Below are 72,089 nucleotides of genomic sequence, written 5' to 3' on the forward strand. Positions count from 1 at the left end.
CTTGTTCAAACCGATTAAAGAATGCGGTAGCACCCTCAGACTTCCCTTGGACACAAGCAGTAAGTTTGTCCCAAACAATCCTTCTCTCAGGAATTATGGCTTTTAGTTTCATCACTGTTCTATCAGGCAAAGTCAGTATTACCTGTGGCGGTCTCTCGCCAGCTGGTCTGTCTCTATCTTGTCTAACCATATTATCCCATGTGTCCCCTAACCCTGCTGCATCGTCTACAGTCCTAATTTGTTTCCACAAATCAATGGGTAGGAGCACAGGAAATAACAAATCTATATCACTGAGAGTAATTACTGACAACGGCAAGACAGATTCTATCTCTTTATAGAACCCTGTCGGATTCTTCCTAATATCTGGGATGGATTGTCTGATGGTGTTCACTTCTTGGCTTGAGAACGGGACATGAACAAACTGTGATACATAATGTGCAGGAATGTCATAAGCAGCGGTACCTGCTGCGGCATTAGCTGGAACCTCAACTTTTGGGACAGATGTCGGAGGAACCTCTCTCATAGGCAACTGAGAGATAGGAAACTCCGAACGCTTACTGAGCATCAGAGCCTAATCGAGCGCTGAAACAGCTCAAGGAGTGTCAGACGAAAAAGCTCTCTTATTCTCTTATAAATATTCACTCATTCTGTGGGACAACAAATCTTTCTTTTTATACATTCATCCTGCAGGCATTCTACCATAACCTGCATCACTTTCCTCTGCATTTCTGGCGTATACTGATTATACGTGTCATATACTTCTATGGGAGATATCGACAAGTCTGAAATCCATCTAATCGCATCCTTTATGCAAATTCGTGTCTCCTCATTCATTGACTTACAAAAAGGAAGGAACCGTTTCTGTACAAAAATAGCGCTCAAACTATGACCATCAATTTCTTCATTCCGTAACCTTTCTAACTCCCTTTTATACTTAAAAACCCTCTTGACGTGCTCATATACTTTCTCTGCAGTATTTCTTGAATATGCTAAAACATTCAGATCCCTCAACCCTTGTTGGAGATCTACATCATCCAGTCTGTTCCACATCACAAATAAATGAATTCCCAGTCCTTCGATAAAAACATTTATCTCAGGAAAACTTTCTAGATTAGAGAGTGTGGCAAAAACGTCAGATTGTTCACCCTTCTCCATGCACTGTCTAGCCCATGCATTCAAATCGCGCTTTCTCTCTTTAGACACAGTATTGCGAGTTACAATCTTTGATTACTCTCCCTTATCAACTACAAGTGGGACAGAATCACTCGGAAGAGGAAGAATAGACAAATCTTGTACAATAGGTAACAAAGGTGCTATCTCTGGTGCAGAAGACAAATCTACCAGACCCGTAACAGTAGGCAAAGGTGGAGGTGCAGGTGTAGGAGCAACGATACGAGGAGGAACAATAAGCCGAGGAAGAGGAGCAATAAGAGGAACAGGAATTACTACGGGAGGAGGAACAACAGCAGGAAGAGGTAAAGCAACAGGAATAGGTACATACGGAGGTGGCGCAGTGGCACCAGGCCTTCGTTCATTTAGAAGTTTGTCAAGGAATTCATCAGACACACGAAAATCTTTAGACGGATATATTTTCTGAATGCCAAGTTGAAAAGCTGTATCCATATTTTTAACAGACTCTGATTGTTTATTTTGATCATACACAACGTTTCTTCGGCATTGGACATATGTCAACGCACATGTTTCTCTCTATTTTTAAGTTGCTGCATAGCTTCTTTCTTCCAATTTTGTAATTCATCAAATGCTGCAGGTCTAGCTTTTTTCTTTAACAACATAGACTCTAAATATTCTATACGAGGAATCTCAAAGCTACCATTGGTGGCCGCTGAAGTTCGGAAGCATGTCTAGTTTGTCTGTACCAAATATCATTAAATACTACACCACCAATGCCATGCTTACAGTACATAGTACATGCCGGTGACCCCTCCTGTGGCGCCGGACGGCCAAATTCCAAAGATTGTCTACCTTGCGGAATAATGCCCTGAAGCAGGCAGACAATTTCTCAGGCATATCAGATTCCTGGTGTTACCTGGTCAATAATTGTACTCGTGAGAACAATGTACCAAAACAAATTATCAGGATACTTAAGAATCGGGTCACGACTCACCTGATCAAAGAACTAAAGGAGGTCCGATCAGATAACTAAAGACAACTAAGAACCCTCGTGGTTGGTGATTTGGGCAAAACTGCCCACCTCGATATATGGACCCTCGTCAAGATGCCGTTTTGGACCGCGGGCTCACTGTCCAGGGATCGGATCGTGCAGTACTGTAGAGGTATCACGTCTCATCCAAGAAAGGGGCCCCCTTTTTCACCGTCCGATCCCGGTCCGATAGCCGCGTCAACCTTCAACGAGATGCCATCAATCTTGAGGGTCCCTATTCAGGCGCCATCTGTAAAAGCAAGGAAATGTGGAGGCTGAGTACCACAAAAGGAAATACACCAAACACGGGCTATAAAGATTCACAGATCTTTAATCTACTGTACAGTTACAAAGAAACAGAAATACAGATAGCTATCTGGCTCTCAATCATCACAATGAGTACCAGCCCGTCAGTGTGAGGAGAGAGAGTGCTGGGCATCTAGACATTCGCATATTTATACATTTCAACAATAATGTCCAGCCCCTCTACAGGTTAATAATCCGTGGTCTAGCGTTTGTGCCGAGTTCACTAATGGCTCATACAATAATATGCACATGGATTACTTCGATTTGCATTTCTAACAAGCTACAATGGCAAAGTGTATTCCTGGATTTAGCAGTAAGCCTTAGCACATATCCCTTCACAATGCAGTTCTACCAGTGTCCACGCTCAACATTTGCATTACATTGTCCTCGATGTGTGTTCGCGGATGAGGCTTGTTAGTGCAGACAATCCTTAGACCACAAGTCATGCTTGGGACAAGGTCTCATTACCTAGTCTAAACATTCGGCCCTCAGACAGTCTAACCATTAACCAGGCACAAAGGTTGGGAAGGCTCGGTTACAAGTTGGAAACACAGTCCACCATTTTAGAACACAGAATCACATATAAACAGAAATCAAAATGGCAGAAGATCCTAAAATGGCGGCGAAGTCGATCTAAAATCGGAACTTTGCAACGCGATTTTCTTCGCAGAGTGACTAGTCTTAGGCCAATATATATCAGAAGGAGGCACAATATGATTTCCCGTTTAACAACACACCTGGTCTAGTGTCAATGGCATCACATTCTAGAGAATGGGGAAAGTTTGGACAAACAACGATGAGAAGTTTTGCACCAAAAGAAGTTGAGAGAAAATTGAGAAAGCTGAACTTTTAAAGGGACAAAAGGCTTTAGAGAATAAGCAAATAGAGACAACACCGGCAAGCACACCTGATCCAACGAGACATGATATCAGGACATTGCCTGGAAGAAAGACACAGGGCCTCATTACACGGAAGGCGGTAAGGGTTAACGGTAACCGGTAAGGGTACCGTGACCGTTAACCCTTACCGCCTTACTACGAGGTCCCTTTGCGGGACCCGACCCTAACGGCTGGTGTAGACCAGCCGTTAAAGTTGGGAACCGCAAAGGGACCTTGGTGCTAATTACGGTACCGCTATTTGCGGTACCGTAATTAGCTCCTTGCCCATTCTCATTATGGGGCAAAAATGGGAATGGGGAAAGGCCATGGAGAAAGGGGGAATTACCGCCCCGCCAACCTTGGAATGGGGTGGTAATTCCCCATTCCTCCATGGTAGCACCATGGTTTACCGCCTACCGTGTAATGAGGCCCACAGACAGAAATCTTGAGAGACATTTTCATGCCCAGTTGGTATGTTAAAAAATGACGCATATTGCACTTTGTCCTACTCGAAAAATACAAGTTGAAACACCCAGATCATTGATGGAGATGCCTGACAATCCTCCAGCAAGAAGGAGCTATATACACATACTGCGTGACATGCTTGTGAAAGCTCATATTAAAAAAATAAGAGCTAGAAGAAGCACACAAGAAGACAATAACGAATCGAACAATTACCTGGACAGCACAGCACACTTGGGAAACAACATATGGTGCCAACATATGAAGGAAGTTGGAAGACGAACCTCAGGTGAAGAATGCTTTGTTTGTGCACTCGTACCGTACAGCATGGAGAAGTCAAAAATCTTTGTAACTGTTGAGATAGATGTCAAAACAGCACACTGCCTATCACATATAGCAATATGCATGACCAGAGGCCAGTTCATGGGAAGTAATGCTCGGCTTAAATAGGCGACTGAAGCAACTGATCCAGATGAAGATTATTATGTTCAAGACATAAAGACGATAAATAATGGCAAAACGAAAAACATTGTGATCAGATATGAGAAACCTGGAGTGAAAGGAGAAGAGATCAGAAGAGAAAAACAAAAAGCTGAACATCAAAGGAAAATCTACAGAAGACGCTCAAAGATGGAAGGACAGAAGTCAAATACAAATTTGGGGAACAGTACTTTCTCCAGAAGGATAGGAGAAAGGAGTGGTGATCTGCAGAGCATGGATGATCATTGGCTACTATAAAGAAAAATTTGAAAATGCACAAATGATATGCAAACCATTATGGCCGAGGCTTGCAAGACTGCTGACATGGGTCAAAGACAGAGGAGGACCCTTGCAGATAGTGCCCTTGGATAGTGCCAAACTGTGCTTCAGAAACAATGGTACAAGAAAAATGGGAGAAATTCAGAACTGTGGAGGAATCTTCGATGCTACAAGAATGATGCATGGAACTGCAGTGATCATGGATCATTATTGGGCGTGTGTATCCAAAGCATATATCAGATTGCCAAAGAATTGGGGAGGTATATGCACATTGGTGAATGTCCATGTTCCAGCATTGGTGATTCCAAGAAGTAATCTGAATATTGACAGTTTCCCGAAAGCAGATGCTCACCTGAGAAAGAAGAGATCTGTGGAACTGATAAACAGAATGAAGAGAGAAAACTAATTCTCTGCCAAATCAATAGAAGCCTTTGATGCCATCCCGTATGAACATAGGTTGTTCAGTTTAACCTCATCATTGTTCACAAAAATTCTAATACCAAGAGTTCAGGTTGGAGCAAATACTAAATGGTTGCAGATAACCAGATGGGAGTTACTGCAGACCATCAATATGACCATAAAAGGATTAATGCAATCAAAGAAGAGTTAAGAGCAATTCGACTCAGAACAGATATCTCCTAGACATGATCACAGCCATGGATGGAGGGGTTTGTGGAAAAATCGCATGATCATGTTGCACATTTATACCATCACACAGTGACGAAAATTGAACCTTAACAGAAGCTATAGGTATGCTGACACAACTACAGAATCAGATGATAGATGAAGTTGACGAAGTTGGCGATGACAGTTGGTTTGGAACACTGTTTTCATGGGTTCCACAATGGATGGCAGATGCATTCAAGTTTCTAGGAGCCTTGTTGGTGATAATATTGCTTGGATTCAGTATAATCAAGCTAATAGTCTCTCAGTGCCAGAAAACTGCAAAAAAAGGCCATAGGGATGAAAATCATGATTGATGTTGAGTCAGGATGGAAGCCCAAGGACCTGACTGACGAAGAAATAAGAGATTTTGTGAAAGCCAGCATTTATGCACCAGAAGGAACAAAGTTCCTGTATCCTAGAAAACATAGAAAATATGTGGGAAGATGGATTTATTGCAACCCAAGTGGAGTGTGTCTACTAATAACATGGAACAAAGATGACCATGTGAGAACAGCTGGTTGCTTGAAGGCAGTCATAAAGATTGGGAACCCAAAGAAGCATTTCTTCAGACCTAGATGTCTAGATCCAAAGGATGAAATTGAAGTGGACACACCGAAGGAAGTGAGAGTGATTGATGAATCACCCAGAGGGGGGATTGAAGATGAAGTGCCAAGTGTCATCCACACTCCAGCCACCCCCTTCGTAGTACCTGCTGCTTTCACGCCAAAGTATGTGACGTGTGATGAACAAATAAACCAGCAAAGAGCAGCTGTTGGGCTCTGCCCAGTGCCTATCAGAGTAACAGCACCTATTGAAGTACCGACACCCAAGAAAACATGGAGAGTTAGGTACCCATTGAGAAAACCATATCTACAGTCAAGACAAAGTGACGGTTGTCAGAATGGAATACCTGAAGAAGCCAAGAATATAATAAAGGAAGGCGAATGGTGACGTCATAAGAAATCGGACTGACGCACATATAGAAGATATAATGACCTGGCAATACTGACAAAGAGACGAAATTCCATGGATAAGGGACATCTTGAGCCTAAGGTGAAGAAGTTGATGTCAAGATGCAGAAACATATGCCATATGCACGATGAAGATATTCGGTTTGTTTAAACGTGTACAGATGCAAGAAACCACAAGAAGCAAAGAAATCGTTAAGCTTGCTTATGCTTAGTAGTAAATAGATTGCGGCAAGTGCCAACATATACATATATATACCTCAAAAGCACTTTATACATGAGTGTAAATCCACTACGCACATGAGCAGAATTGAACAAAGGTCACTAAAGGTCTCGAGAGGGGAATGTTGCAGCAAACAAATCGAGAATTAAAACGGAATGAAATCCAGCTGAATGTAACCATGCCAAGAAGCCAAGGTTGCATCTGGTTGGAAAAGGCCAACAGCAGATACAATTAAAGAAAAAAGGACAGAGTATCCTGCTCAGAAAGGTCAAGATAAGCCACAGATGGCAGAAGACTGGCAGAATTAAATGAAATACACGAAAATACATGAAGAAGAGGTTGATTTCACAGTGTCCTAGCCACGTGACAAGGCAGGCAGGAAAGATGAGACTTTCACACCTACGCATGGATCCCTGCCATACCCATACTCCTTAAAAAATCTCAGCCCAAGAAGCAGACTCGGGCCAAACTACAAAGTAGTAATTGACACATGACCACTGAGGAGATGATTGATTGTAAGATAATCGGAGGGAAGCTGGGGTGCAGACGAACTCCCTGCACCTGGCTGGTCTTTCTGCATGCTGCTAGATGTAAATGGGTTTGATGCCAACCCAATCATAGTGGACCGTGTAATCTACGGTCCTATAGTGAGTAGAGCCAATGAGACATCGTGCTTTAGTGACATTCATAGTGGCCATTTTGAAAGAAGGGCTTAGTTGTCCCACCTGACATTGATTGTCCAATCCCCTCTCCACGTTACCACATACAGATATAGTACCTATGCTAAAGTTACCTTCCTATAACCAATCATGTTTCATGTTAGGTTTTTAAGATTGCACGTCAGTGATGACAAGTTTTTGCTATAAATAATGTGTTTTTTCTGAAATTAAGTTGGAGTTGGAAGAGAGAGAGAAGATCGAGCGGTGCTGATGTTCATTGTACTCCCCGTTTTATGTACTTGTCATTAAACAAACTCCCTTTGCCAAACTATTGAGTTGTCATAGTTATTTGATGCATGAGTATGAATCTGCATCCCCATCTATCTCTAGGGTACTGCTACTCATCTTAAAGGGCTGTTTGGAGACCCCCAGTCAGAGGGCTGGCTGGAGACCATCCAGTTCAATACTATATACCAGTAAACATGAGTTTGCAATAAAGCAATTCGCTGGGACCATTGCAGGAAACTGGCTGCGGCTTCACACAAAGGCACGACAGACCTTGGCATGTAGAGGAGGAGGAGCAGCAGGACAGGCACAGAAGGGCATCATTACTCTCTGTAATGGGGAGGGTGCGGAAGGGCAAGAAGTGACACAGAAAGAGGAGAGAAGAATGGGCAGCCAAGCAGAAAGGTTTGGAGGGTAAATGGTGGCCTGGATAGATTTCAAGCAAGTTGGAGCTAAGTGGCATGGGCTCAGTCTACGGATAGATGAGAAATTCCGGACTAGACTGGCTTGTATAGCTCAAAGATTGCCTAATCAGGGTTTGCCATGAATGTCGCAAGGGTCATAATGATTGTTTAACACTCCTCTCTCACAGGTGGGAGTAGTGCACCTTTCCCAGTCGCACCCAGGGATGAGCGTCATTGGAGAGCCTACTGCCTGCAATGTTCTCCATTTGGGAGAGCTTCTGCCACTCTTCACCAATCATGTGGCTGTCTTCACCAGTGCTTACATGAATCCCTCCTAGCAGGGACACTTGTTATGATTCCCAGCCTCCTGATAAAAACTGAATCCTTTACTTTGCAAAATAATTGAAAATGATCAACAAAATAATATTTTCTGGTTGTTGTTTTTTATCGCTTAGTCCTAGTCTTACATTTTACACCTTCCTGGACACCTTGATCCCCTTTCCTTAATAAATATTGCCCTGGGTTAACTTGACAGCGCCGGTAGTTTCACTCACCTTTGTTCGCTATGGAACCTGGCTGTTCAGTGCATTGGTAGTTAGTGGAGAGAATGTCTCCTGGGCTCTGCCCCTTTTATTCCACCCCTGCTAGTATTAGACAAATGGCAATGCAGGGCATTGCTATAAGTGGCACATTGTCCCTAACTGCTTGGACTGACATCCATCTTAAATGATGTTCTTTTCTGTAGGCAGGGGAACCAAAGCATAGTGTTCACTCCACAAATGACTGGACTGAAGTCATTGTTTTTCATGGGATATAAAATCGAGGGGGGGCTCTGGAAAGGGGGCATGGCCAAATTGTGATGGGCATCGCATAAAGGAGGGGCGAATGGCATTGACAATGGCCACCTACCCACCCCAAAGAAACAATATATCATGGGGCCCTGCAAACATGTATTTTGGGTCAATCCACATTGTTTCAGGGGGTCTTGTCTCACAATGTAAATAAAGCTCCCTCTGCTTCAGTTAATAAGTTGCTGTCTGTAAGTAAATCAGTTACTCACTCAGCATATAATTGTGATGGATTGCCATTTGGCAAGGATGTAGAAGCCACTGCTTTTTACATTGTGTATTAATTTAATAAAATGATGCAGGTAATTACATCTCAGAAAGTATAATCTGCTGATCAGATCCCACTTTCATAAGGTCAGTGCCAAAAGCAGAGTGTACACATGTTCACAGCTGCATCAGTAGCCCGAATGCAACACCTGCCCCACAGTGGCACAAAGCAGGTTCGGGTCACACGTGCCCTCTTGACAGCTGAAGTGACAGCCAAAGGCACTGCAGCACAGGGTGGCCTTAGTGATATGCGTCCCTGTTACAAAATATCATGATTATGAGTAGCCCATGCTGGTGACAGGGTAAATTCTAAACGTAAGCCATACCTTAGATAGGGCATGCTGCATGCCACTACTCATAATCATTGCAGCCACATCCAATTTGATATCATACATGTGGCAGCTCCTGGGTACCAGCTCAGCTGTGGAAGGTGATGTTTATTCGGTATCAGGTAATGTTATCCCCACCAATAATATCTCCATATATATGGTCGTGGGGTAAGGCCAAAGGCGATGCCATATTATTAGTGGGGATAATTTAGGGGGTTATTGGGACTGGGGGTTGCAGGGATGTCCCCCGCAGGTTCCATGGCTTAATATTGCTGCAAAAATATGGCAATATTCTTGCATGGCAATATTTTTGCAGGGCTATTAACACATGGAACTGTTTATTCTGGCCAGACAGGCTTGTGCTGTGAAATGACAGGGCAGGAACCGGAATGCCCATGCCTCTTCTTTGATCTCTTTGTGAGGGTAGGTAATGCCCTCCTTCAGAAACAGCTGCTCAACAGAAAGCTATCCTGGGCCCAGGAATCAAAGGAGCACACCCATTCAAATGGGGTAGCCTCACACCAGGGTGATGCATATGTGGGGTGCATTCAAAGGCCCCAAACAGAAGTCCCTTTCACATGAAAAGAAGGATTTTCAACACTGACACAAAAACGGCTTTGCATCTGTGGCTGCAAGGGAAAACTAAAGATCCCTTTCACATGAGAAGCAGGATTTTCAACACTGACACAAAAACAGCTTTGCTTGTGGCTGCAAGTGAAAACTGAAGGTCCTTTCACCTGAAAAGCAGGATTTTTAAACACTGACCACAAAAACAGCCTTGCAGTTTCAATGTGACAATGTACTACCGCTAACAGAAAATGTCAAGGAAAAAGACATGGTGCATGTTGGCAAAAAGTAATGTGTGTTATGTTTCACATACAAAATAACAGTGACATTTGAAAAGCCATTTTGTTTTCCATGAAAAAATGTCTGTTGGCCCAAGGCAAACCCTTTGGGCTTGTTGTTGGGCAAACTTCACAAGGAAATCCCCCCACTGCAGGTCTGGATGGTCGCCCATCAAATTACAACTGCAATAAAGTGTGCTCTGGAAGGTGTGGAAAACCCAGTTTTCCCCAGAATTTCTGGCTTTGAAGGCAGTGATAGCAGGACAGTTCCCCTTGGCTGGAGCATGACTAAAAGGTGTAAAGACTGGGGGCTACGACTTCAAAGAGCAAACTACCAAATTCAAAGAAAATCATAAAATAAACTCGGTCACAGGCTGGCCCAGGGAGACAGATGGCTGGAGGAAGCAGATCTCCATTTGCTGGACATACAGATTTACAATTAATTTAAAAGGACTATTATAACTTAGGCCTTTTTCCCAGCAATCATAAGGCAGATTTCTTCATTTATGTACCATTTTTAATGTATTTTACAGGCGATTTTGGAGATATAAAATTCATGCACCTATGAGTGAGCAAACTTTAATTGCCAGTTAAACTAGGTTTCTGGCTGATCTGAAAATGTTACAAATGTGAGAGTTGGTGAACTGGTAGAGGATGAAATCAGGAATATGGGTAATACATTTCATATTCATAACTGTTATGCTTTTTGTGAAAAGGGGAGAAAAGTGCCACACGGCCGTGCAAAATAGTGCGGACCTGGCTGTCGTCTTATTTAATTCCCCATGATTAGCTGAATCAGAAAATATCTATAGTATGGCACTTATTAGTAAAATTATGAACTGTTGCCACATAACTCGTTTTTGCCAAAGATTTGACATGAGAACAAATGGGGTTTGTAAATTAAGCTGGCATATGTCTTCTCCAGACTCTTAAACCAATCCATAGAGAGGGGCTGCAGTGGGCAGGAGAAGGAAGGGTAACTGTCCAATCCTATTTGCGTGACCACTTGCAGGGTACTCCCCCAAGACTGTAAAATTGGTGGTGTCATTGTGGCTATATAAGGGGGAATTTACTAGGAGGAAGGGACAGAGCTTCTGAAATTTACCATCAAAAGAGTGCTAATGCAACTTGACATCTGACAGTTGCAAGGGAACACCATAGGAGATTGTTGAGAGCGCATCGGGGTGGAGCTGTCTATTTCTAAGAAGGCCTAAGAGCTGACTGGTCCCATTGTGGAGAGCGGGAGGCCATCCTTGAGAGTGGAATGAACAGATTGCTGCCATATTGTCACACCGCTTCCTACTAAGTCAAGGACACGCCCCTCCGCGTCTACCTCTATCCGCGCTCCCCGGCACACACGCTCAGATTCATGTACTTCGTTTCCCACTCATGTTTCACACAACAGGGCACGGCATGGCATGTTTGGCGGAGCTGGCGTTTATCGCCCTTCACGGCTGTGGCAAACCAAGTGGAGACTCCTTCACTCCAGGAACTCACATCCTTCGCGGAGACCGGCGCTGCCCGGCGCGTCACGGATCACGTGACTCTTAGTTGCCTAGCAACGCTACAACGCTTTCGGTTCACTTCTCACGTGATACTGTCACGTGCGTCCCTTCCAGGGATAAAAGGAGTTCGAAAACCGAAGGCGTTGCTTCACAGCTGTTTCAACTAGGATCACGTGACGCTCTCTCTTCGTTCAAGGACCTGTTCTATTCTGACCTACGCTTGCTCCACGGATCGTCTTTGCTTAACTCTTCACTGACTCTGGAACTTTGGATTGCCTATTGCCGACTTACGCTTGCTCCACGGATCGTTTTTGCTTAACCCTTCACTGACTCTGGAACTTGGATTGCCTATTGCCGACTTACGCTTGTTACACGGATTGTCCTTGCTTAACCCTTCATTGGCTCTGTTTTCTGACCTCAGACTGCCTGGAGTTCTCTACGGATCACGTGTTTCATTAGGACCTCGGTCCTACAATAGGTGGTTACCTGCTCTACCTTACAGCCTTGTCCAGCCACAGTCTGGAGGTTCACGCCTCTTTCAGCCTTGGGAAAGACACAAGTCCTCACAGGTATTCCAGTGTTTTGGTATTTGCATTTGGGAAGATTGTGTCCTGCTTTCCTACTTACATAACCATTGTACCTTGCCTTACAGCGCTCAAGGGGTTCTTCTGGCTGTCCCGCGTCCTGGCTTGGGGACTTCCACCTGTGGCCTTAATAATCACGCTGACAGTATTTCTGGTGTTGTCAGGGTGTTTCTTGGGGACAGAGGGGTTGTTCATACTCTACAAGACCAACGAACTTCGTAACACCTATCTTTCCAGAGGGTCCTGGTGGCTATTCTGAACTTAAAACAGAGGCTTTCTATGTAAGTAGAACTGAGTCCTGGGAAACCAAAAGGTGGGGAGTCTGCTTGCCTTAAATCCTTTTTCCCTTTATAATGGTGGGAGGGGTCAAAACATGTAGATCCTTAGCCTACTTAACTAAAAAGATTAATTTGATTAATTCCCCATTTTGTGGAACACTATGGGGTGATTGTTGTCAAAATTCAAAATTAACAAAGCTCACTTCCCAGAGTGTGCTGAAAAACTATGGCCTATAATTTAATTGGGTAATCCTTCGTCCCGTTGACCATGACTTCTTTAAGAAAGAGGGGTGTCTTTGTTCTTAAATCAGTCCAATCTTTTTGTCCAACGTCCCCCTAAAACAGCCCTTTCAGTGGAGGGGGTCGAAATCCAAAATTCCCCAAATCATTCAAGTTTTTCTGTCTGACTTCCCCAACTCAGACCAAAATATGGGGGGTCTGAAAAGCAAACCAGCCAAATCACCCTGTGTTTATTTTAAACCAAAAGTGTGGGTGAAATCATAATTGCCATATGCATTTGTACCAATCTTGAAATCCTACTACTAGCCTTTTAAGTCTGCAGGTAAATCAAAATTGCACAGCACTACATTTATAATTGTTCTGGTTATTGATCAGTTTAATTATTTCTTGAAGTGAAGAATTGTGATTTGGGTTCTTTTCAACTTACTTTTGGGAGTTATTCATGTTGGGAAAAGGTTATTATGGTGTGCCACAGATAAAGTGGTGTTTGACATTTTTGTGTGATTTTTATTACTTTTAATTTAAATAAATACAAATATATTTCCTGTACACCGGCCTGGTTTTTGGCTCATTGGTAGCTCAGGGGAAGTGATCCAAGGGGCATGATATGCATGTGAATTAGGGCTGAATAAAATCACCTGTTAAACAGTTTGTTGTGTGTCACCTTGAGTGGAGAGGGAAGGAACTCCCTGTGTTGAAAGTGGCTTCTCAATAAACCATTTCAAATTGGGGGTTTGTGGCTGGGATTTAGCTAGATATTTCCGAATCATGACAAAATGCATTGGGACAGACTGTTCATTTTGATGCAATTGCATTAAGTTGGAGGGAAAGTCATCTTTGCCTTGTTAAAGTGCCACGAGAACTTGACCTCTGAGTTCCAGGAAGGTATGTAGGTGAAAGATTGTGTAAGGATTGATTTGTGTGAGGAAATCAAGCAGGAACAGGGTAATGTTGACCCTGCATAAAGAATGTTTTACTAAGGTGCAAAAAGCCAATGTCAAAATTACTACTGCACAAATTGGTGAAGCCAGGGAGCATCACCTAGCTAAATTATTTTTTAAAGGAGAATGTGTTGAGGATGATGCTGGAAACTGGCAGACCAGAATTGTGCAGGAGGTTACCTCAGTAAGCAAGCAATGATATTTTGCTTGAAGGTGAAATGTTACACCAGGCGCTTGAGGCATTTCATATGACCACAACTCCTTGTGATGAATAGATACAAATGGCTCATCTAACTGCTCAGTTATATTTTCATTTGCTGTTAGTAGAAGAGGGCTGGCAAAATATTAAGGCTAGTCGGAGCAATCAGACTGGAGACTGTTCACAGGCCCAGAATCTTGTTCAATAACTCAAATGTGAGCTGAAAACACTGCAGCAAGAGAGTGTGGAGCGTGACACACAGTTTTCTGCACTGCAAATTGCACATAAAGCGTATGTGGAAAATTTGAGCACACTGCAACATAAGTGTAATGATCAGACTATTCATAAAAGAGGTTTATTAGATGACATTGTAGCCCTCCAGCAACACATCAAGAATCTAGAAAGGGAAAATAGTCAGTTTATCATTTAAGAAATGGGCCCTCATTACAAGTTAGCCGGTCCGGATATAACGGTGCCGGTAACACCGTACTGGCACCATTTTCCAGACCAGCTAACTACAAGTTCTGTGGCTGTGTGTTGTTACACCCGCCAGGTCTGACCTGGTGGGACTAAAGCCACCAGCCGCAGATGGACGCAGAAACACTGGCACCATTACCACATGGTGCCAGTGTTTCCACTTCCCCATTCCCGTGGAGTCCTATTGGACTCCACGGGAATGGGGATTTACAGAATGCTGGCTCCGGAATTACCAGATCACCCGGGCTTTAATGCCCCGGTAATTCCAGCAAGTCCAGAGCTGGTAAATCCCAAAGGGTCCAGTGGCAGCCTGCCGGTTTTACCGGCATGGCTACCGCCAGACTCATAATGAGGGCCATGGACTCCAAAAGGGAGTATGAAGAAATTCACCAAGGTATAAGTACTCTGGAACAACAGAGGACGCAGCTGATTCAGGAAAAATACCTCTTGAATCAGGATAACAGCATCCTATTACAGAGGATAAATCAGTTGGGAATGGAGGTAGAAAAGGAACAGTCAGGTTCTCAGGAACTGACTAGAATTAGAGAAGAAAGGAATGGGCGTATCAGACAAATAGAAGCTGAACTATCAGAGGCAGCGAATGGTAGGGATGAGTAAGAGAAAGGGATTAGTCTCCTGAAGGAAAAGCAGCTTGAATATGCACGCAGCATACAAGGCACACAGAGGGAGAATGTATCACTTCAGCATGAGGTGCAGCAAACAAAGGATCGGTTGGCAACTCAGAGCAAGGTGCATGAGATTAATCAGGCTTTAGTGTCAGAATTAAAAATCCAGCTCCATGTATACCAACAGGAAATAAGGACAGAGAGAAGCAGGTGTGAGAGTTTCACAAACAAAACTGAGAATTACAAACCGGCTCTGAGGCACCCTGACCAATCAGGACATGGGAAAAGGCCCACTGATCAAGGTGAGATTCTCATCTGATCAGGAGCCTCAGGCCCATCCTACACAACCTCCCAGGTACATATGGGAACTGACCCCATGTATGCCACCAAAAAAGAACAGGGGAACATGAGGCAGTTACACTTATCCAGGCCTAGCCGAACTGATCAAGAAGGCCAGTCCCTGTCTGATATTGATGAGTATTCATCTCTACCACACAGAAAGGAAAGTGGCCGGGCCAGTGTGTCTTGGGAGGTAAGGAATAATACTGTAAGGACTTCAAACCATGAACACTCTTATCATGAGGAAGTCAGGGAGCTAGATTGGCTGAAGATGTGACTACAAAGAGACCACCTTGCCTGCTTCACTGAAGGAGAAAAGCCAGACCCTCAGCCTCGGAAGGACATTTTAAAATTGTCTGTATATTCAGGGAAAGGGGGGAATTCCCCAGACTACCTGGTAGGAGGGATGAGGAAACTGGGTTCTATCTTGCGTCGGAAAGGAAATCCAGGAAGACTCACCCCGAGAGTACACTTTGGTCCAGGAGAGAGATATTCCCACTCTCATTGAGATAGCGAGTGCCAAGAAGACAGTGGCAGATCCGAGTCAGAAGGTGAATTGACTCCGATGCAAAAGATTAAAAAGACAGGGAAACAAAGTAAGGGTTTTGTCAAAGACCCAATCAGACAGATCAATGCCATAAAGAGCTTCCTGACACCATACCACAAAAATGCCAAGTATTCGGTATGGGAGCACCTGGAACTTTATGAGCAACGATGGCATCATTCCAGATCAGGAATGATGTGAATTGTATAGCCTTTGCAAAATGGACTTTCTCACCTGAGTACTCCAGTTTCTTTGCGGGACTGGAGGACCAGGATGATTATAAATGGTATTTCCACCCATCGGAACCCAGAAGAGGCCCATAAGTAAGCAAATAACTTGCAGTGTGGGGAAGATCAGTTGACTAGGGAGTTTGTGCAGGAGTTATGAGCAGGCATTAGCTCAGACTTCCCAGCGGGTGAACACCAGTAGTAGGAAGTTCATAACTACATATTTCCATGTGCTCCCCAAATGCACAATGACTCAGTTGGTCCGTGACTTTCACAAGCATAGGACCCTGGATTCGGTGATTGAAGAGGCCACCAGGATTTATGAGGTCCAGAAGCCTGGGGAGAGCAAAAATACAGCCAAAACCCCAAACCATCCAACAGCCCTGCTGCTGCAAAGGTGGCAGAGGTAGAAAGGACCCAGCAATTGGATCTGGAAATGGGGGGTCTAAAAGTAATCCTCCTTCCAACAAGCAAAATGGAAAGCAGAAGGGCCCCCCCAACCCGGCCCAATCGAATGGTAGTCAGGCAGGGGCCCAGAACAATGATCCCTCTGACCCAGCCACCTATATAAGTCCTAGGTACAAGGGTTCTTAACCAATCCTGGGGTATGTATACACTCCCCCGCCACAAGGGGGGAATGAATCAGGTAAGTACTGCCCCGGGAAACTTCCCTCCAAACTTCCTTCAGGAGAGAAATATCACTCCACTTCCCAATCTGAACGTTTTTGCCAGATATCCCCATAACCAGAATTTCCAAAACAATCCTCCTCTCTCTCCCCGGTTCCAGGACAATAGATCCCTGAACCCGGGAGAAGGGAGATTCAGATTGGAAAATTATTGGGGGTATTTCCATTACCCGAGCTACTCCTGGAGAAGGGACACTTACCCTTTTTGGGAGCAGCAGAGGCATGACTCGAGACCTCCCTACCACCCAGACAAGATCCTACAACTGGAGCGACAAGTCCAGCAACTGACCGATGATCTGGGGCTTATGCTGAGGGCTCAGTCCAACTCTCAACCTAACCCTGCTTCCCAGAATACCCCAACACCCAGGTCAATTGCCCCAGAAATGATGGAAGGAAACATTTGACTAACCACAGATGCCTGAGGAGGGGGCCCGGGTGGAGGGGAGATGCAAAGCCCTAAAGGAGGCTTCCTTTCTCACCAAAGCAGAACACCTAATAACCTCTCAGCCTATTAGCGTCTCTTTACCCCCGAAATGTTAGAACCCAAAGAACAAAGGGTATGTAGGATAGGCCAAAGAAGAACCCACTTTGTGGAGGAACTCTGGATTATCCTCTTTGAAAGAGACGAATCCCTGGAGGATTCAGGTAAACAGACCTTCTCTTTCAAAAATAGGGGGATCCCTCCCAAAGAAAGATGACTCCCAACAGACCCTGAGTGGGACAGGGTAAATGTGGAGACCGACTCAGAACCAGAGACTATTCAACCCCAAACATGTGAGCCAGATAGAATGGAAACAGAGGGAGTGTCTTTTCTCCAAACAGGTTCTGAGAACTGTCTCCAGGTAAAGGTGGACAGCCAAGGAGCTGGGGAAAAGGGCATAGTGAGTTGCAAAGTTTTCTCTACAGATTCCTGATCTCTGACACAGAAAACTGCCCAAGATCACAGAGTGTCAGAGTTCAAGATTACGAAAATGGCCATGGGCTGTCAAATAACTCACACGTTCTTAGCACCTTGCAGGAGAAAGAAGGCCGACTTTATGCACCGGTCAAGTTGCAGAGTCAGAGTGAATTATCATCTCTGATGGATACTGTATTCCAAGCCACCCTCCTGTCAAAAAGGGCCTTTGGCCAACTAAACTCAGGACGGAAGAGGACCACCAAATTCGACTCACATCACTTCCCGGACAACTCCAAAATTTCAAAGGGAATGATATTTTCGTTGAAGGGCCTGCAGATCTGGACATAAAAATTGGAAGGCGCCGGTTGAAAAATCCAGTGGTTGTTGTGACTCCAGAGGGCACACCTTGTGTACTGGGGAACGATCTCCCGAGGAGGTTATCATCTCTGATCCACTGTGTAAACAAGGTCCTCTTCTAGCAGCCCTATAAAATTTAAAATAAGTACCAATGATCTAAGGCTGAATGGTACCAGTCAAGTAATTGATCAACGCTCTGAGAATGTAGAGTTCCATTTCCAGAATAACCAAGCCACAGACATCACAGTCATCTCTGTAGGAGAACAAAGTGGTGATGGCAGCCCTTCTCTATTCTTGAAAATCAACCTTCCTCCAAGTTCTAAGTGGCAATCCGCACTGGAAAGGAACACTCCAAAATATGACACCAGTCCAAAATCAGAAGAAACATTGACTCCCGTAAAACCAGACAAGGAAGAACCTGCTCAAAGTCTGACGGACATTCAAAAAAAGGGCAAACAGTTGTTTTTCCCCCTTACGTTAAATGAGGGGGAAAAGCCGGTGCTCACCAGAGCATGCATGAATAATGGAAGGAGCATCTTCAGCGAAGAATTGTTCAGGAAACTCCCAAAAGTTCAGACCATTTCCACATTTAGATTGATTGACAAATGGGAAGTAGGTCTGGAAACCCCATATTCAAAACATCTCCTGCTTTGCAAGTGTATGCTAAAAAGGTCAATTAACAACAAAAGCATGGAACACAATTGTTGGATCGTGAGGAATGTCCCTTCCACCTTTCATCCAGAAAGTGACATTCTCAACCAGATTCGCAATCAATTTAGACCTAATTAATCATAAGCCTTGTCCCGACTGGGGGGGATCACCATGGACTTTGACAACACTGAAAATGCATTCTGGTCAGCCCAACTGCTGCCTTATGCCATTGAAGTTCAAGTGCGAGAAGAGCTTACCATCCCAGGGCAGGGGCAACAGTTTACTCTCCCACTCAAAATTAAGAGAGGACAGAACTTCAGACATCAGGACGCCTATATAAATCTAAATTCCCATCTCCAACAACAAGGTTTGTATTTAAATCTGACACCTCTAGTAGACCTAGAACATGACACCATTTGAATATTGGTGGATAAGAGCGACCCTCGAAGTATCACCTTGGAAGCAGACTCCTTTATTGGAATGGCGGTGGATGCCCAACAATATTCTATAGATGTAGGTATTGAAATCATAGGACCAATCTCAAATGACTGTTTCGACATCAGCAATGGTATTCCTCCAGAAAATATTTTTACTAGGCATGGGGTGTACTCTTCCTGCCCTACTGTGTGGGAGAGGTGACCTGTGACATTAGAAGGGAGGAGGTAGTGTTCAGAGTCAAGGACCACTACTCGAATCCCCTGTCCAGCGCAACACCATCAAAGGAGATCGTTCCACCCAACTGGAGGATACTGCTGAAATTGCCAAGCTTGAGGTCTTCCCAGGTTTCAAGCAGATGGTTGAGGAAAGGGTCAATCTTGCTGATACCTGTGAGACCGAATAGCAAAGACAAAAACTGGAACAGGTCTTCCTGGAATTCCAAGATATCTTTTCAGTGGATTCATCCGACTATGGACGCACATCCATTCATTCAACCACCATTACCACAGGCCCTGAGATGGCTCCAGTATTTGTGAAACCATACTGGTTGCCTCCCACGTCCATAGAGTCACTCACAGAGAATGGGGATACTCAAACCATACGGCTAATGTAGACTATGTGCAGACCTGAGGGAGTTGAATAAACAGGTCCACATGTCAATATGGCACCTTCCCAACTGGCCCAGATCTAAGGATCAAAGGTGTACACCACCATTGATATGAACAATGGTTACCGGACAGTGCTGGTGAGTAGGGAAGACCAATACAAGCTTTCCTTTACCTTCAGGGGGCAGCATTACAAGTTGACCCGAACCCCCTTTGGATACGTAAACTCCGGCAATGAGTTCAATATCTTCCTACATAAGGCCATGCCCGAATTGGACGAAATGGGAAACCCTCGCCTATGTGGATGATGTTTTGATAAACAGCTGAAATGTGGAGGAACATATAGCAGAAATCCGCTATATTCTAACCCAGTTGCAGAAAGCCAGGCAAAACTGTGCTTTCAACAGGTATAGTGGTGTAAGACCCGAGTGAACCTCTTAGGGCACGAGATCACCCCTGAGGGTCTTAATCCCAAGGCGAAGAAGGTGGGAGCCTTATTGACATTTTTATTTTACTTTATTGTTACAGTTGATAAATCAACTTTTCAATATATTTAGATTTATATAGAATACTAAATTCAAAATCAAACTAACAATAGAAACATATAGAATCAAAAACAAAAGAAACATGATACAAAGTTTCACAAAGCCACATGGTGATATATACATATTCAACAATGTTTAAAATATCTAAAAAACTTAACATGAAATCACTAAACAAAATTTCAAACGATTTCAAAAGATAAGATGAAGAGCATAATTTTTCCCTTATAATTGACAATAAACAATGTATATGAGAATGTCTCTTTGAGATGATCATTATTCGCAAGATGGCATTCAATAATTAATTGCTGCATGTCACTCAGATTGTACCTTATTAAGACTTCAAGTTCACCACGATTTTGTTATACTTTCAAATATCATCTCCAAGTTTGAGTGACAACAGAAAGTTTACAACAGCAATTTTCACTTTATTCATATTGGTGTTATATACATTATACCAAAAGTTTGCAACCGTCAAGAGTCTATAGGCTTCAAAATGGCGCTTAAAATGATTGATTCTGCTTTCTAAAAGTGCAGGGCAGGCTGATATTAAGTGTGGCAATGTTTCAGGAATCTCAGAGTTTTTACAATAGTGACAGGTGTTCTGACAAATGCGGATCAATTTCAATTTGGCAAGCACATCTTTTGTGTGCCATACGTTAAATCTAAACCTAATGAATAGGTCTCCATATTTGGAATCGGGAAATCTTTATATGTTGGATTCCTGAGTTCTCGGTTTATTACACTGCTGAATATTTTTGCATGTTTGCGTTCAAAGCATTGTGCGCGAGTGTTAATCCAGTCCCAGAGCATCATTTTATCTTTCCCCTTCTCTGGATTTAATATCAGTAATTCGTCAGATACATCTGCCTCAAGTAAAAACTCTTTCACCTTCCTTTGCCAGATTGTTAGGTGTTTAGGTTTGGTTAACACATGCAGAATGGTGTTAGCTTCATGTCTCATAATAAACTTCTGGTGCAAGCTACATAACTTCCACATGTAAATTGTGTAGAGAGAAGTTAGACCCAACTCATATCTCAATAGACACATCGAGACACTATTCAGTGAGAATTAAGAAGCCTTCATGGATTCACTAATTATAGTCGGAAGTGAATTGAAGACCACACAGAGGTCACTCGACCATTGGTCCATTTATTAAAGGCCGGAGTGAAGTGGGACTGGGGTCCTGAACAATCCAAAGCAATTAAACAACTGAAAATACGCCGTTCCCAGGCTCCTTGTTTTGCTTAACCCATAAATAACAAGGTGTTCTTCTTGGAGACAGGATTCTCAAATAATTGGCTAAGAGCGGTGTTGTGTCAAAAGCATGACAAGGTCAAAAAAGTCATCTCGTACGAGAGCAAGACTTTGTCCTCTGGGGAGGAAAAATTCAATGACTGCGAGAAGGCATTCTATGCAACGGAGAGGGTGCAAACAAATTACTGTCCATTCATACAGGGGGAGCACATCATTGTCAAGACACCTCAGCAACCATTGCAATATTTCCAAAGTGACAGAATCTTGGGAGGGAATGTAGTAATTCCAAAATTACTGCCTGGATTCTGTCCATGCAAGGCTTTCCTTTGGAGGTCAGATATGGCCAAAACAAGAAGAGTCCCCTAGCGCAAGGGTTGGTGGACTTACATGATTGTGCGCAAGAAATCTGTCTCGAGGATGAAAGTCTAATGACCAACAACAACATGGAGGCGTACTTAACTTCCCCACACAAGGTTTAAGAGGAATACACGTGTCAGGGGATACCCACCATTTATGTGGATGGGTGCTCCTACCATGTTGATACAATGGGGAAAAATAACTGGTTACTGGCATTGGGAATTCCTGGGTGAATGATATCCCGGAACCCTGTGCTGGTTATAGAATAAGACCCCAAAGTAGTCAGGTTGCAGAGTTGATGGCTGTTTATTAAGCCATCCTCACTGATGTTCACCATCAACCCAATGAACTCGTCATAATTACTGACTCTGATTATGTCAGGAATGGGTTTGTAGAGCACCTGAATAACTGGAAGAATCGAGGCATGCTTTGTGCCAACAACAAACCCTAAAGCATGCCAAGCTGATCCTGTCAATCGACAATCTGGGGACCTCCAATGAGATGACATCTATTGGATGAAAATAAGGGGTCATTCCAAAATAGAGGGGCCAGATAAGTCTGGGAATGACCTGGCTGACCAGCTGGCTAGAACGAGAGCTCTGCAGGGGTATTTCATAGAAACAGAATCCCTTTTGGGTGAAACCCAAGTTGCCACTGTCACCAGATCACAAACTCGTGCTAACAGTGAACTCTCGACAGCCCAGTGGAGTAAAGATATCCCATATGCAGATTGGATCACTGCACAGAAAGAAGACCCAATCATTGGGAATTTTTATTGGCACATTGAAGATCCTGTAAGATTTTCCCTAACAGAGTCAGATTATACTGGTAAAGAGGATCTCTGGCTGTTGATGAAGTTTTCCAAGATGTTCTGTATTGAAGAAGGTTTGTTGGTAAGGATATCCCTATCTGCCTGTGACCAGTGTGTGGTACCTACCTCATTCTGAAGCCTGACGTTGAATCATGCCCATAACGCAGCCACTGCTGGTCATAGGGGGTTTCACATGACATTAGAAATCTTACAAGATGTTGCAAGATGTTGCATACTGGCCACACATGGGCCAGGACCTCAACACTTACCTCGACTGCTTTGTGTGTGTGCTCAATTTCAAACCAGTTCACTCACACACAGAGCTCCACTACAAAAAAGGGGAATGACACTGCCTTGGTCAGATTTGCAAGTCTATTTCATCGGGCCAGTAATTCGCTCCTCTAGAGGAAACAAGTACATGTTGATGGCAACATGCTTGTTCACAAAGTGGGTAGAATGTCTTCCAGCCACGAATTGTAAGGTGGAGACAGCTGCTGCATTAATGATCAACCAAATCTTCTCTCGTTTTGGCCTCCCGCAAAGGATTGAGGAAGCCATTTTACCAGTTAGGTTATGGCGAAGATGCGGGAGATTCATGGGGTAAAAAGAAAACTCCACATTTCCTACAGCCAGGCCTAAAGCGGGCGGTAGAGAGATACAATAAAACAATTGTGAGTAGCTTAAAGAAGTTTGTGGCAGACGCTGGACCCAGTTGGGACATCAAATTACTGCTTGTCCTGATGGATATTAGGTCTATACCATCATCTGCAACAAATATGTCTCCATTTGGGTTAATGACTGGATGAAAAAGGGCGTTACCACAGCAGGGCTCTATAGAACTCAAGAGCAGGCTCTGATAAATGTGTCCACTACTCATGAGTACATTGAAAATGTAAGGAAGCACCTCCAGCATGCTTTTGCTTATGCTCAGTGCACTTTAGAAAGGTCGGCTGAAGGAATGAACACCTATTATGATCTAAAGACCACTAAAAAAGAATATGAGGTACGGGATAAGGTTTACTTGTACAATTTTCAAAGAAAACAAGCCAAGGAGTGAAAATTCCACCCCATTTTGCATGGTGCCTTTGTAGATAAAATATCACCTATTGCCTACAAGATCTGCATCCCAAAAGGATAACAGACAGAAGAAAAATGGGTCCACATAAATCAGTTGAAAAGCTGTCACCCCAGACATGCTTTACGACTGATTGAGGATCCAAATGAAAGTCAAACAGAGGAACCATCTGAAGAATGAAAAGGAAGGATGAAAGAAGTTGGACGGAAACTAAGACGAATATATATATAACAGGGAATAATTTACTTGGTGCCCACTGCGAAATAAAAGAAAATAAATAAAATATGTTTTGTGAAATGGTGAAAATGTTTGTTTCTACCTGTATCCTGTTGTTGTTGTCCATTTTATGTAAATCTTCTGGGGAAATGTGTGTAAAGAGTACTAAACCTCTTTTTCTTTCTATTATTTGAGAACTAGCCTCCTTAAATTCCAGCCTGCAATTGAGAGGGGAGTTGGGTGAGAACACCAGGGACCCTGGAAAAGAAGGAAGAAAGAGGGTGCTGTACCACACCCTCCAATGCACAGAGGGAAGGGGAGGCTGGAGTGCCCACTGCCTAATGATGGAAGAAAAAGGGTGCCATGCCACACCCTCCAGCCCAAAGATGGACGGGGCGGCTGGAGTGCCCACTCCCTAATGAAGGAAATTGTGCCTGATGAAACCCCACTCTGCCTTGCTCTTCCCCACCAAAAAGTCATGGAAGAACAGGGGGGTATATGATGTGCAATCAAAGGCCCCAAACAGAGGTCCCTTTACATGCAAAGGAAGATTTGCAAGACTCACACAAAAACGGCTTTCCATCTGTGGCTACAAGGGAAAACTAAAGGTCCCTTTCACACGAGAAGCAGGATTTTCAACACAGTCTCAAAAATGGCTTTGCTTGTGGCTGCAAGTGAAAACTGAAGGTCCTTTCCACCTGAAAAGCAGGATTTTTAAACACTGACACCAAAAACGGCTTTGGAGTTTAAATGTGACAATGTACCACCGCTACCAGAAAATGTCAGGGAAAAAGACACGATGCGTGTTGACAAAAAGTAATGCATATTATGTTTCACATATAAAATACCAGTGACATTTGAAAAGCCACTTTGTTTTCCATGAAAAAACATCTATCGGTCCAAGGCAAACCCTTTTGGCTTGTGAATGGACATACTTCACAAGGAAATCCCCCCCAATGCAGGTCTGAATGTTACTTCCACCATCTAATTACAACTGTAATAAAGTGTGCTCTGGAAGCTGTGGAAAACCCAGTGTTCCCCATACTTGCTGGTTCTGAAGAGTGATTGCAGGACAGTTCCCCTTGGCTGAAGCATGACTAAGATGTAAATACGGGGGGCAACAACATCAAAGAGAAAACGACCAACTTCAAAGAGACTCATAAAAAACCTCTGGCCACAGGGAGACAGATGGCTGGAAGAAGCAAATCGACATTTGCTGGACATACAGATTTACAATTAATTTATAAGGACTATCATAACTTAGGCCTTTTTCCCAGCCACCATAAGGTGGATTTTCTTCATTTATATACCATTTGTTAGGTAACTGGAGATATAAAATGCATGCACCTCTGAGTTAGGGAACTTTAATTGCCAGTTAAACTAGGTTTCTGGCTGATCTGAAAATGTTCCAAATGTGAGAATTGGTGAACTGGTGGAGGATACAATTATGAATATTATCAATAGCACACCGTATAAGGGAAGAGGGATCGACACTCTCCCCCGAACCACAGAAGCCAAATGAATTCGACCCTCCCACCGTGGTTGGCACAGGCGCCTGATAGATATTAAACAGGTCACCACGTGGTAGCCAGTGGGGGGAAGAGGAGTTAGGGAGAGTTTGTGGATAGGGTAGGGGAAATTAGGAACACCGGATAGAGGTTAAGGGAACACCTAGGTTGGATAGGGAAGGGGAAGCACAAGGGAAAAAACCCTAACCTATCTAAACATATACATAACTTTTTCCTAAAACATAATTACTAAGAAACTAGTAGTCCTGACCCAAACATACACCATATACCTGCACCCTGCCTGTACCTGATTGAGCACACCTTAATACGTGTACCAGACCATTACAACACACAGAATGAACATACTTTGCAGAAAGCGTGATGAAAGAAACACATGGGAATCTTCCCAAAATGATAGACAAAACGCGTGGCCCCTTAGGCAAGCATAAGCAACATGTACAGAACAAACAGAACAGTCAATAACCCTTACTATTTTGCAGCACTAGTTGCCGTTGAATTGTTTCACACGTGTTTTTGTGCTCCTATACTCTCTTGGGCTGCAGATTGCTTAGCTCCGCGTGTGAGCACTGAATGATTAACTTTTAGCAATATGCCCGCTTCATGTTGCCAGCAAGGTTCTTAGTAATCACAGCAGACAATAGAACAGAGCCGGGTCCTCGGACCGTTAACATAACAATCCCGGGAGCACAAATCCCCTTGAATCCCTCCTGTACTTATCTGAAGTCCGGGAAGCTCCGTGGGTCTTCCCGGATGAAGATTGCACTGCGTTAAGGCAGCCCGGCAGCGTCCTCACCCCTCCGAGTGGCAATCAATCAGTGAAGACAGCAAACCAGCATGCCGGGAAGCACTCAGACCTCTCCTTCCTGCTCCAACACCAACCGCTCCATAGTAACAATAAGCCATACCTGCCTCGCGCCGTTGCCTGCTAATAAGATCTCCTTAATCAGAGTCAGCTGGCAATGGGCGCGTGGCTAGGAACTACATGATTTCCAAGTGCTGCTGGGTAATGTAGTCTTTAGTCTTTCCCCAGCTCCTTGTCCTTAATACGCAAATTTGAGCACTCCACGCTTGCTCCAGCCCTTATTCCTGACAAACATGGGTAATAAATTACATATTAATAACTGTTATGCTTTTTGTGAAAAGGGCAGAAAAATGCCACACAGCCGTTCAAAATGGTGCAGACCTGGCCGTCGTCTTATTTAATTCCCCATGATTAGCTGAATCAGAAAATATATATATTATGGCAGTTGTTAGTAAAATTATGAAAATGTTGCCACATAACTAGTTTTTGGCAAACATTTGACATCGGAACAAATGAGGCTTGTAAATTAGGCTGCCATATGTCTGCTCCAGACTCTTAAACCAATCTGTAGAGAGGGGCTGGAGTGGGCAGGAGAGAGAATGGTAACTGTCCAATCCTATACGCGTGACCTCTTGCAGGGTACTCTCCTAATATTGTAAAATTGGTGGTGTTATCGCTGCAATATGAGGGGAATGGACTAGGAGGAAGGGATAGAGCTTCTGAAATTTGCCATCAAAAGATTGCTGCTGCAACTTACCCTCTGACAGCTGCAAGGGAACACCAGATGAGATTGCTGAGAGCGCATCTGGGTGGAGCTGTCTTTCAAGAACAGGAACTGGACCCCTAAAGCAGGCTTGCTTTAGTCCAATCACAAGTGGGCTTCTGCCTTTAAAAGTAGTGGTCTCACACCATTTCTTTGAATCATCTTTTGGACTTCAGCCTTTCAAGAACATTTAATGGGACCTTTGTTGGGAGAATTGATCTCTCCAAAGTCCTCCGTCAGTGAGGTGTAGACTGGGTGTCCAAGGCAGAGGTGAGCTCTGTCCCCTTATAATTCCCAAGGGCAATTGGGGATGACCTTATGCTGGGACAAGACTTGCCTCCCTGCCTGCCACAATGGTACTCATGAGCTCACTGTGTTGTAGGACATCTGCAGTTGTAGTCTAGCTTCCCTAGTGTTTAGTAGAATGAGAAGAAAGACACAAACTTTCCATTAGCCCCTGGATTGGGACTCACAGCAACCAGAGGTCCAAGCCAGCTAGGAATCTTGTGTTATCTAGTGGAACTACTTTGAACCGCGATTCAAAACCAATTCGATGCCTTTGAACCTATAGGTCCCTCCCAAACTGCCTTTGGCTCTCTACCATCTCAAACCACTTGCAGTGTGTTTAAACAAGTTTTCTGCCACACAGTGCCATCTGAGCATGCTGTTGCCTCTCCTTGAACCAGAAGATTTTTGTTACAGCCCTTGAAGCGCCATTAGCCCGCCAGCACCTACAATGCAATTCTTCATCAACATTCAACAAGGCACGGAAGACTCCTTCAAACAGTGATCTCCGAACACCACCTCGAACTGCTCAAACCTACGTGCACATTCAGTCACGTGCATCCCCAACATCACCTGGACAGTTGAACTGACGCTGGCGGATCTCATGATCTGCACCTCTTCAAGCACCATTTTGAACTGCAGCATAGTTTTGACTCGACCCGGCTCTACACCTGAAACCACACAGCTGCTGCAGTTGAACTCTTTGTCCTGATGTGCTTGCACCGATGGAACCACATAGATGCTGCTTCCTACCGCTGTTAAGGACTTGCGGATAGGACCTCACAGCATTCATCCAGATTTTTAGCAGAGAATTCTGGGCCCATCAAAGACTGCCCACCGCAAGAACGGAAACTAGCCATGGGGCAAAGAATACTGGGCCTCATTACGAGGTTGGAGGAAGCCATGGAGCTGGTAGCTCCATGGCTGCCTCCAAAACCCTTCCGACTCCGCCCTGGTGAATGGAGCAATTACTGGTCCATTCCGAGGTCGGAGGGACCGGTAAATGCCCATTCACCAGGGCCATTCCCCATTCCCATTTGAGCCCCCAAAGGGGGAAGTGGGGAAGTTGCTAATAACGGTACCGCAAATTGCAGCACCGTTATTAGCTCTAGAGTCCCTTTGCAGGTCCCGTCCTTAACGCCTGAAAAAAACAGGCTTTAAGGAAGGACCCGCAAAGGGAACTCGTAGTAGGGCGGTAAGGGATTACCAGCACCGGTGCCCTGACCGGTGCTGGTAATCCCTTACCGCCCACCTCTTAATGAGGCCCACTGTCTTCATTGTCCAAAACAGACAGGGATCGCACAGGAAAAATAATTCTCCAGCATTCTCTGCTTCTGAGCCTGTGTCACACGGTTTTATGCAAGTAGGATGTCACAAAATCAGGTCCACCCCAAAAACCTGCAGGGTGTCCTCATAGGTCAGTTTGACCTAACTATATATATAAAAACCATACATTTGTATACTTATTGGCTCGCCACATCAGGTGGCTCTGCCTGAGCCTAACCCTAAATGTTAGCATTGACACTGTTGCAGGGTCGCAGGAAGACCATTGGCCCATGCAACAATTTATACCACATCACAAATGGATCTTCTGGATTGGCTAGAGCGTGTCCTCCCAAGCTTGGGACTCTGTATGGTCACAGAGCTGAGTGTACCTTTTCAAGGTGATGGGAAAGCGCATGGAGAGCTGTGTGATACATATTGTTACCACTGTCTGATCACCTAAGACTGAGAAAGTGCCTTCAGGTTGCAGTTTTGTTTGGCAACCCTTGTATCATTCCACTCTGATTCGCTGGGAACAGCTTCTCTTCCCTCCACGAGTAAATGAGTATTATCCTGTTCTGCTGGATCACATTTGAGAGGACCATGAAACAAAGCCCTTCTGTCTGCAATTATGAGGATTTTATTCTGACTTCTTGCAGGAGGCGTGCTGCCTTAGGAACCAGGAATACTCCACCCGCCCCTGTCCTTGGCTGTGAACACCAGCTCTGTGCCTCGTGCTGCAGGGATCATGTCTCCCCTTGCATGTATCTGGGGCCTGTCTTTCCAACCTGATTCACTTCAGTCACCCTATAGGTTCCATATGTGTCTTCATCGCTTCTTAAGGTTAGTTGCAATAAAGCATGTGCAAGCTTGGTCCACGTATATATTCTGCATCTTGCGGTTTCACTTTGGCAACAGAAAAGAAAGGTTCTTAGCATTATGTAAATGTATCTGTCCTCTACCTAAAGGAGTTATATGCATGTTTTTCATGTCTTCAAGCAATAAACTAGTGCATGTTTGTGTAGCTTCGTGAATGGATGCATATTTGCTTCATGGCTAACACGGCTGTGTTGTGATGTCCCTAATCACCTCATCGATACCTGGCTTTATTGTCAGTCGACCTGGTCCATTGATGAGACCTCTGTGTCCTCGAAACCATCAACTGGATAGGGTTTAAATGGCTTTCTGAGAGAATATCTCTTGCCATATCTTTGAAACATTGGTTCAGTCAGTAACTGTACAAAGAGCAAGTTACACCTTTCATTCTTCATTCTGTGGGTGGACAGTCCTCTGTGAGATGTCACCTGACTGGCTCAACTCAATTGCCCTTCGCAACTCAAACCACTGGGGCATCACTCGCCGACTTCCTCACAGTGGTTAACATGTGATGTGATCATGCTCCACCTCGAACCACCACCTTATTGAACTGCATTCTGGAATATCATGATCACCACTTCAAACCTATACTGAACCTCAATGCGAACTGCTGGAGTGTTACTCGTTAATCCTAACCAGCAGATACACCGTCTCAAACCGGTTCGACTTCGAACCGACCCAGATATGCATTCTGACCTGTATCGCTCCAGTGCTGCCCTCAAACTTCTGAGCCCTGGTATTTGACTCGGCTCAATGTCCACTCTATGCTTGGATCAACTACGACACAAAGTCCTTGAACCTGGTTTGATCTGCTTGCACAACAGCTTGAAACCTGGTTTGACGCTGTCGAACTCCCAAGAACTGCAGTAAACATATCTTTTTTGAAGAACGTTGTGGTTTTTCCTAGCCTTGCACCCCTGATTAATTACTCAGAGTGCTGCATTGTGCTATCTGTGCTTATTCTCGGTTCTTTCCTCAGGGTTGGGTTTTGTGTAGTGTTTTTCAATTTAGTTATTTTGCAGATGGTGTGTTTTATTAAAGTATATCTGTTTTTATAGAACCTTGCTTGGACATTCCCTTTACCTTGGACTGTTATGCTTTGCTATTTGTATCGTTGCTGAATCAAATTCAGACCCATCTTAAGAGCATAGTCTTCCGTTGGTGCACGTTACCACAAAAAGTGAACTAGTTATGTCTCTTAACTGAGCCTGTCTTGCTCTTATGATTGTGTTGGCTCTTGGTTGTAGCTGTGTGAGAGCTGTGGTGGCATTTTAGCTTTCACTCATCATTGTACTTGTGCAGGGCAGAATCCAATTCGTTACAATAATCCATTCAACCAGTGAGTAAATCACTTTCATTCTGTAAATAAATGAACCGGGCCCTGCTTGCTTAACAGCATTCTCTAAGTGCTCATTTAGGGTTTCTGATCCCCTGCTGGCTGCCTGTCCTATGATAACCTTCAGCTATTAACCCCATTTCTTGATCTGGTTACGTGGGATTATGCCACATTCCTAGGCAGTGTCCTTGGGCTATACCCTATATGTCTTCTGCCCACATTGCATGGTGCCAGGTCGGCACTGCCTCAGAAATTAGCACTTACCTCAAGAGTTCCATTGTGTTTCCTGTTTTGGGTGGTGCTGGCGCAGAGCACTGTCAATGTGAAAAAATGGCCCACAAAAGTTTGTTTTAAGCTGGCGACATCTTTCCACACATCCCAAATGAGGCGTGCACAATTTTTAGTGGCATAAGATTTTTTACTGCCCATCTATAGATGCCCAGTAAAAAACATTGTGCAATAATAAGAAATAGCTAGCATGCAACACCAAATTGCCAGTCTAGCCACACAATAACACTTATCATGCTTGCTTTATCATAGATGCCCAGTAGAAAATGTCATGCCACAGAAAGAAATGGCTAGACTGGCTACATCAAAATGAAAGTGCAGCCATGTAATAACACATATCATGCTTGCTATATCAATGATATGGCAAGTATGATTAGTGCTATTACGAGGCTGGACTGGCATTTTGGTTCAACACGTTGAGAAATGTTTTACTGTAGCATGACATTTATTTACTGCCTCTCCAATACTGTATCATAGATGCCCAGTAAAAAATGTCATGCCACAGTAGTGAATGGCTAGACTGGCTACACCAAAATGCCAATCTAACCACCTAATAACACTTATCATGCTTGCTTTATCATAGATGTGTAGTAAAGAAATATCATGTCATTGTAAGAAATGGTATAAACAAAGGGGACAACAACAAGCTACCTTTCGATATCCACACCGGAGGTAATAAAACTAGGTCCCAAACCATGTATGTATGCAGACAAACCATCTTTATTTTAACAAATATAAAGAGATGGAAGGCTCAATTTTAGCAAAAATATCTCATATATTTATTATGTTCTACTCAGTCATAAAACAGACCATTCGATCACATTCGGTCACATTTGCAAATCTCAACAACATAAAATAAAGTAAAAATAATACTATGTGAATGAACACAAAGATCAAAACTGTTGATCAATTGTCTCTTTTTACTTTATTTTATGTTGTTGAGATTTGCAAATGTGACCAAATGGTCTGTTTATGACCGAGTAGAACATAATAAATATATGAGATATTTTTGCTGGCTACATCAAAATGCCAGACTAGCCAAGTAATAACACCTGTCATGCTTGCTGTACCAATGGTACATCAAGAATCACTAGTGTTTTTATGTGGCTGGACTGGCATTTTGGTGCATCAAGTGTAGCCAGTCATGCCACAGTTAAGAAACTACTAGACGGGCTACACCAAAAGGCCAGTCTAGCAACATAATAAGACTTATAATACTTGCTCTATCATAGATGCCCAGTAAAACAATCATTGGCAATGCCAACAGCTTTGACTTTTGTGTAGGCATAGGAAAGGCATTTACCAGGCACTGCGGTAGTGGTAATAACTGACTATTGATGGTAGCAGCTACAAAATGGTGCGAGTACCTGGGCATATAATATCAGCACTCGGAAAATGCCTAATACTTATACACAAGCCACAACTGTTGGTGTTGCCAATACTTGTTTTTAACAGGACTTCAGTGAAGGACATGCATAGTGCTTATAAATCGAGTGGCTGCAGGCAGACCTGGTTAAGGCATTTCTATTGCACCAGGAGCACATTTACAACTCTAATTAAGACATTGGTCCTCATTACAGGTGTGCCGGTCCAGAAACAATGGTACTGATAAGCCTACCGGCACCATTGTTTCCGGACCGGCACACTATGGCTTTGCCTGTCGGAGCCGCCGTGCCTGACAGGGTAGACCCTGCCGGGCACAGCGGCCATGGTGGGCAAGCCGTCACAGAAGCACCGGCACTGTTAGCAATGGTGCGGGTGCTTCCGTGGTCCCCACTCCCATGGAGTCCTATTGGACTCTATGGGAATGGGGATTAACAGAATTACCGGTGCCTGAATTTGCGGCTGCTGGGGTTGCAATACCCCAGTGTTACCGGGAAGTCAGGCGCCAGTAATTCTTTACAGGTCCGGCGGCAACCCACAAGTATCACCGGCAGGGTTCCTGCCGGACCCGTGATGAGGCCCATTAACTTTCAGAAACTTAGAGGTAGATAGCGATAGAGCTTTAAAGTGCGAGAGAGAGAGAGAGCGGGAGAGACAGAGAGAGAGAGAAAGGTAGAGAATGATGGAGAGTGAGCGATAGAGATAGATAGTGGTAGATAGAGAGAGATAGAGATACAGGGACATAGAGATAGAGATTGGGAGATAAAGAGATAGAGGGATAGAAATAGATAGAGATAAAGAGATAGATAACTCTGTAGAGAGAGAGAGATAGGGACAGATAGGTAGATGGATAAAGATAGATAGATAGATAGATAGATAGATAGATAGATAGATAGATAGATAGATAGATAGATAGATAAAAAGAGAGAGAGCAAGTGTGAGAGATAGACAGGGAGAGAGAGGTAAAGAGAGTGATAGAGTGATGTAGAAATGTAGAGAAAGAGACAGAGAGAGAGAGAGAGAGAGAGAGAGAGAGAGGGAGAGGTAGAGATAGAGATAGAGACTGATAGTGAGCTAGATAGACATAGCTAGAGATGAGAGATAGCGCGAGAGAGAGAGAGAAAGCATGTGATCAGGCCCTGCCACTCAGTTGCTCTGCCCACCTCCAGTTTTTTGCACCTTCCAAGCCTCTACTTAAAGACTCTAGTCCAGCGGTAGGGGGAAAAAAGCATTGCATGGGCTGCTAGTCAGGTGACCAGGCCCTGCCACTTAGTCGCTCTGCACACCTTCAGATTTCGCACCTTCCAAGCCTGTGCATAAGGACTCTAGCCAGCTCCAGGCAGGCAGCACTGAGTAGGCTGCTGGTCACGTGACCAGGCACTGCCACTCAGTTGCTCTGCCCACCTCCAGTGCTCACGCCTTCCAAGCCTCTACTTAAAGATGCCAGGCCAGCTCCTGGCAGACAGCATCGCGAAGGCTACTGGTCACGTGGCTGTTAAGATGGATTTCTGAACTATGACCTGGTAGGCAGAGGTTCAGAAGGGCAGCCTAGTTTCTTGGAACAGGGTAACCTTCTGGACAAGCAGACCAATCAAGGTAGCATTGGCGGCAGTCAAGACTGGGTCTCAGGAGGGGTGAGGGTAATCGAAAGTCCACAATGAGCACACACAGTAAACAACACCACAAATTACGCTCAGTCAGGTTTATATGTCAACAATATATATACATTTATTAAACACAAGGTGAAACCACAGCAATATTAACAATACTAACACAACACTATACTAGGAAACATATACACAGTAGCTATTGTTAAGGTCTGACAGTGCAAATATACTTTAGGCAATTCTTCAAGAGTCTCAACCCTAACTAATAGGCAGTCCAATCTCTACAAAGTGTGGAGCCTTGCACTCAAAAGTATGTTCAGCACAGCAGCACTCAATCGTGCGTTAAAGTACACAAGGCGTCTATCCAAGGGGCGGTAGTGTCGCAGGAATGGGGTAAAGCGATGAAGAATAGAGTTCCATTATTCAAGGAGGGTTTCCACAAGGGCGCAGAGCTATTTTCAGGAATCGGGAATAGGATGGTAGTACAGGCTACCTTATCAAAGGACAGTGGCCCTTGTGGGACACTCATGTATAAAAGTCTATGGATGCACCAGGGGCCACTGGTAAGTGTTGCAAGTACTCACTGATCCTCGACGCACTCCGGACTAAACTTCGCCAGTCAAGTCCAGTTCGCTTGCAGGTTCGAGTCCAGCAGTTGCGCGTCCCTCCAGCTTTCAGGGGCTGCATTCCGGGGCCTCAGTCTGTGTCGGGACAGTGGCGATTTCACCGCTTCTGGGGAATCGATCGGACCAGTTCTACTGCAGCTCATCTTAGGGTACAGGGGGGCAGTCCAGGAACACTTCTAAAAGGGTTCATTTGCAGATTAAGCAGGAGGTGCCGAGAGTAGTTAGTCCGACTACTCCACCGGGTTAAAGCGTCCTTGCAGGCCTTCTGTGATCGATGAGAAACAGGGGCTCTGATGAGCCAACAGCGGGTTCAGGGTGCCAAACCTTCAGCGGGTCACCAGCGGTTGCACGGATCTGCTTCTTCAGTTCAGGATACTTGGCTCCTTTACTAAGTTCGGTGTGAACTCAGAAGATCAACCTGGAATAGGTTTAGAGTGTCTTCTCTTATCCAGAATCTCCTTTGTGCCAAAATGAAGAGAAACCTATAAGAGATCTGCTCACATTCAACCATTCCAGACGTGGACCAATCACGGACCACGGTGGTCCCAGTCATCCCGGCACACCAGATATCCTGGCATCCAGGATGTGAATTGGAACTAGACAGCTCCAGCTTACATCCTGGGCGCACACATACAAGGCACGCAGAAGCCGGCAAAAGCTTTGGTTTACACTGGGGTCTGCTTGACCAAATAAGGAAATTCCCAGGTCTGCTCGACCTGGGGAGGAGAAAGCGACAAAATGGCCAAAGGACAGAACAAAGGACATCGTGCCATGGCCATTTTAGGCACTGGCCACGGTCCTGGGCCAAACACGCCAATCGCAGTTTGGACCATAGAAAAGAGTGAAAAATGCTTTTAAAGTAACTGCTGCCACCAGCTCTTTCGTGGGCGCACTTGTACATTCACCAAAAATTCTTTGAGGGTGTCTAGGGCCTTATAAATGACAAAGAGACCCCAGCGCACTCTACTGGAAGGTACATTGTGCACTGAAAAAATGTTGCCAAGAAATGGCAACAAAGTGAAAGACTAAGGGAAACAAAGTCTCCCGGTACTGACAGTCTGAAGGGCATGTCAGTTTACCCTTAACAAGATGAGCAAAAGCCCAGCGGAGTACAACAGAAGTCCGGACTCCACTGGTAAAAGTCATGCTAGGATGGTCAGACAAAAGCAAAACGTTGGGGGGTTCACAACTGGAGGGAAAATTACCCATAAATCAAAATCTTTCCTAACAGTGACTAGGCCCTGCCTCTTAGTTGCTCTGCCCACCTCAAGTTTTCGGGTCCTCCAAGCCTCTACTTAAGGACTCTAGGCCAGCTCTGGGCAGACAGCATTGACTAGGCTGCTGGTCATGTGACCAGGCCCTGCCACCAGTTGCTGCACCCACCTCCAGCTTTCATGCCTTCCAAGCTTCTACTTAAGGACTCTAGGCCAGCTCCAGGCAGGCAGCACTGAGTAGGCTGCCGGTCATGTGACCAGGCCCTGCCACTCAGTTGCTCTGTCCACCACCTATTTTAACAGTTTTCCTTAGGCATTATCATCGCCGGTGTCCTCATCAAAGGACATGCAAAACAAGGACCTCACCTGTTCGTGCCTGTTCTGGCCTGATAGGGACAAGGGCCTGGCCCGCTAAGCTGCATTGCACCTACAAACCAATCGCGACTACTGCTACTCACCTAAAGATATCGCAATGTGTCTCCTCCCTCCACAGCCAATCCCCACTCTAACTAGGGTTTGAATGGCCAAGTGCCCAGGGCAACCCCAGCAAGCTACCCTATCGGACCTCATCAATATTGTCCTTGCCCCCATCCAACACCCATGGACCACATGCACATGCCCTCTCATGTTGATCAATGCTCGCTCAGTAGTCGCTCATGCTGCAGAGATCGCTGACCTCATGTCCTACAAAAACCTTGATGTCCTGTTCATCCCTGAAACATGATATACCCTATCCTCCCACCATGTTTTTGATGTCCTCCTACCCCAAGGCTACTGCATCCAACATGCCGACCGGCCAGGAAGTGCAGGAGGTGGCAAACATCCACAGGAGTAATTGGCCATGCTCCACCACCCCCTCTCCCAGAACAAGCTCATTTGAATCACTCGCCTGCCGGCTCCCTTTTTCACACAGGGAATCCATCACCTTACACCTCATCAGGAGTGACTCTACCATTGCAGACATCTCCAACTTACTCTCCTTTGCCAAATTAGCACATTCTACTTATGTCGTTCTTGGTGATTTTAACATCCCCACACTCGAAGCATGCTTTTCGCACTGACCATTTCCATGGACCTAAAGCAAATTTTGCTCTCCCCATGCACAACAAAGGCAACACCCTAGACTTAGTGTTCACATCATCCCCCTACACCACCTGTTTGGATCCGAAGCCACCGGACTAGTCTGACCATGCCGCCATCCCATTTTCAGTCACCCACTCAACTACATCTCACAAGGGTCAGGCTAAACGCCACCTCACACAACGCAGCGCATTCAAAACCTTCCCAGTCAATGAGCTGAAAGTAAACCTTGCTGACTTCCCCACCACATGGAATGCCTTGGGTCTCCTGGTATTATTCAGCAACTCTGCTATGAAACTGGTGGATACTCATGCCCCTTAAAAACAAGCCGGCCAAAGACCAAACCATCCGTCCAATGGTACACCCCCGAGCTAGACTAAAACAAACGCTCAACAGAGCCCTAGAGAAATGGTGGCACAAAAACCATAACTCAGGTGACCTCACCAACCTCAAATCTCTTGGTGCAAACTGTAGAATTCTGATTACAGAGGCCAAAGCTGCCTACTACTCCACCACCTTTGTAGTCGCCTCCAACAGCAACAAAGCTGTAAAGCATTGTACCAAACCCTCACCCGACCCCTATGCGATGCAATCAACACATCTTTTTATTGAAAAAATAGACAAAATCCAAGAGACCATCAAATCAACCTCTCACAGCATTAGCATCCCCTTCACTCGGACACACACTCTGCCCCTCTCGATCAAATTCTCTCCTCTCTTTCCCCTGGATCTCCTACAAATGATTGTCTCCCTCAAACCCACTTCTTGCTAGAGTCCTTAAGTGATGATATAATTCCAGCCTCCATCATTAAACAATTGACGGGCCTGGCACTCAATGCGCTCCTCAGCATCATCCATGCCTCCCTCACAGAAGGATAATTCCCGGACACCCTCAAAACTGGTCTCAAACAACCTCTTTTTAAAATAAACAACCCTACATCCAGATGACCTAGCCAACTACCGGCCATTACGAACCTCACGTTTATTGGCAAAATCTTGGGAAAGGTAGTTGCTACACAACTACTCACCAGAATCGAACAACTCCACTTCCTAAATGACTATCAGTCAGGGTTAGAACAAGTTCCCTTGTTAGAAGTGCAACGTGGCTTATTTCTAGGAGTTGCGCTTCTAACAAGGGAACTTGTTCTAATACTATGAAATAAGGCCCATGTTGTGGGCCTTTCCTTGTGGTAATCAGCACTCCAAATTAATCAGAAGCACATAACAGTACCAAATAGTTGAAATCATTGGGAGGCGCTGCCAAGCACAGCTTAACAACCACCCAGTCTCACTGACTACCAGTTAGGGTTCAGCCCCAAGTGTAGAATCGAGACAACCACCATAAAGGTGGTGGATGATGCCGAATATCCCAACATAGGCACCCTCCAATACGCAGACGATACTCAGTTGCGCATGAGAGTAAATAGGGTGCAGGACATCATTCAACTCCACGATTACCTAGCCATCATCCAGTGCTGTATGTCGACTGCCTACCTAAAACTAACCCCATCAAAGACTGAATTCTTCCTCATCGGTACACCCACTAAAAAAGAAAGTGTGCAACAATGGCTCAATGATATACGCCTAGAAGGATCTGATCCACAACTCTCAGACTCACTAAAATCCTTAGGCCAGCCGCCTGTCCTTCCAGAAACACAGAGCCAAGAATGCCCAAATAGTTTGGCTCAGTATCTCTACCCTTTGAAAAATCAAAGATATCATCCTGCCACAGAACTTCCGGACCGTAGTTCAGGTCCTTGTGGTCTGCATATCGATTGGGGAAATGCTCTCCTGACAGGGCTCCCAGCTGCTCACTTGGCTCCCCTAAAAGCAGTCCACCACGCTGCTGCACGTCTTATTACAGGAACACAGAAATTTGACCAAATTACCCCCATCCTTTGCAAACTACATTGGCTTCCACTCCAAGCCAGAATACTGTTGAAAACTGCATGTATCATCAACAAAGCAGTTAAGTGTAGCACACCAGAGTACCTACTGGGTAAGCTCCACATATGTGGTGGCAAATGCTCCTCGTGCAGCAAATGGACCTAACAGCTTGAATCAAACCTCGGCCGCAAAGGGAGGACTTGCAAACAATCCTTCTCTTGTCATGCACCCACCCTCTGGTACTTGACCCCGGTGTTGGCTCAGAATGCCACCACAATTCTCCAATTTCGCAATTCTCAAAACGTGGCTCTTTCAACAACACCTGACCAAAGACTTATTCCAATGGACGCACACAGTGCTTAAAGTGGGCCGGGGCCTGCCTGGGCCGGGCCCCGGCAGTCTCCAAAAAGTGGGACTGAGCCGGGGCCCTGCCGGGGCCCCCGCCCTACAGCAACATTGGCGGGAATCGCGGGATGCATTATCCCGTCGCGGCCGCAGCCGCGACGGGAAATGCGCCTGCTATGAAGTCAGGCAAGCTGACGGAAGTGTCAGCCACCCACAGCGACGCTGTGACTGGCTGCCACTTCCGTCAGTCATAGTAACTGCGTCTGGTGACCCCTCGCGCGAGAGGTCACCAGAGGCAGTTACTGACTTACTGTCCCTTTGTATCCCCAGGCCGCCGAGGCGTCTTTAACCCTCGGCGAACCAGGGGATTCTTCGACATATTTCGAGGTTTATAAAAGATGGCTTTGAAAGTACACATTTCAAGCCATCTTTTATAAAGCTTTGCCGACGGACAATTTTGTCTGTAGTCAAAGCTTTATAAAATATGGCTTGAATTGTGTACTTTCAAAGCCATCTTTTATAAACCCGAAATGTTTAAAAAAGATGGCCTGAAAACTAGTCAAACCGTAGGGTATGCACACAAATATATATAAATGATATATATTTGTGTGCGTACCTAACTATGGTTTGTGTACTTTGCAAGCCATCTTTTATAAACGTAGAAATATGTTACATATTTCTATGTTTAGAAAAGATGGCTTGCATAGTACACAAACCATAGTAAGGTACGCACACAAATATATAACATTTATATATATTTGTGTGTATACACTACGATTTGCGTGTTTTTTAGGCCACGCCCCTCCCACAAGCCACGCCCCCAAATGAGGGACCCCCCCTCGATTTCTTACCCCACTTAAAGCCCTGGACGCACATACCGACACACATACCTCACAGTACTGCGCTACTGTTAAAAAATGACAGCCCAAATGCTGGCTACCCACAATCAGTACAGGGCTCCGCTGCTCTCGAGCTAGGTCCGAGATTTAAACAATGAAATAAAAGAAAGCAATAGTGAGAGATAAAAAAAGAGAGAGAGAGAGAGCGAGAAAGAGATAGCAGGGTGCTATGTTCCTTGCAAAAGGACACTGGCACTGCTGCTGCAGGAGAAATGAGTACCATGGTGGCTCTGTTCTATTAGCTTGAACTGAACCCTAATGCTCCTCATATCTCCTACAGCAGGGGTGTTGTGTGCCTTTCAAAAGAAGAAGAAACAACGACCTTGGGAACTTTGTTTTATCAGCTTGAACAGAGCTTTCACAGCTTCATTTTTCTCATATAAGTGGCACCGTGCGGAAAAGGAAAGCCTGCCTAGATTTATTTTTCTTAAGTTAGGAATGGATTCTGAAGGCAACAGGCATCAGGCGGGCAAAGGCAGGAACATGGGCGGCTATCTTCTCCCTTATCAAAATTAAAGGGGTCCCGCACACAGAGACAGACTGTGCTGTGGTTAAAACAAGGATCACTTGCCCCAGCTTTGACACAGACATGTTACATGGTACAGTACACCTGATTGGGAGGAAATTAGTTAAACAAGCCACCATTGGATTACAACGGCGTAATGGAACAAGAAAGTGTGTCAACCGATTATGCCACAGAATTTCCAGTTGTCATGCCAACAAGGTCAGCTTTCTGGCACCCCTTTACATGCTATCTCATATCTGTACCAAAGGTGTTGACGATATTGGTGTGTATGTACCACCAAAATGCACCAAAACCAAAAATGCCATTCCACAGTAAGAAATGGCTAGACAGGCTCCATCAAAATGCTAGTCTATGATAAGTGTTATTATGCAGCTAGACTGGCATTTTGATGTAGCCAGTCTCGCAATTTCTTACTGTGGCATGACATTTTTTACAGGTCATCTATAATACAGTATCATAGATGCCCAGTAAAAAATCTCTTGTCTTCCCGCCCAAATCAGCCTCCCAGGCAGGCAAAAACCTAGCACAAGCACACGCACATTTACCCGCTCATTCAAGCACACATTCATGCAGCATTCACACAGCCAGCCTTCATTTTAAAAAGAATTCACACATCATTTACTTGTGCATTTAAAACACATTGATGCTCACTCCCTCATTCACACAGCATTAATTTCAAACAGCATTCCCCCACTTTTACACACAGCATTCACTTGCTCATTCACAGGTGCACGTACCTAACCACCCATTCATCATGTACTCGCTCATTCATACAAGTGTAGATGCACACACAAACACATTACAACATACACTTACAAAATGACAATTTATGATGATGAGGCCATCAAGTTGCAAGTCATATCGGGGTATTAGTCCATACCCCTGAAAAGGAAACTACTGCAGGTGCCTCACTCGCTGGCCGAAATACTCGTGCTAGAAAGAACAACATCGGCCCGCTGCAAAGATAGTGGCGAGATTCCCTGCACTCTTCAACGGAGTCAGTAAACTGAGCAGCCATCTGCATGTCCTACTTCGACCCCAACATGCACACCAAGGTGACAGTTGACGCTAGCCCGTGGGCCTCAGTGCCAGTCTCGCACAACATATGGGCAGCGAGCATGCACAGAGGTGCATAGTATTGTATGCCAGCAAGAGCCTCACAGAAGTAGAACAGCGCTACTCGCAGGCTGAAAAGGAGGCCCTGGTGGTCGTCTAGGCGTGCAAACCCTGGACCGCTACACATGACACCCCTCCCGGAGGGAGTGTGGGAAAAGGTTGCGATTGACTTTTACGGCCCGCTAAGGTCTGGCGAATATGTGTTGGTGGTGCTGGACGAGCACTCAAGGTACCCCGAAATTGAGATAGTACCGTCCACCGCAGCCAGGGCGGGGGTCATGGCTATGGCTGCGGTGGACAGCACTATCTCAATTTCGGGGTACCTCGAGTGCTCGTCCAGCATCACCAACACGTATTCGCCAGACCTTCGCGGGACGGATATTATCTGCCTAGGGGGTCCCCAAGTTGGTCAAGTCCGATAATGGACCTCCGTTCAAAGGCAAAGACTTCCATAATTGTGCCAACTACACTGGATTCCATCAGAGAAAAATTACTCCACTCTGGCCCGAGGCAAATGGGGCAGTGTGGCGATTTATGGCCAATATCAAGAGGACCATTAGAATAGCCACCATTACTCACATGCCTATCGAGCAAGCACTGTACCAGCATCTACGTGATTACCGAAATACACCTCATGACTCCACTGGACCATGTCCAGCCGAACTAATGTTTGGTCGACCTGTGCACTCACGACTTCCCCACGAAGCCCAGCAGGAGAAAGTGAGACCACAAGAAAAGGAGGTGAGGAACAGGGATATCAGAGCAAAAGACAAGATGAAGGTTTATGCAGACCACAGAAACTGGGCTCGGCAAGCAAACTTGAACATCAGCAATCATGTCTTGGTGTGACGTCCCAGTCCACAAGGATATGCCACAAGACATGCCACCATTCGATACACTGCCTCTGACAGTCAACAATGTGAAGGGGTCCATGATCACTACTGAGAGAGCCGGCTAGACAGTGATGAGGAACCGCTCATTCTTCAGAAAAGCACAGCATGGAGCATCCCAGGTAGACCAATTCGAGAGCGGATGTGAGGAACGTGCGAGAGAGAGATGTGGATACCTGCTGGATGAAGAGGAGTCGGATGTGGAAGGTCAGGCACCTCCTGAAGGAGGATGGGCGGAGGACAATATACAGAATCATGCTGAGGACGGGCCATGACGCACCATCCGAAAACTGAGGCAGTGGATTGAAGAAATGGGGTAGGACGATGTTATGTTGGGGCGGTGTAATGTTGCGCATGGTCTCCTGTCCTCAGGGACATGCGCGGATCTGGAGATTCTGGTCACATGACAACAGTTGATGTAAGCGCGCGATGCGCGCCAATAAAGTAGTGTCATGTTAATCGTTAACCTGTGTGGTTGTATTGTCCTGCTGCCAGCAGTGCTGCGTGCGCGCATTACCGATCCTAAGCTGGGATCCTACACAGCCATTGTTCATTTGGGGGAATAAAACCTAACAGCAAGCTTGTAATTAGTACACAGCATTTATATGTAATAACGCACCATGGCATTAGTACACAGCATTTATATGTAATAATGCACCATGGAATTAGTACACAGCATTTATATGTAATAATGCACCATGGCATTAGTACACAGCATTTAAATGTAATAATGCACCATGGCATTAGTACACAGCATTTATATGTAATAATGCACCATGGCAGCATTTCAGTTTAAATTTTGAAAGCACGTTTATTTCATGCAGCATTCAGCCACGCAGGCCTACAATTGTTGGTATCAAACTAACTGACTGCTCTTGCCGCAAATGTTTTTTTAGAATAATAATGCTAGCTGCATGTTATATCACGGACAGGATTACTCAGAATGCCGCACGCAACATGGCTGCGAGCCATGTGCAACAGGGCAGGAACCTGTTTATTTTTGTTAGTAATGGGTTTGCGCGGGACTTTGGTCTGTTTTTTGCTATGAATGATCGCCACCGCCCAACCCAGCATTCCCGAGTTCCCTTTCCAGGAGGGAGGGTAGATAACTGTGGCAGGTGTTACATACTTAAGGTGAATTATATTACAACTGGGGCACCTGTTTTAATCAACTAACAACTTTGGGACAGTGCATTGCACGGTGTATGCAGCTTTTGCCACAGGGACCAGGTCCTGGCAGTTTTGGTGAGTGTAGTTGGCTTGCAATAAAAGGATGATGGGTCCCAGGGTAAAAACAGCAAATGTTATACCAGCTGAATTACTTGCAATTACATGCATGTTTGATGTGCTATCACAGGTAGAAAGATCAGAGAGGATCGTTTTCAGGTGGATCACGGTAATGCTCGACACAGGAGCACTGCCGAAATATCTGGGTATGTTTTTTTGTGTTGCAAAACTCAGGTGTGAAGGAAGTTGCTGCATTACTAGTGTAAAAGCGGTGACCTCAAGGAAACTACATGTATAAAGACCAAACAATGGCCCTCAGTAGGACTCATTCCAAGGTTGGCGGGGCGGTAATTCCCCCTTTCTCCATGGCCCTTCCCCATTCCCATTTTTGCCCCATGGGGCTCAATGGGAATGGGGAACGCAGCAATTACGGTACCGCAAATTGCGGTACTGTAATTGCCATCAAGGTCCCTTTGCGGGTCCCTTCTTTAACGGCTGGTCCAGACCAGCCGTTCAGGTCGGGAGCTGCAAAGGGACCTCGTAGTAAGGCATAAAGGGTTAAGGGCACTGTAGCCTTTTGCGGCACCGTTAACCCCTTAACGCCTGGGTCGTAATGAGGCCCAATGTATGGTACAGGAATCTTTGATGCAGCCTTGCGGGACAAGTGCACAAATTACACGCTATAACAGCTACTTTTACTCCTATCGTCATAGATCCATTCGGAATGTCGGGAGAAGGGTGACCAGACATGTTCTCCAGCGGCGAAGGTAGCTCCAGCGGCGCCAGTGGGCACGATTTTGAGGATGAGGTCGAGCTATGGGCACTCTTTCAGGAGTAAGCACTCCTTGCACAGCAAGGTTGGGCAAAAAAGGTGCTTGAGGAGGAGCGCGAGGTGCCTACACACGAGCAGGTCGTACAAGAGCAGATCTGCCCACCCATCACGATAGACACCCAACCGCCCACTGAGATGCCTGTCAAAGAGCCACCGATGAGAAAGAAGGCAGTGCGTCAATCATGGGGTAAGGCAGCCGCGGCAAAGATTCAGGAACAGTTGTTATTGCAGGTTGTGACAGATCCCGCACAAACCTTTGGTGCAGGGCAACCGGCGGAATTGCCAACAGGTAATGAGTTGGGAAATGGGGCAGTAAGTGGGGCAGTTGAGCTGCCAACAGATAACGAGTTGGGAAATGGGGCAATCGGTAGGGTATTGAAATAAATGCTGAGGTTGTTGCGGGCAATGGTGCTGCCAGTGAGGGAAGGGGCCACAATTGAGACCGCAAGGAGAGTTTGGGAGGAACCCACATTGCCTGCCGCGATCGTGGGGTTCATGGGGGCATTGACCACCCTTGCTGCAGTAGGACTGTCTTGCACAACTGAGATCCAAGCTGCACCATTGCAGCAACAAGTTTTCGCAAGATTGGGTGATTTTAGGGGGCAATGACAGGGGGAAAAAGAGGAAGTATCCGCGACATTGGTACTGATGGTTCCCACACCACAGCAGTCAAATTTGATGGCAGGGGTGCAAGGACCCACGATAAATGTTGAGGGTGGGCCTGACATAGGTGTTCTGCAGGCGGGAACACGAAATATGGTGCAGAGCGACCCCCTACTGGCCATTGCTTCTCTGCTGTCTAGCAGGTCTACTTTAGCGTGGCATATTCCCAGGCAGGTTAAGGAGCGAATATGGGCAAGGGGGTACTTCAACATAATTTCATTGCTGTCAGTAGAGACAGCGGGCCAGATATTGCTGTTAGCAAGAAGGAAGATAAGAAGAGGCAAAAGAGAAGCAAGGCAGAAGAGAACATAGCTAACTGGAACAAGGCATTTTCTTTGGTAGCAGTAGTTATGATGAAAATGTTTCCTGAGCGGGGGGCTTTGTTTTTGAAATACAGGGACACTATTGTCAATGAGCAAGAGGTATGGCTCCACATGTTGGGTCGATTATGACTGGGATTTTAGATCCAAGATGGCGCTGGTTCCCGATATGACATGAGATCAAAAGGACATGGAAGGTTGGGTGTCATACATGGGGGGACAGAGCCAGCCAGGACATTGGCAAAGACAGCAAGGGAACACACAGAACATGGTTGGGTAGGCAGGAGCACAAGAGAGGTAGCTGGTGACCCTTTCACCAGAGACCCCTGGCACCAAGGGGAAGGGGCACACATGGGCGACATGCAAGGACATGGCGCAAGAGCGACAGATGGCGCAAGGACATTTGCCAACTCGTGAAGGTTGTTTAACGGGGGGTCGTGCAGTTGGGGTACAAAGTGCAGATTCACACATGAATGTTCCAAGTGTGGGTGAGTCCACCCGGTGGCCAAATGTTACAGGTTCAAAGGGGGGGTAGTTAGGGGGCAACACAGAGGTGCTTGTTAGGCCAGAGTGGGTTAAAGGCCCCTCCCCGGTTGAAAGAATAATGCTGCATTAATTTTTAAATGAATATCCAAAAGACAAAGAGCGCAATTTACTATACAAAGGTTTTAGGGATGGTTTCCAAATACCTTATGAGGGGCCGCTGACGGTGAGGGTGGCAAAGAACTTGCCGTCAGAATTGAAACAGTAATGCAGTGGTTAAAGAAAAGATAAAGAAGGAATTGGAACTGGGCAGAGTGGCAGGCCCTTTCACCTCCCCCGTGCCCAATTTCATTGTGTCCCCATTGGACAGCATGCAGGAAGGAGCAGAGGGGTAGTATCATCCACTACCTAGATGATTTCATTTTTGTGGGGAGAAAGGGGTGGGTGATTGCGCGCACACGCTGGCATCCCTTCAGAATCTGATGGGCAGGATGGGCATCACGCTGGCAGCGGAAAAAATGGAGGGTTTGAAAACAGAGGTCCAAGTAAGGCCCTCATGAACCCCACACAACTCTCTGTCCCAAGACTAAGACACGCTAGATGCACCTCACTCTTAGGCCCTTCACCGCGATCAATGATGTATCGCAGATGTGAGAAACATTACTCTCTCGGACAGCCATTCAGGCCATACCCAGTCGATGATCTGGAGGAGATGGAGATGACATCAAACGAAAAAGTTGACTGACCGCAAATCAAGAAATCAATGATGTCATCACTGACATCACAACATAGCCGCACTTAGACATGAGGTACAAAGCCATCCATTCACTAATTAGATGAACATGCACTAGCTTATTGCATATAGACACAAAACACTTGCTTATGACTCACGCAGGTATATGACAGACACACAGACATATCTCTATATATAATCACGTTTTTCGCCAAAGATAACCCGCAAGACGCCAAAGTATACGTATACCTCACTTGCACATGCTTGACTGCCACTAAATGGAACAGCCATAAGGGCAAATATGGGAGCTATAGGCCCACTGAAATGAATGAGGAAGGGGAGACAAGCTTGAAGTACATGGAAGGGTTGGCATGATCGCTGCAGCCAGAAGCAAGCCGAATCAATGCACCCAGCCATGGATGAGTGGAGACGGAAAGTTCCTGGATACAAAGACGATGCTGCAAGAAATTCAGACTAAAATCCTCATAATTACAGGCAAGAGAGCTCCATTTCGTGGTCCCAACACACGTGACCCAGCAGAACAAGACAATGTCCATTCAATCGAGGTGAACGGAGAGAAGCTGTTCCCACCAAATCAGAGGTAGAAAGATACAAGTGTTGCTCGCAAACTGCCAACTCAATGCACTCTCCCAGGCTTAGGTGATCAGAGGTGGCAACATTAGGGAACACGCAGTCCCTCCATGTTCGTTCTCATTACCTTGAGAAGGTACACTCAGCCTGGTAACTGTCGAGGGTCCACGGCTGGGAGGATCCCTTCTGCCCAATCCAGAGTCACCTTTCACGTGAAGATATCATATTTTGCAGGACATATACCTAGTTTGCCTAAATTGACCAATGTGAATGCCTGGTAGGTTTCGGGGAGGGAGCTTGGTTTTGTGATGTCGCACCTGAATAAAACCAGGTGACAAACGCTCAGAAGACGAGAACCCTGTGATCCCTGTTTTGTTAGATAATAAAGACAGTAAGTCTACCATTCTTGCAATGGGGAGTTTTTGATGGGCCAGAGTGTCTCTTCGTTGGTAACTGGGGTGACTGCTATAGAGCCCCACTGCTCTACAACGGGCCATACTGAGATGATAACTTTTTGGGGTATCGAAATTGACACAACAAAGGGCACTTGCAGACTACCCGCTGACAAGGTGCAGGGACCGATTACCCAAATAGAGAACAACCTCTCTAAAGACAGTACCACCTTGGAAAAGGTCCAACAGCTGCTTGGCAAATTGAATTTTGCATCCACGGTTATACCCGTTGGCAAGGGCAACAGCAGGGGTTACACAGAAACACCACCATGTTCGTCTCAGTGCCACCCTGAAGAAGGACCTTTGAATGTGCTGGTCATTCCTGCTAGGGTTTAACGGGGTGCAGTTATGGAGGACCCCATGGGAAACAAGTGGGGAGCTACAAATGTACTCAGATGCATCAGGGAAGGAAGGTTTCTGGGTCATCCTGGGGCAGTTATGGTGTGCGCAGAAGTGGCTGACCCAATGGCACAAGAAGGGTAGGACCAAGAATATCATGGTGCTGGATCTGTTGCCTATTGTGGAGGCACGCATGCTGTGGCCAAGGGAGATGTGTAACAGGTGGGTGCGTTTCTGGTCGGACAATAAGGCAGTGATGCAAGCCATAAACTTACAATCAGCATCTTGTCCAGCTGTACTGAGGACGTTGGTAGAGATCTGCTTATACCTGAATATCGAGTTCAGGACTCGCCATGTACAGGGGATTGTTAACATTGCAGCTGGCTCTCTTTCTCGTTTTCAGTGGGACAAGTTCCGGAAAGCCCATCCGGCAGTCGGGCAGAAGGGGCGCAGTTCAGGAGCAAATGGTGGAAGCTGGTGTCGAAGACCGAATGCTCTGAGAACTCGGGGAGCGATTGTTCACACCAGGAGTTAGGTACAATTACCAACAGGGCTACGTTAAGTTTCTGAGGATATCACATATGTTGGGTTGTTCAGAGGAGACACTAGAAGAACAGGTGCGTGCATTTGTAATGTGAGCCCACACGTAGGGGAGGACCAGGAGCTGGGCTGCATGGCATCTATCAGCAATAGCCTTCTACAGCAAGTTGCTGGGTAGATGGGACCCTACAAAATGTTTTGAAGAATGGGGGGCATTGAAAGGATGGCGCCGGATAGAAGGATCCATGAAGGATGAGCACAGGCTTATTGATTTTAAGTAATTGCAGAAACTGCTCAAGTCTCTGTCCGAAGTATATGTCAATGCTTATGAGGTTTCATTATTTAAGGTTGCTTTTGCTCTGGTGTTTTTTGGGGCTTTCCGGTCAGCAAACTGGTTACAGCAAGCAAAGATGATCAGTCAGGGAAGGCCCTGCTAGCAGGGGATGTGGCCTTTATCACCACCAGTACTGGAGATGGGCTGAGGATCAGGTTGCAAAAATCGAAGACAGACCAGGAGGGGATAAGGAAAGTGGGTCACCTTCCGCTGGGGGGGGGGGACCCTTACTAATACATGGCAGTGAAGCCCCCTGACCATTTACCAGTTTTGCAAAATGTTATCAGCCACACTGGGGGAAGTGGGATTCCACAGCAAGGGCTGGTCATCCCACAGTTTTAGGATAGGGGCCGCCACCACAGCCTTCTTGCAGGGGATGCCAGTGCCAGCAATTAAGAGGATAAGCAGATGGGATTCTGACCGCTATCGCCTATATATGAGGATGGAGGTGGCAGCCCCACACGCCCTCTGAAAGAGGAACAAGTGGAGGTCCAGGCACCATGTTTTGGTATTGGTGGAGGTGCACTGACGACCTGCGCTTTATCGCAGGAGGGATTTATGATACTGTTCATTGTCCTTTGGTGTTGTTTAATAATTTGTGAGATGTTTCATTGTATCAGCAGGTGACGCTGTGTGGTTTATGGGGCATTTGTTTGTGGCACGTTCTAAGAAGAGATCACAGCAGTAGAATAGAGGTTCCAACATGGGATTGAAAAAGACAGAAGTGGTTTGGCTGGGCACAACGGGCATGAGATGGCATTCATTGTTGCCGGCAGTGCACAGGAAGCTGCAAATGAGGCCGGCACTCCAAATTTTGGTTTTGTACTTGGGCGGGAATGACTTTGACACATTAGGAAGGGGACGCTTGTTGGCACAGATGCATGTGGCACTGAGGATCTTGGCACAAGAGCTACCGGCACACACATTTTTTGGTCTGAAATTGTGACCCGGCAGCAGTGGTGTGGAGCCCCCTCCAATGCTGCGATGGAAAAATGTACAAGGAGATTAACCAGGAGCATGGAGAAATGTGCTAAATACGAGGGCATGGGTTTTATTAGGCATTGGTTACTGGGCCAGCACCCCGAGCATTTTGAGTGCGATGGTGTACATCCGACCGACAAAGGGCAGGTACTTTTTCCCGTACAAATAGTGGTGTCATTAAGAGAGCTGGCTGTGAAAAGTTCCCCTGGTGAGTATGACTTACTGTTTGGGGGCATTGGAGGCAGCGGGGAAGCCAACCCCAAAGTGTGGCGGAGTAACAGGGCGGTCCTAGCCGGGGAGGAGTTTTGCGCTGCGGTTTTGGGCCTGAGCTGTACCAATGGCTGCTCTTGAGCCAAGTTCGGGTTTCAACAGGCACTGGCGTCCTTATGGACAGTTGAGACTCCTCATCAACTGAATGCAGTGGTCCCGGGTTTATTTGCACCAAGCAAGGGCATGGGAGCTACTGCCTTGCAGTTGGTAACCAGAGAAAGACGTTGGTTACTTTACAAACCGGAAGTGACATGGGTCTCCCAAGGACAATAACATACTGTTGAAAGCCCGGGAAATCAAAAGGGCCACCTTAAAAGGTGCTGTCGGACATTGTGCTAAAGGAGGCTAGGACCGGCCCCCAAGTTTTGTTTGCTGACTCCAATAAATGTGATCTGCTGTTTCCAAAAGGTATAAATTGTGTCTGTGGTCATTATTTTGAAATTAATTATTGGCTCTGGGTCTGTGTTGGCGGCTAAAGTAGGGGATGGCCCCGATAAGGAGTTGGCCAGCCCTCAGAGCGGGCACTAGTAGAGGGACAGCCTGCATGGTGGTCTGCCCCTCTGCCCCCCCCCCACCTAGGGGTATACAACGTCTCACCTCTCCTGAAGGAGGCGGAAGGGGCGTTCCCCTGGGCCGGCCAAAACCGACTCTGGGTCCATGGACCTATGCTTCTTTACAAACCGGAAGTGACATGGGTCACCCGAGGAAAATAACATACTGTTGAAAGCCCGGGAAATCAAAAGGGCCACCTTAAAAGGTGCTGTCGGACATTGTGCTAAAGGAGGCTGGGACCACGCCCCAATTTTGTTTGCTGACTCCAATAAAAGTGATCTGCTGTTTCCAAAAAGTATAAATTGTGTCTGTGGTCATTATTTTGAAAGTAATTTTTTCCTCTGGATCTGGGGTGGGGTGCCAAAGTAGGGGATGGCCCTGCTAAGCAGTATTTTTGTATTTGCATTTGTAATGCGCCACATGCAGACTGAACTACGTGAGGCTCAAGGGACCTCACAGAACGAAGCTCGCTTGAACAGCCATTCGGACAGATAATCAGATGAGGGCATCGGAGAAAATAGTAGCCTGCCGATCACCGTTGGTCCCCTTTTCCTCCAGCTTTCCTAGCCGGGCAGAGTCAGGCTTCAGAACCCGGAACTGTAACTCGGGGCCTGGAGATTTGCACTTGCTACCAGCGCGGCTTTTACTGGCAATTAAGACACTGGCGTCAGTTCCCCGAGATCAGAGATGCGCACTGGTTCTCAGTCTCTGCTCCCGCCGAGAGTTACTGATTTGGAAATCATTGGACAGGCAGACAGCTTGCCAGAGGCCGGATCCCGGGGGTGCCTTGTTAACCGCGCTACTGTATTTACAGCAAGAGCTTCTGACAGAGAACAGAAGCTGTTTAACAATGCCATTGTTTGGGCAGAAAGAGAAAGGCGCCCCCCTGCGCAGATTATAAAATACACCAATCGGGCCTTCTGTGTAAGAGAGAGTCGCGCAGGCGTGGCATGTGACTCAAAAGCGAAGCCAGGAATTCTGTAGGAAGGCCAGGGATGGGGGAAGAGGGGAGCGTCCAGAGGTCAATAGGGCACGGCATCTGTGTGTTCAGACTCACTTTGTTCAAATCCCTTCCGGCAGCCATGCAAATAACCAAGCTCAAACTCTCTCTTTGGGAAGTGGGCGTGTTGACCCGTGTTGTGTCCTGCTGTCTGTGCTTCCAAGATCGCTACGATACGAGTTTGGGCATTTGTGTACTTTCATCCAAAGGTCAGGGACTCCCAATGACCACCTGTGCCGACACCCTGTTCCTTGGTGCGTTGACTCGTAGCCATTTAGCATGTTGGATCTTTGTTCTCTTAGTATGCATGTAATTGTGTCGCTCACCTGGACATTTCATGAATTGGTCAAATACAATGTAAACATCTACTGTAAGGGTTCCCCCGTGGCCTGTTTCTGACGACGTGGGTTGTGCAACACAGAAACCAGCGTTTGCATGTGGGCTTTCATATTTAACTAAATTGTGTGATCCTGGGCAAATCGCTGTATTAACTTAGGGCTATCATGTGTCGGTCCCTCCTAAGTGTAATGCCCTTTTAAGACGGGCCATGTCTGTGTCATGGCCCCACCTAATAAAAGGAGCTCCTGCATGCACGTGTCTCACAACAGCGGCAGTCTCCAACAACTGAAGTCCTATGTCAGTCTCTCATTTCGGGCCTGCAGGCCCCACCGTTTGACCACGGTCCTGGCTGGTCCTGGCTGCGGCCCTGACCTGCAGGCATACACAGGCCACACTGTGTGATCACAGTGCTGCAGGTCCCTGCTGGTCTGCTCTCAGGGGGGTCTTTCAGGGTCGCTATCTGGCAATCATTTTTGGTCACTAACCAGAGTCTCTTTTTGTGAACGTTGTAAGTGCTAATGTGAAATAATTCACAATTGTTTTCATTACGTATATTGTTCAACAGAAACATACATGTATTTATTTGAGATAACATATTGCTTCGACCAACAACTCTTCACAACAGAAGCTGAACCGTCCCCTTTTCTAAGGGTTGACCAGCAGCAGAGCAGTGGATTGCAGAAGCACACTAACCGTGTGCCTGCATGGGAAAGTACAAACATGGAAAGGGGACAGTAGTACATGCTGCGAAGAAAGGGACTTCCGGGTCGCCAGCAGAAAAGGACGAGCAGATTTGCTGAAGAAAGAATGCTTTTCAATTAGATGGCTCAGCGGGCTCTCGCGTAGGTAATTTATTCTCACGAGAACATGAGAGCGGAAAAACAGGATTACAAGGGTGCGAAAACCGCTGCCTTGCAATCGACTCGACAACTCCAACCCGTACTGGCTCAGGAACCATGATCGAACGATCCTGTCACAGACCAGTGCAACACATATTTGCGTATTTCCTGGCCTTCACCTGACCTCATTGGCATAGCAGACGACATGAGTTAGCAGGGTGCAGATACGCCGCGCCTCCTCCATTATCCCCAAGAAATAGCACCACAACTCTCCCCCCACTGCTGCAAGCATTTGTCAATACAACTCTGTGAAACGTAAACAGGAGTTCTGACAACTTTTGCCACCATCTAACATTTGGTTAAGCAGGAACCTTTTCAAAGGAGGGCAGAATTTGCGGTCTTGGGCAAGCCTGTTGATCTTCTCATTTTCTGCTATGGTCTAAATCTGCGACCGGTTCACCTCCAACTCTCCCTAGGTGTTGGGGGCCCACTCCCGGGTAACAGGATCAGGCCACCCAGATGTCGGGATCACCCGACATGGACAGCAGGGCCGTGCTCACGCGGCTAAACATGAGGCAGTGATTACCCTGCATGCTCCGGGTCACAGGAGCTCCACAGGTGGGCTGGGGACACCCAGCTCACTGCAGCCCCGGCTCTGTGGGCACCCAGGCCGGGGTTGCCCATTCAGCCATGTTCACATGGCCCCTCCACTCACAGAGGACGGAGTTGCCCAGCATGGGTGCCGACTTCGTGCAGGGCCCCGTCCTTGGGCCTCCTGCACGCGGTGTGACACCAGCATGGTGCCTGGCAAGAACGACACCGGAGTTAGGACATGATCGACTGACGAGCCGGAGTGGCTCGCCCCTTTTATTTGCATGGTCACATGGTTACCCCATGTAACCATGACACCAACACTGGAATGCACCATGTCCCCCAGAGGGGTGACATGCAACACTCCTCCTTTTTCATAACAACAAAACCAAAAAACACCACCACAGCATAAAACACACTCTAATACCTAGAACTGTAAATCCTCCAAACTCGCACCCTTTATTAACCTGGGTAAGTGGTTCACCTGTTACCGAATGGCACCAATGAGAGCTCCTGGCACCACATACCGCCCTCCACATGTACGGATTTTCACAACTTTACATCGCCAACTGACTGGGCCATTTTAAACAAGTGCAGGTCTGCAGGCTCCCAGCCTCCATGGGGATGGGTGTGTGGTGTCCATCTTGCGCACTCGTGGAACTGCAGGAAACCAGATGGTGCTTTCACCAGTGTTCATTTAGGACATTCCCCCATCGCAAAAAGGCCGGCAAAGCCGCACCTGCGGAGTTCAGGGGCCACATCGGACAAGTCCACAGTCTTGGGGTGGGCCTGTGATGGGGTATTGGTGACATGGCGGGAGACAACTCATGGCACTTCCTTTCCGTCATGGGGGCTGGTGGCAGGAAGACACCGGTGGCGGGGTGCCTGAGCTGTAGGCCTAGGAGGGCGAACAAGCACCAACGAGAGCTGCAGCCTACCCCTTTTCCTTCTCCTTGCACTGTGGGGCTGCTGGCAAGACGGCACTGGTGCAGCACTATTGTCATGGCCTTCTTCCTTGTTGCTGTGAGGCCTCAGGTGAAGGCAAGCGTCCCCAAACAGCACGATCCTCCCCGCAATGAGAGACAATGAAGGACTCTCCCAAAAAGGGAATAAGGCCAAGACAGAGTGCGGGTGAGCGTAAATGGGAGTTTATCAATCAGAATTGGGCATGCAAAGAACTCTGCAAACTCCGAGAGCGCTCTGTCTGACAATAGCAAAGACAGGCGTATTTATTTACAAAAAACGTCATCAAAAACCTACATACTATAGGGGGCACAAGTTCATTGGGATTGGGTGGCGACGACTAACTATAGGTGCTGCTGTGATGTGGTTGGTTTTGGCTGGAAGACGTCATTGGGCAGCCTCGTGGGTTGGGCTGGGCCTGGCCGGGTGGCGGAGTTCATCCAGGCGGTGTTGTGGGGCCATCGTGGCCAGTGGCAGAGATGAATGTCTCTTCCTGACTTATTAGCCCTATGCCATGCACACCGCAGTCATTCAAGCATGTTTAATACTATCTTCTTCAGTAAATCTTACAATAGGTTATACAACAGGTTAATGCAACACAGGAGGAATGCACCTTGTAAGGGGACTGGAGGCAATACGTCAGGGCATGGTCACCAGAGTCCTGTTGACCGGGGCCATAGGTCGAGGGGCTAAGCTTCAGGGCCTGGCACGGGCGGTACATGTCTTTCTGCCTTGTTAGAAGTTGTTATGGATGTTCCGCTGTGTGTTGTCAGAGTGTTGGGTGACTTTATTGCACAGGGCCATAAGTCTGAGGTGGTCCGGAGGGTTGTGAAGTTTACGAGGGGGCGCGTACGTTCAGGCAGAGGTTTACTGCTGTGCTGTAAATAATGCAGGTGGCGGGTGGTGGCCTTGGGTGCTACAGAGGGGGTTACAAATCTTTGAAGCGGCTCCAGTCTGGTTTGGGGGAGGTAAAGCAGCGCGGCGCGGTCTCTGCTCTCATGCCTTTGGCAGCCTTCACAGGGTGGGAGGGGGAATGGCCTTGCAAGTATTTCACAAAGGTATCTCCCTCGTGCGTTGCTGAATACAAGTAAAAGACATCGCAAATATTTGAACACTTTCTATAATACTTATTTAACATCACGTCAAAACATGCTTTTAACCTTTGCTGGGTGCGTTTTGATTATACCCAGATCGAGCATCATATTTGTACATTACACTCTAGCAGCTACAGCGTTTCAGTTACATGCATATACATTCGCGGTAAATGAGGTAGTGGTTAGATCAGTGGAGTACATAGAGAACGACCCGCCACCGTTCGTGACGGTGGTGGTATATGAGAGGCTCAGACATTCACACATGATACGTGCACTCTCGCGCATTCTTTAATAAGTTCATAGTATAGTTGCATCCGCTTTCTCGTGTACTCTAGCAGCATTAGCTTTAGTTATGGCACGAGCCCATGGGGTGTAAGTATCTCAGCAATACGCGTAACAAATAGATTCTTGGTGCGTTCCTTCATTATTAGCATCCAACTGCAATGGTGTGTGTTCATGGTTGCTTATATCATGGGGGCATGATCTCTTTTAATCATACATCTTACAGGCTTTTATAATATAAGGGATTTTATGAGAGGAGAGCATCCTTTGCAAGTAGTTTAAACATTATACGAGGATTGTCAGGCCTGTGACGACCATTTTTGCTGTTCATTTCATCTTGCCTAAGCCTGCTGGCCGGGTCATGCTGGGAGCGATGATACGATACACTACGGAAGGTGACTGTTACAATGTTAGTGCATTACACTGGCTCATGTCCTTCTGGTTCATGGGAACGGGCTCGCAGCGGATCTACCAGGGTGCTGCGGCAACAGGGATGTTCTCCAAGGGTGGGGGCCGCGCTACAGTGCGCTGAGCTCACACCATTTTTACTGGGCAGAGAATGGTTTTTGGGCCTAACTAAATTTGTGTTGTGATCAATAGATGTGGGCATTTGATACGTGCGGGCAATTAATACGTGCGGGCAATGTCTCCAGTGGGCGTGCCCTCCACCACCTGGGCCCGGGTGGCATGAGTAGACGCCCAAGAGAGCCACAGTCCTCACCTGGGGAGAAAGTGCAGGCGAGGGGGGTCGTCTTGGACCAGTCCTCCCCTACATTTCCCCCCTTTCGTTACTTAAGTAACGAATTCTTTAAATCTTCTATCCTCCTACATTCTGCCTCGTCCATCACTGCCTCATCCCATGCCGGAGTTCCTTTAATGGGCATCCATGCCCTGCACACTGCTCTTAAGCTCTCACCTCTCCGGGCATATTCATCTGGAGTACATGTTAGATATATGCACCCACCATCTGCTTCTAAATCTACCCAAACTTCCTCATACCATTCTAGTATACGAGGCTCTTTGATGGTGGTGTGCCACAACTTATCTACAATATCTTTATCGTGGTATATGGGCACCAGTTGGTACCTGGGCGAATTATCTATTCCTGTTTGTACTTGTGCTTCTTGCATTGTTTTTATTGTACCGTGTGAGTTGCCCATTGTCACCATCATCATTGCACCGTTTGGTACTGCGTTGGCACAGACTCGAAGACCCACCTGGCACAGGCAAAAAAGTAGAAGGAGGAACACAACAGCTGGTATTAAAAATTTCACAGTTGTTCCAAGCCATGAGGGAACCCAGGAGAAGATGTTGTCGAACCAGGTGCTCGCTTCTGCTCCACCTTCCATTTTCATTTTTTCTCCTAGGTTGTGGACTGCTTCGATTACATGGGACAGGGAGCCATTCTCTGCGTCTTCGGAAGGTACGAAAGTGCAGCAGGCACTTCCTATTTTTCGGCAAACACCACCGTCCATCGCTGTCAACAGGTCCAGGACATACCTGTTTTGCATGGTCATCAGTCGTAAAGCTCTTAGTTCGACTCTGATGATATTGAATCCTTCTTCAGTGTCGTTCGCCAGCTGAATCAGTTCCCAGCGTGTTATCTGGAGCCATTTTGCATTTGCCCTTGCTTGGACACTTGAGACTAGTGAGGCGAAGAATGTTTCTGCTGAGCTGAATAATCGATATTTGTCAGGGATCTGGGCTAATAGTTCTGATGATGCTTTTGATATGTAATTTGATGCTCGTCTTTTACGGGTTAGCACTTCTCCCTTGCTTCCAGAAGACAGGACATATATTTGTGACTCTGCAGTGGGTTGAGCCACACTCTGCATGCGTTCCTGTGTCCTTTTGCTCCCATCGATGTGGCTTTCTGGTATCACCATTAGTGCCGAGTGTAGAGTGGCCATTGAGCAGCTGCCACTCCATGACTGGGGGAGGTGTAGGTATGCTTGTTTGCCGCACACCCAGTACGTGTCCATGAGGGCCGCAGTCCCTTTCTTTAAGTCTGGGATGGTGAGGGTCTTGTTGCAGTTCTTGTTTGCTCCCATGGGGGTTCTCCCTTCCCCTTTAAAGCACAGGTTATAGTCCATTTCGCTCTGTAGTTTGAATGGCTTTTCAATGGCAGTTACCCAAGTTAGCTTCGAAATGTGTTCTCTCCAGACTGGTGTACATGTTTCCTCTATCCACTGTAATTTATCCGGCGCCACACCTCTTAGTGCTTCCGCTTTGCACAGCACTTCTTCATCCTTCCGCTTGTTGTCAGAAAAAAGTGTCCCTTCTATCACAAAAAATGGTTCTTTTAAACATACTACTCCTGTCGTTTTTGGGTAACAGGTTTTCTCGTTCTGCAGCATTTGAAAAGTCACTTCGTGTGCCTGGAAGGTGTTCTTAATCCTGCACAGCGTGAGATGAAGGAGACATTGGGCATCCACAATAGGCAACTCTTTGGGTAACAATACTTTGGGTGTACCTGATGCATGGGGGATGAGGGAACAGACATAACAGCTTTCGTTTGTAGTCTGTTTAGCTGTGGCACTCATGTCTGCATACCACTTATTTGTTTGATGGGGGTGTCGTGGGTCTTCCATCTTATCTAGACCTAGCCCATAATACTCATCATACTTCTTCCTCCCTGTTTCTCTCTTTCGTCTGATGTTCTTGTTACTCATGTACTTCCCATCCCCCTGAGCCGTGGGCAAACTAGACCCCCCTTTCTCATTCCCGCCCCCCTGGGCCCATTCATCATATAGTATTTCGTGCATTTCTAGTAGTTTGTCGTTTTCTTTTCTGACGCTATCTGGCCGATTGTTTTTTGGAATGTGGGCAAGTTTGCTGGTGGGGGTGTCATACAACCATGATATGGCAGACGGGTTTCGATCGTTGAGACTGTGGGCATTGTAACTGGATACCCCTGGTGGAGATACTGTGTTGCTCTGCATTTCACCATGTGGCTTTTCTCTTTGTGTGGTCACAACACTTAATGGTGTGGTATGATACCCCCAGACAAGTTTAGTTCCGTCCCATATCAAAAAATCACCCTCCCTGGTATTGACATCTGCAGTTGTATTGGGCCCGGTGGTACTGTTAATTGGTCCAGTAGTGTTATTACTCCCTCCCCCCTCGTACATCTCGATAGAGATGAACGCTATAAACCAATATGTAACCAAGCCAAACATCATCATAAAAAACAATGTGATGCATACTGATAATCCACACTCATACGAATATCTACATCTCTCATATACTAATTCTCTCATTCTACTAATTCTGTTCGTTGCAGGCTGCCCGTTAGATGCCATGGAAGCTCCTGTTTGAAATATAAAAGTGCATTAAGTGCATGCATGTAAACGTTTTGCTGGCACCATCTGTGCCAATACATTTGACGGGGAATGGAAGCGGGTGGGGGTGCGGGGGAGGGTTATTCACAGACAAGGGTATATATAAGTTATAATATTATTATTACACTAATTATACATCACTCACCTAGATATAAAAAAAAAGAAATCCCACATACACACCCTTTTTTTTTTTTTTTTTTTAATATTCTTTGTCAGGCGTTGTTTTCATTCAATTTCAGTGCTGACAATATTCCATTCAGGTCCAGTGTTCACACACACACACACTCACGCAAGCCGATATTTAGACATTCTACTCATTTGCATCGTTTGCTGTTGTCTGTGTCTCCTCGTCTATTTCCCCGTGTACATTGCTGTATGCTTTGCGTACATCGGTTAAGTGCACCCAATATCTCAAACCCTTCACCTTTACCGCTGTGGGCGTGCAAAATATTACTTCGTATGGGCCATGAAATCGTGGTGCATTCCACCGACGCACGAAGCTTCTGACATAAATTGAGTCACCTGGCATTAACTGTAGCTGTTGCTCTGGCTCCGTGACAGATCCTGTTACATTTCCCTCTTCTCTAGTGAAGGGTGGGGAGAGCTGCTTTGATATTGCGCGCGCTGCCCTTGTTAATTTTCTTAGGTAGTCTGTGAACTCATCCCCCAATATTGCGGCACTTCTGTGAGCGTCTGAGTGTTCACGCAGTGGAGAGTGTGCTGTGTTCATTCGTCTCCCAGTCACGATCTCGTGTGGGGACAAGTGGTGGTCTTTACTTGGTTGATTTCTCAACTCAAATAGAGCCAGGGGTAGACAGTAAATCCAATTTTTCTTTAATGAGAAGCATAGTTTTGATAATCTGCCCTTTAACAGGCCGTTCATCTTTTCCACTACGCCATTACTTTGTGGATGATAAATCGAACATAATTTATGTTTGATACCCAATAACGTGGTAACTTCCTTGAAAAGTTCATTCACAAAGTGAGAGCCGTTGTCTGAGCGTATTACGTCACAAATTCCCCAGCGTGGGAACACTTCCCTTACTAGGAACTTGGCGGCGCTTTTGGCATCAGGTCGCGCACATGGTCCCGCTTCCACCCACCTTGAAAATGGGCACACTACCACGATCATGTACCGCGAGCCATTACACCTTTCCCCCATGTCTGCATAATCTATATGCAGTTCTCTAAAGGGGCCAATGGGTTTGGGAATTGTTCCCCGGAGTGTACGTAATGTCATCCCTGAGTTGTATATTTGGCATGTTGTACATTCCATTGTCAATCGAGACACATGCTCCTGGAGACAGGGGACAAACCATTCTTCCTGTATCTCAGCTGCGATGTGCTGCTTGGTGTTGTGTGCGGGGAAGTGTAACTGTTGAAATGCAACTTCTAGTAACTGCAGTGGCATTACCACTTTCCCTGAGTTATTTTGCCGCCATAGTAGATCTGTCCCTGATTGGCTGCATCCCCGTTTTGTCCATGTTAGTTTTTCTTCTGCACTAGCTCCTTCCTGTAATTCTAGTATTTGTGATAGGGACATCATGTTGTACCCTTCGGACAGTTCTTTGGTTGTTGTGTTCTTGATCATGAACTCACCGGTGTCATATTTCTGAAAATAGGAAGCCTCCTTGGCGGCAGCGTCTGCTGCCGCGTTCCCTAAAGACACAATATCTGAGTTGGAGGTATGGGCCTGGCACTTCACTATTGCTACGGCAGTAGGGTTTTGTAGGGCCTCTATTAATTCTTTTAATAATTCTGCATGTTGCACTGGTGTTCCATCTGCCCTTCTGAAACCTCTACGGCCCCATCTTGCTAAACCTCCATGCACGGTTGTTGTCATGTAAGCTGAGTCTGTGTATATTGTGACTGCACAGCCCTTTGCTGCGTGTAGTGCTTCTATGAGCGCAACCAGTTCTGCTGCCTGTGCAGAGTAATGCGACGGGAGGCGGTACTGTACTAATGTCTCAAACTCACCTTCCTCTAATCTCACTACCGCCATGCCAACGTGTTTTTCTCCAGTGTCCATATCAATTGATGCGGACCCATCCACAAAGTACACCTCCCCCTCGCTGAGAGCATTTTCACACACCACTGTGCCCTCCCCTCCTTCTCCTGTGTAGGTTGCGCAGTCGTGATTTTGCATATCTTCTACTGTGCATGCTTCTGTAATGAATGTGGCGGGGTTCACTGTTTTACATCTCACTATGTGAATGTTGGCGCTGGACAATATAATCTCGTATGCTGTTGCCCGCTTTGTGGTCAGTGTGCTTTTTGATCTCTCAAGTATTGCAAATAATGAGTGCTCCACAAACAATGTCACCGGGCATCCCATTACTATTGTGGCACTTTTTTCAATCGCAAATGCGGCTGCTGCGAGCGATTGTTCGCACGCGAAATGACCCTGCATCACGGCATCTAAAGTACCACTATAGTAAGCCAGTGGCTTGTGTCCTAAGGATGTCTTTTGTGTTAGCACCGCTGTCATAAGTGTTCCTTTGCAATGGGAAAATAGGTAAAATTCGTGTCCATAATCAGGGTTTGCTAGTACTGGAGCGCTTGAAATTAGTTCTTTCAGTGTTTTGAATGATGTGCGCATTTCTTCTGACCACTTTATTTTTACATTCTCTTGTTGTGCTTCTTTCAGTGCTTGTAGGAGGGGCCTGGTGTATGCTGCATAGTCTAGTATCCATGCTCGACAATAATTGCACATCCCCAAAAATTTCTGCATATCCTTTACTGTTGTGGGTTCTCCTACCGATCTTATTGCCTCTACTCTGTCGGGAATTATCCTTTTTCCATCTTTCGATATGAGCTGTCCCAGGTATAGGACCTCAGGCAGACAATACTGTAGCTTCTCCTTGTCTACTTTGTATCCTTTGTTGGCCAGTAAAGTCAGGAGCGTTGTTGAATCTTTTCTACACGTCTCTTTGTCTTGTGCACACACCAATAAATCGTCCACATACTGAATAATCGTACTCTCTACTGATAGGTTCCCCAAGTCTTCATGCAATATGCGATTAAATATGCTCGGGCTTTCACAGTATCCCTGTGGCAGTCTGCAATGTTCATATCTTTTTCCCCCCAGTGTGAACGCTGTAAGGTATCTGCTCTCTTCAGCCAGAGGTATTGAGAAAAATGCATTTTTCAAGTCCACCACTGTAAAATGTGATGCTGTTTTTGGGATACTGCATAGTATGGATGCAGGGTTCGGGACTAGAGGGAACTCTTTTTGTATTACATCATTGAGGGGGCGTAAATCCTGTATCATCCGCCAAGATCCCCCCTTTGCTTTTTTGATTGGATAAATACATGTGTTACATGGGGAGTTTGAAGGCACTATTATTCCTTGTACTAGTAGTGCATTGATCGTCTCTTTTATCCCTTCTTCAGCTTCACGGGACAATGGATACTGTTTAACTCTCGGTAAGATAGCTCCTTGTTTTAGGTTTATTCTCACAGGTTGTACTCCATGCAACAGCCCTACATCATGTGGGCCTGTTGTCCATAAATTGTTTGGTACGAGCCTCATGTCGTCATCAAAAAACGACGGTGGTGTTCCTACCACTGCCATCAATTGGACGGGGATCTCTCTGGCTTGGATCAAAATGTCACAGGGCATCGCTATTTCCATTACTATCTCACCATCTACTTCTCTGTCTGAAAAGAGATCCTCATCTGTTACCTCGCGTAGGGCAAGGTTGGCGTTTGTACACAGTACGGTGCGCCACTCACATCCTTCTCTGTCCATTCCAATCACAGCGATCCGTTTCGTTGATACCTGCACAGCGTGCAAATCCAACGACACCACTGATCCTGGTGTTGTATTCGGACACACTATGGGGCGGAAGAGGAATTCTGCTGGAATCCTCCAATCCATATTTTTTAGCTCTGGGACTATGAGGGCCAAAGTCTTTAGCCCTGCAATAAACATCTCTTCCTTTTGTGGCAGCCCTCGTATTTCCTGTGTGGTTGTGTAGGCTTGCACTACCAACATTGCACGCAAGGGACATATCCCGGGTGTAGAACACACTATTCCTCCTTCGGTAAATGATATGGTCATGTTAAGTTTACTCATAAGATCCCTCCCCAGCAAATTTATCGGGGACTGTTCATAATACAGTAAGGGTGCTTTTACGGTTTTGCCCCCTATGGTCACATCCAAAGCTTCTGTGTAAGGAACTTCAATTACAGCCCCAGAGAACCCCTGCGTCTCTAACTTCCTGTTAGATAACGGGAATCGGCCCTCTCTGACACATGATTTCTCCGCTCCCGAATCAACCATGAATATAAATTGCCTGTCTCCTATCTGCGCCCCCACCAATGGTTCCTCTGCTGCACTGTGGGTGGTAGATAGAACTGGACACGCAAGTGTTCTCTGTGGGCTGTCCTATGCGGGGTGTCTCATGGCCCCCCCTTCATTAAATACGTTACCTGAGACCACTGACATGCCGTTATAAGGTGCTGGTGCGGGGGCCCCGTTAGCAGCTGTCGCGAAAGGGTTGCCTGGTGTATATTGCATGCTGTCGTGGTTAAGCATGTTTTGTGGGTGGTTCTGTGTTCTGTATTGGGGTCCCTGTTGTTGGCTCGTGTTACCCTGGCTTGGGTCTCTCAGTTGCTGCTGTCCCATCGGAAGGCCATATGGGCTTCCCGGGTGGGGATGGCCATACTGTTCCACCTCCTGGAACCCGTTGTTTTGTCTATTTCTACACTCCCTGGAGTAATGTCCCCATCGCCCACAGTTCCAGCAACTCCCCTGGGGGCCCCGGGGACCCTGCCATCCACTTCCTCCCATTCCTCCATACCCCTGTGGTCCACCTCCTCTTCTGTTCCTGTACCCACCTCGTCCCCCTCGAGGGGTCCACTCTTGCCACTGCGGACCTCCACCCTGCTCCTGCTCATTCCACTGCCGCTGTCCTGTTCCCGCCCAATTAGTTGCCATCCTTCCTTGTATTGCTATCAGCCCCTCCTCTTCCTCATCTCCTTCCCTACTGTGTGGGAGCGCGGCTACTGCTGCTGCAACCTTCACTAACTTTGACTGTACTAACTTCGCCTCGTCTGCCAATCTTTTCTGCGCCACCTCCTTCTCCCTCTCCTTTATTCTTTTACAATGGTGTACTATTATGCTTTGAATTTCTGGCCATCCCTTTGCTTCAATACCTGCTATCTTGTCAAGTGCCTTCTGTACTTCCTTTGGGAGCCCTCTTTTTATAATAAAGTAAAATAAAGATGTCGATTGATACCAGGGCGTGCCCGTTTCTGCTCTCCACATCTCTTGGACCCGAAAAATGTAATCCATAGCCTCTTCCCCATCATTCATTGCACACTGCATCACCGACTGCAAGTCCGGTGTGTCTGGGAATGTTTCGCGTAAGGCATCCCACACCCTGGCACGCACCGTGTTAAAGGATGCCCCATCATGGCGGTCGCAGTCTAACGTTACTCCCGGGAAACCGGCTTTAACCCATACCCTCTCGGCCTGGTCCCCTACCGCTGATACCAGTAGACTTTTCACATCTCCTATTGCTAGGGGTACCCCGGCAGTATGTTTCTCAAAGGCGTATATCCACTTACTTGCCCCTCCTGACAACGGGGGCAATAACTTCAATAAATTGGCCTTATCCATCTGTGCCCATGGGATATAGTTAGGCCTCCCTCCTCCCCTGTGTATTAATGGGAGCTGTAGCCTTCCTTTTGTCGTTCCGTCCGGACCCGGTTGATCTGTTGATGTCCCTAGTGATGCCATTTTTCCCACTCTGTTCCTTAGTCGCCCCGTCCACTCATCGTCCAGGGTTCTCAGCGAACACGTACCTTCCCCCCCTTCGCTTCCCCCTCCTATCGCCATACTCAACCTGTCACTTTCTTCTACCTCGTCCCTTATGTCACACAGCAACTCCTCTCTAATTCCCCCCCGCCTTTCTTCGCTTGCACTATCTCCCTCTCCGGGTCCTACTTCTATTATTCGCGTTGGTTCTTCCTCAATTCTGAACAAAATCTCGCCTTTTTTCCACCCTTCTTCGGGCTTTCTATTTTCACCTAGCGCTCTTGACGTACGCCCTGATCTAGGTGCATCTAGTGCTGTCCGTTCACATATGTCTTCTATCCTCGAGAGCTCATCCTTTGCTATCGTCAGTCTTGATTCTAAATCATCTGTGAGCTTCTCTATGTCCACCCTTTGTGTACCCGCCTGGCCTCGCTCCCTTGTACTTTCAAAAGGTGGGGGTGCAGTGGGCCGGTGGGGTGTGGTAGTTGTCGGGGGAGGCACATACGTTGGGTCACTGTATCCTTCTGCGGGTACAGGTTTCTTTAATATCGGGTATAAACTTATTACCTCTACTGGTGGTGTGACACCTGGCAATTCTTTGATATATTTCTGTAATACCAGTGGATTGTCTGTAGTAGATGGGAGATCAGGATTTGGTGCTGGCGCTTTAGGCGGTGGCACCTCTTCGAATAACCGCCAAAGATCTAATATTTCCCTCCTATTCTGCAGCTGTTTCCCTCGGTACTTCAAGAAAATGCATGTCATCACCATATCTAGAACGCTTTTGTCAAATGACCCTCCCTCTGGCCATATCTGGGGTAGCCCCTCTCCTTTCAGCTCGGTTACCCATTGGTCGTGGTATTTCTTAATCCGCTCCGCGTGCCCTGGAAGGCTTTTACAAATATGTGATAATGGTGTTTCAGGCCCCATCTCTGTGTGCCCTCCTAGTGCTTATGTGTGTCTCTATCTCTACAACTCCAATGGTACTGTAATATCGAAATTATTTTTTGTATTCTACTTCACTTCCAGTGTTATGCTCGCTTGGGCTCTCCCTCCCTTAATTGTTCAATACAAAAACTGTCTGTACACAATTTCTACTTTGTTCTCTTCGGGGGACACATACAAGAGCAATCCATCATTTATTTTGACACTATCAACCTGGAAATCAAAGGGTACCCACTCACGTCACTTTCTCAGCGTTGCTTCAAAAAGAATTTTTATCCGGTCACACTTACCATGACCATTTGACCATCATACATTTATAGCCGTTTTACACATTTGCAACGACAAAGTCGTCCCTTGACACATACGAGGTGCACACACCTCTTGGTAACACTCCGTACACCACTCACGCTGCCCTCCCTTTCCTCCCTAGCCGGCTGTTCCTGTCTATCTTGCTTAGCACATGTGCATATATTTATAGGTTTTAACCTTCTCTCCCCCCTCTAGTAGGACCCTTGTTCTCTTATTTTTTCTCCCAAGTTTGTGCTAATTCCGTTTTTATTCTCCCCCTACCCCTAAAGAAAAAGAAAAAGAAGTAGTAGCGATCACTAATATATTCTCAGTGCCCCCTTTTGCTGAACACTTTTATCTTGTATTTCACTTCGTCATATATTCCCAGCACTAGTCAATATAGCACTATGCGGCGCCGCCTTCCACCCCCTTTCGGAGCTAGGTTCCCGTCACTTCTATCTCTTTTTTCACCTCGTAATCCTAATGGCCATATGCAAAGAAAAAGAAAGGAAATTTTTAGAGTAATCCTTAGTATATCTTCGTACCCCCTTCTCGTTCCCTGTCCTACCCTTCTCTCCCCGCTCCCTTTACAATCGCTCACACTCAGTACTCACGTGCCCGTCTTGAACCGATAGTCTCCGAAACTGGGTCCGTCCAGGCAGTGTCGCCGGTAACTCAACGGTCAGCCCCGGCTCCGGCGAGCGGCACTCAAAGGGGATTTTTTTCCAATCGGGATCCCGTACCCTTTCTCATTGAGTGCGCACTTCTTATTGTACCGGTCGCCGTTGGCGGGCAGCCTCCCGGAGCCGGCTCACCGTGCGTATCCCTTTTTCGACCGGAGATTCTCGTGCCAAACGGGGACGGTTATAAGGAATTTTAGGAAGAAATAAAAATCACGCTATCGGGGTCACCACTGAAGGCAAGCGTCCCCAAACAGCACGATCCTCCCCGCAATGAGAGACAATGAAGGACTCTCCCAAAAAGGGAATAAGGCCAAGACAGAGTGCGGGTGAGCGTAAATGGGAGTTTATCAATCAGAATTGGGCATGCAAAGAACTCTGCAAACTCCGAGAGCGCTCTGTCTGACAATAGCAAAGACAGGCGTATTTATTTACAAAAAACGTCATCAAAAACCTACATACTATAGGGGGCACAAGTTCATTGGGATTGGGTGGCGACGACTAACTATAGGTGCTGCTGTGATGTGGTTGGTTTTGGCTGGAAGACGTCATTGGGCAGCCTCGTGGGTTGGGCTGGGCCTGGCCGGGTGGCGGAGTTCATCCAGGCGGTGTTGTGGGGCCATCGTGGCCAGTGGCAGAGATGAATGTCTCTTCCTGACTTATTAGCCCTATGCCATGCACACCGCAGTCATTCAAGCATGTTTAATACTATCTTCTTCAGTAAATCTTACAATAGGTTATACAACAGGTTAATGCAACACAGGAGGAATGCACCTTGTAAGGGGACTGGAGGCAATACGTCAGGGCATGGTCACCAGAGTCCTGTTGACCGGGGCCATAGGTCGAGGGGCTAAGCTTCAGGGCCTGGCACGGGCGGTACATGTCTTTCTGCCTTGTTAGAAGTTGTTATGGATGTTCCGCTGTGTGTTGTCAGAGTGTTGGGTGACTTTATTGCACAGGGCCATAAGTCTGAGGTGGTCCGGAGGGTTGTGAAGTTTACGAGGGGGCGCGTACGTTCAGGCAGAGGTTTACTGCTGTGCTGTAAATAATGCAGGTGGCGGGTGGTGGCCTTGGGTGCTACAGAGGGGGTTACAAATCTTTGAAGCGGCTCCAGTCTGGTTTGGGGGAGGTAAAGCAGCGCAGCGCGGTCTCTGCTCTCATGCCTTTGGCAGCCTTCACAGGGTGGGAGGGGGAATGGCCTTGCAAGTATTTCACAAAGGTATCTCCCTCGTGCGTTGCTGAATACAAGTAAAAGACATCGCAAATATTTGAACACTTTCTATAATACTTATTTAACATCATGTCAAAACATGCTTTTAACCTTTGCTGGGTGCGTTTTGATTATACCCAGATCGAGCATCATATTTGTACATTACACTCTAGCAGCTACAGCGTTTCAGTTACATGCATATACATTCGCGGTAAATGAGGTAGTGGTTAGATCAGTGGAGTACATAGAGAACGACCCGCCACCGTTCGTGACGGTGGTGGTATATGAGAGGCTCAGACATTCACACATGATACGTGCACTCTCGCGCATTCTTTAATAAGTTCATAGTATAGTTGCATCCGCTTTCTCGTGTACTCTAGCAGCATTAGCTTTAGTTATGGCACGAGCCCATGGGGTGTAAGTATCTCAGCAATACGCGTAACAAATAGATTCTTGGTGCGTTCCTTCATTATTAGCATCCAACTGCAATGGTGTGTGTTCATGGTTGCTTATATCATGGGGGCATGATCTCTTTTAATCATACATCTTACAGGCTTTTATAATATAAGGGATTTTATGAGAGGAGAGCATCCTTTGCAAGTAGTTTAAACATTATACGAGGATTGTCAGGCCTGTGACGACCATTTTTGCTGTTCATTTCATCTTGCCTAAGCCTGCTGGCCGGGTCATGCTGGGAGCGATGATACGATACACTACGGAAGGTGACTGTTACAATGTTAGTGCATTACACTGGCTCATGTCCTTCTGGTTCGTGGGAACGGGCTCGCAGCGGATCTACCAGGGTGCTGCGGCAACAGGGATGTTCTCCAAGGGTGGGGGCCGCGCTACAGTGCGCTGAGCTCACACCATTTTTACTGGGCAGAGAATGGTTTTTGGGCCTAACTAAATTTGTGTTGTGATCAATAGATGTGGGCATTTGATACGTGCGGGCAATTAATACGTGCGGGCAATGTCTCCAGTGGGCGTGCCCTCCACCACCTGGGCCCGGGTGGCATGAGGAGACGCCCAAGAGAGCCACAGTCCTCACCTGGGGAGAAAGTGCAGGCGAGGGGGGTCGTCTTGGACCAGTCCTCCCCTACACAGGGCATTCTGCTTTCCCACTTCAGGTACCCCTTGCTTGTCTGCCTGTCTGCACACAATTTCATTTGGATGCCTCACCACCCTGCTCTCTAATGGAAGTGTTCCGTCATGAAGGCAGATGGAGGAGGTGATGCAGGGATCACCTTCCTCGCTACCCTCCAGGTCTGCCACACACAGCAGGGGCTCCTCCTCTGGGCGGCCCGGGATTTTTCTGTTATTGTTGTTGGCCCGTTGTACCTGGGGTACCGTCCTGCGCCGCTTCGCCGGGCCTGCCGCCTTGAGTTTTCTTCGAATCACCAATGCGGCCCGGTCCCATAGACCACGCCCCTTTCCTTTGTCCATGAGCTATGATGTTACTGCCCAGTTCATACAAGCCATGCCCCCCTGCAAACCGCCGTACAGGCATCGTGACACAAAACATGAAAGTATTCAACTCCCTTTCGCGGGGCGGCCCAGGTCTTACTCTTGCTTCCCTTCCTCTCACGGCAGCTGCCCACCTCATTTTCCTGCTGCTGTTGGCTGCCTCGGGCCCAACGGAGGGTTGGCTCTGCCCCCTTCCTTTGTTCGGGGCCGGAGCGAGTATCTCCTTCACCCGCAGGACCGCGTGGCCACCACCGCCATCACCCGTGGCAGAAGCCGCAACACAGACCAGCTACACAGCCACTCGCCGGCACCAGGCGATCCTCGCATGTATCCAGCACGGGGTCGCTGGGCCAGCAGCGGCTCTGATGCCGCTCGTGATTGGGGCCACCTCAGCTCTTCGGCAGCCCCTCTCTTCATCATGCCTCCAATGCCTGCTCCTCCGAGTGAGCTCCTCTCGGCCACACCTCCTTACCGGCGCGGCAGAGGCCGCATTAGCAGCACCATCACTGCACGGCACACCCGCCGCTGCCTCTCCATCAGCGGCCGACACCGCTCACCAGCCTGCGGACACCAGGAGGCCCGTGCCCATAGGCAGCACTGGGCCCTTGGCCACCGCAGAGTGGCCGACGCCACCTCCACACACACGGTCTCCCGCAGCCCACAAGCTCCAGCCAGGATCGTCGCCATTGTTGGGGGCCCACTCCCGGGTCACCGGAGCGGGCCACCCAGATGTCGAGATCATCCAACATGGACAGCAGAGCCATGCTCACGCGGCTAAACATGAGGCAGGGATCACCCGGCAACCGCCACATTCTGAACACAGTGGGCACACTGCATGGCATGTCCCAGCCCACATTTTCTTATGTGCTCATGCAGGTGGTGGAAGCACTCCTGTGCAATGTGTCACGGTATATCTCCCTACCCACCACCTAGGCACTAGTGAGCGCCATGAAGGCATGTTTTTACATCTTAGCACACTTGCCCAATGTCATTGCAGCTCTGGACTGCACCCATGTGGAGTTGGTGGCACCCCAGGCATCGGAAGAGGTCTACCGCAACCGGAAGCAGTACCACTCCCTCAATGTCACGGTCACCTGTGATCCAGACCTCATCATCACGCACTGCTGTGCCCGCTCTCCCGGTTCCACCATGATCTCATGGTCCTGCAGAACAGCCCACTGCCGGAATATATGGAGAGGCACAGAGGTCAATGAACCTGGATATTGGGTAAATACAAGTGCCATCAGACTATTCTTGCAGCACAATTGACATGCTATGTGAGGAGAGGGGAGGATTACCACAACAGTAGATTGCATGCTCTGTCAAGGCCCTGTACATGCAGGACCTGCCCGCACACACCGCACTTGACAGACTACAGCCCATAGGACCAGGGTATGAGTCACAATGCTGCAGTAAATGGCCAGTGCATATTTGCCCAACAGGCTAGCTACACACACATTGGACTACAGGAACCACAATGCAACATTACGCATCCCAGTACATCCATGGCCTTCAAAGTGGGGGCTGGCCACCACACATCCACAATGCACAGTGACTGACACCTATGACCTCTTCCCTTGTAAGTGACTCTGGATAACCCCAGCTTCCATGGCTCATGACACCACTGGGGAATCCACAGCAGCCAGGAGGTCGCCTACAACCTGGCATTTGTTTGGACTAGGGTCTGTATTGAGGGGACCTTTGAATTTTTGAAGGTGTGCTTCCGGTGCTCACACCGCTCCTCATGTGCAGGTCTGATAAGGTGTGACATTTGCATCAGGCAGAATGTTTCCCTTACCCCAGATGAGGACATGCCACTACCTGACGAGGACGGCTCAGTACCTGTGGGAAGAGGGCAGAGACGGACGCCTGGTTCGCCAAGAACTCATTGACAATTTTGTTTTATCACCATTGTTATGAACTTGCCTTGTACCTGTGTACATATTCACATCATTAATTAAACACCTGCGCACAATAAGGAATGTCCTAGCATTGCTTCAAGTGAAAAACAATTTAATGTTGAAATGTGGAACAACTTTACCCAAAACATCATCCACACTCCCAAAAACTATTACCAAATTCCCTCTCAAAACCCTACCCAACCACACCCTCCTCAAAAACACCCTCCCAGTATCCAATAGTTACTTTCTGCCCCTCTTGGCCACGGGGGCCTTCTCCGTCTCCTTGACACTGAGATGGCGCTGTGAGCGGCGCCTTGGGGTGCCTGGATTGGAGCCCTCTGTGGGGGTCACAGAGGTGGGGGCTCTGAACCCCGAGCCCAGGTGAACTGCAGGGTGCACTGCATGCATTGGTTAAGGGTCTCGGCACGCTCTGTCCCACTGAG

This window comes from Ambystoma mexicanum, chromosome 8 (assembly GCF_040938575.1).
Source record: "Ambystoma mexicanum isolate Mex_15411 chromosome 8, UKY_AmexF1_1, whole genome shotgun sequence".
In the NCBI taxonomy this organism is placed as follows: domain Eukaryota; kingdom Metazoa; phylum Chordata; class Amphibia; order Caudata; family Ambystomatidae; genus Ambystoma; species Ambystoma mexicanum.